Source organism: Lotus japonicus, chromosome 6 (assembly GCF_012489685.1).
Source record: "Lotus japonicus ecotype B-129 chromosome 6, LjGifu_v1.2".
Classification (NCBI taxonomy): Eukaryota; Viridiplantae; Streptophyta; class Magnoliopsida; order Fabales; family Fabaceae; genus Lotus; species Lotus japonicus.
In genome coordinates, this window is record NC_080046.1 from 43958264 (window position 1) to 44028877 (window position 70614).

General features: G+C 35.6%; 9 protein-coding genes across 12 annotated transcripts in view; 5 read left to right on the forward strand and 4 right to left on the reverse strand.

Moving 5' to 3' along the window:
* The first annotated feature begins 1532 nt into the window (after positions 1-1532).
* Positions 1533-4826, forward strand: LOC130725368 (transcription factor MYB120-like). Its single transcript, XM_057576605.1, has 3 exons — positions 1533-1880; positions 2427-3417; positions 4379-4826. Exons 1-3 carry the CDS (start codon positions 1533-1535, stop codon positions 4660-4662), a joined length of 1623 nt encoding a protein of 540 aa, XP_057432588.1. The 3' UTR covers positions 4663-4826.
* Positions 4827-11438: 6612 nt separating this feature from the next.
* LOC130722153 (protein S40-4-like) lies at positions 11439-13056 on the reverse strand. 2 transcript variants are annotated; one of them, XM_057572796.1, is made up of 3 exons: positions 12917-13056; positions 12743-12803; positions 11439-12552 (listed from the first exon to the last, which is right to left on the reverse strand). In XM_057572796.1, the coding sequence occupies exon 3, from the start codon at positions 12540-12542 to the stop codon at positions 11913-11915; it is 630 nt and encodes a 209-aa protein (XP_057428779.1). In that variant the 5' UTR covers positions 12543-12552; positions 12743-12803; positions 12917-13056; the 3' UTR covers positions 11439-11912. The 2 variants fall into 2 exon arrangements, with proteins under 2 accessions (XP_057428779.1, XP_057428780.1); XM_057572797.1 differs by having other exon boundaries at positions 12743-12823; positions 12917-13048.
* Positions 12920-17999, reverse strand: LOC130722151 (ATP synthase gamma chain 2, chloroplastic-like). Its single transcript, XM_057572795.1, is given in 4 exon segments — positions 12920-15163; positions 15578-15821; positions 16720-17719; positions 17722-17999. Coding segments are annotated over 2 exon segments (1086 nt in total). The 5' UTR covers positions 17815-17999; the 3' UTR covers positions 12920-15163; positions 15578-15821; positions 16720-16726.
* Positions 18000-22294: 4295 nt separating this feature from the next.
* On the forward strand, positions 22295-27160 carry LOC130725966 (uncharacterized). Its single transcript, XM_057577163.1, has 9 exons — positions 22295-22523; positions 23141-23197; positions 23382-23434; positions 24868-24919; positions 25083-25148; positions 25229-25288; positions 25782-25824; positions 26462-26506; positions 26764-27160. The coding sequence occupies exons 1-9, from the start codon at positions 22412-22414 to the stop codon at positions 26825-26827; spliced, it is 552 nt and encodes a 183-aa protein (XP_057433146.1). The 5' UTR covers positions 22295-22411; the 3' UTR covers positions 26828-27160.
* Positions 27161-44871: 17711 nt separating this feature from the next.
* On the forward strand, positions 44872-48542 carry LOC130724531 (syntaxin-61-like). Its single transcript, XM_057575777.1, has 7 exons — positions 44872-45031; positions 45406-45516; positions 46424-46537; positions 46712-46902; positions 47593-47683; positions 47883-47948; positions 48191-48542. Exons 1-7 carry the CDS (start codon positions 44978-44980, stop codon positions 48299-48301), a joined length of 738 nt encoding a protein of 245 aa, XP_057431760.1. The 5' UTR covers positions 44872-44977; the 3' UTR covers positions 48302-48542.
* A 3792-nt stretch (positions 48543-52334) lies between these two features.
* Positions 52335-59135, forward strand: LOC130724141 (AUGMIN subunit 4). 3 transcript variants are annotated; one of them, XM_057575317.1, is made up of 14 exons: positions 52335-52585; positions 52801-52848; positions 53024-53149; positions 54106-54447; positions 54568-54667; positions 54784-54829; positions 55511-55604; positions 55810-55881; positions 55957-56015; positions 57226-57294; positions 57375-57426; positions 58244-58321; positions 58640-58755; positions 58882-59135. In XM_057575317.1, exons 1-13 carry the CDS (start codon positions 52457-52459, stop codon positions 58715-58717), a joined length of 1293 nt encoding a protein of 430 aa, XP_057431300.1. In that variant the 5' UTR covers positions 52335-52456; the 3' UTR covers positions 58718-58755; positions 58882-59135. The 3 variants fall into 3 exon arrangements, with proteins under 3 accessions (XP_057431300.1, XP_057431301.1, XP_057431299.1); XM_057575318.1 differs by having other exon boundaries at positions 58887-59135; XM_057575316.1 differs by having other exon boundaries at positions 58640-59135.
* A 2465-nt stretch (positions 59136-61600) lies between these two features.
* LOC130725369 (uncharacterized) lies at positions 61601-62692 on the reverse strand. Its single transcript, XM_057576606.1, has one exon. The coding sequence runs from the start codon at positions 62690-62692 to the stop codon at positions 61601-61603; it is 1092 nt and encodes a 363-aa protein (XP_057432589.1).
* A 397-nt stretch (positions 62693-63089) lies between these two features.
* LOC130723604 (protein translation factor SUI1 homolog) lies at positions 63090-64494 on the forward strand. Its single transcript, XM_057574709.1, has 2 exons — positions 63090-63231; positions 63949-64494. The coding sequence occupies exon 2, from the start codon at positions 63992-63994 to the stop codon at positions 64328-64330; it is 339 nt and encodes a 112-aa protein (XP_057430692.1). The 5' UTR covers positions 63090-63231; positions 63949-63991; the 3' UTR covers positions 64331-64494.
* Positions 64495-65905: 1411 nt separating this feature from the next.
* The window catches only part of LOC130723603 (calcium-dependent protein kinase 2-like), a 7134-nt gene continuing 2425 nt past the window's right edge, over positions 65906-70614 (reverse strand). Inside the window, exons 2-8 of the mRNA XM_057574708.1 lie at positions 68382-68525; positions 68101-68253; positions 67381-67493; positions 66921-67088; positions 66713-66840; positions 66395-66515; positions 65906-66316 (exon numbers count right to left, since the gene is read on the reverse strand). Coding sequence (XP_057430691.1) covers positions 66242-66316; positions 66395-66515; positions 66713-66840; positions 66921-67088; positions 67381-67493; positions 68101-68253; positions 68382-68525 — 902 coding nt within the window. The 3' untranslated portion in view covers positions 65906-66241. The remainder of the gene's footprint in view (positions 66317-66394; positions 66516-66712; positions 66841-66920; positions 67089-67380; positions 67494-68100; positions 68254-68381; positions 68526-70614) is intronic.

Genomic DNA, 70614 nt, shown 5'->3' on the forward strand with positions numbered 1-70614 from the left:
AGAAAAAAAACATGTTCAGACCTTCCTCTTCTTCTTCCTCTCTCCCCTTCTCGTTCTACTTCCATAACCACCGCACCCCATTCCAACTACCACCACAACTCATCTCGACCACAACACCAACCTCCTCCATGACCTCATCTTCATCTTCCTCCTTCTCTCACCATTCTCTTCCTCAATCTCCTCCATTAACCCTGCATTGGTGTGAGATTAGTCTCATGGCTGCCGACTGAGATATCTTCTCATTGTACTCTCATCCTCTTCCTCCTTCTCGTTCTACTTCCATAACTATTACACCTCATTCCGACCACCGCCACAACTCATTCCGACCACCACACTAACCCCCTCCATGACCTCATCTTCCTCTTCCCACCATCCTCTTCCTCAATCTACTCCCTTAAACCTGCACTTGTGTGTGATTAGTCTCATGACTGCCGACTGCGACATACTTTAGAAACAATAAAAATTACAATTGTTATTTGCACAATTTTTATATAATACTTTCATGATTGTGAAAATTTAAATGTTTTATTTCATAATTTAAATCCTTCACATATTCATATAATTATAAAAGAATCATAATGAATTAAAAAAATTAATAAAAAGCAGACAAAAAGTGTACTCTAATTATAAAAATAACTATTTTAAAATATGCAAGTTTATTTATTTTTTGAAAAATTATGCAATATTAATTAGAATAATAGGCATAATATAATTATTACACAAATATCTATAATTCGATATTCCAACTGAGTTTCAAAAAAAAAAGATATTCCAACTGAGCAGGTTTGGCTACCTTAAAAGGAACATCAAGTATATGTTCCATATATAGTAATGCACTTTGAAGTTCATCTCCATCTCCCAGTCTTGCATGTGTGTGATGATGGAATTTTGCTATTTTCAGCACCCACAATAATCCTATCCACTCTGTTCTCCTTCCTTTCTAGAACCAAAAAGTTGGTGCACAAAACTGAGCTGTGTATGACTCTGCATAACAGCAAAAAAACCGTGTAAAATTTACCACCATTGGCTCTGACAACTACCCGGAAGTGCAATCTTAGCAACCCCTCTAAATTGATTCTCCTTCACTGTTTTTTTCAAAATTCAGTTCTGTGCCTCTAGATTCTGTTGTAACTTGCAACCTTCCAAACCAAAATCTCCACCACCCTTCACCGCCATAGCAGAAGCCGCGGCCGCCACCACCACCACCGTCATAGCCATTTTATAGTTCCAATTTTTTTCTCCCCCTTCAGAAGCTCTAAGCCTGAACTTTCCCTTCAATTCATACTCATTTCAAAAATTGTCAGAAAAAGGGAGAGAATGCTACATGATTGATAAAAACATTTCATTTTTTACAACATGAATGCATGTGTATATTTCTATCTATCACATAGATATAAAGGGCCTATGAAGAGAGAATAAAAGAAAACACAGAGCAGAATAGAATCTGCATGTGTATAAAACAGGGGAGAAAAAAGTTGGAAATTATTTTTATGGAGCACTTAACATCCTTTAACGATGATGAAAGCGGGTTCATGGCAATGTTAGGTGGCTGCGGCGAAACGGGAAGTGGTGGCGGCAGCGGTGGCGGTGAAGGTAGTGGTGGTGATGGTAAAGGGGAAGAGATGACTCTGAAGAAGGGTCCTTGGACCACAGCAGAGGATGCTGTTCTGATAGATTATGTGACAAAACATGGTGAAGGGAACTGGAACGCGGTCCAGAGGAACACAGGGCTGAATAGATGTGGGAAGAGTTGCAGGCTCAGATGGGCTAACCATTTGAGACCCAATTTGAAGAAAGGTGCTTTCTCCCCTGAAGAAGAGAAACTCATTGTTGACCTCCATGCACAGTTTGGTAACAAATGGGCAAGAATGGCTGCTTTGGTATGTATTTTCAACCCAAACCATTTTCAATCTCTGCATGGATTCAAATTACTAAACCAGCATTGCCAAAATGAATTCGGATCCTCGACCTGCAGCAAAATGACAAGTGTTTAAAACTTTAAATTAACGTAACTTTTTAATCAATTTTAACCATTTAATTTAATATTAAGGGTCAAGAATTTGCAGCAGAAAACGACAAAGATAATGACGGCAGAGGATTCATGTTATTACGAATCTAAGCTTTAATACATGCATGTTTAGAAACTTTGTTCAAAAATTAAAATTAAGACAAAATCATGTGGGCAGAAGCAAAAGCTAAGATAAAGTACTTAGGCCCACAATAATTTCGGGTTTAAAGTGATTTTCGATCAAGTTTCTGATCAAACACGAAATCTTTATATTTTGAAACCAAAATTGAAATCAATTATCGGTAGAAGTAACTATTAAGGGCATTTTGTTTTCAAAATTGATTATGAAAAAATAGAATTTGATCAAAACATTATATATACACTTCATACATGTTTGGAAATTCATTTACAATTGTAGTTACCCGGGAGAACAGACAATGAAATCAAGAACTATTGGAACACAAGGATCAAGAGGCGGCAGAGACAAGGTCTTCCTCTGTATTCAGATGACCATGATCGACCCACAACACCAACCACACCCACCACCCCTTCCTCATGTGTCACCCCAACAGGATCATCACACCCCAACACCGCCACAAAGTTTGAATTCTTCCATCAGAACCACCACCAACACCACCACCACCACCACCACCAACAACAACAACAACAACAGCAACATCAGCAACAATATCACTTCAACCACCACCACCCTCTATCTCCAACCGCATCCCACCACCACCACCACCATTCTCCTCTATCTTCACCCCTCCAACACAGAGCACCCTCCTATTCCCCACACACTTTCTTAGACCCTGCACCTTCAGCATTACCCTTATCCTCCTCTGCACCTTCCCTTCACTCCTTCACCTTCCAGAGACCTGCACCAATGCTCTGCACGCCGCTTCGCTTCAAGCGTTACCGCGCCTCTCCCGGCAGCTACAACAGCTTCCAGGTCCCTAATTCGACCACACCTTGCTCCTCCTCCGCGCTCCATGATGTGACAACCAACCATCTTGATCATGGCTTCAGGTTCCCTGTTCATCAGCAAAACTCCTCTAATTTTTCTCAGTTTTTTCATACACCGTTGTTAGAGTCCGCGGCGGATCGAGGGGTTTCTTCTTCTTCCCCTTCAGCTTTTCAACACAAGCTGGAGCTCCCTTCAAACCAATTTTCAAGACCATCTGAGCAGGATCTTAAGCTTGATATTCATGAGTTCAACAATGATCCTTCTTTGCAGAGTAGTAGTGGGTTGCTTGGGGATATTCTATTGGATGCTCAGGCTCTGGCTTCTGGCCAGAATTCCAAGAAAAGAAGTAACTTGAGTTTGAATGAAGGAAATGATTTATTTGATGGATGCCAAAACCTTGAGGATTTCCCACTTAGCTCTGCTTACTGGTCTTCCACTTCAGGTTAATTATTCTATTGGTTGCTGTTAGATAATTACTTTGTAGCTTGTATATCTTGGTAGCATATAATTGCATATAGGCAGGTTTAGAGGTTATGAAAACCAGAAAATAGCTGAGCCAGTGGTTTAGTGACTCAAGATGTGTTCTTTTTCGGTTTTCATATTTTCTAATGGTTAATCAAACGGACTCTTATTTGTTTAGAATTTAAAGTGTTTTGCATAAACATCAAATCAGCAAAGCTAAGTTTTATGCCAATATAATACAAACAATCTAGTTCTTCTTATTTGCCATAAAGTTTTATGTTGCATTGATCCACCATTCCACCCTTGTCTTTTGACATGCTTCAAATTTAGTGCAGCAATGAGACAACATGCCTTTATCAGTAATTTGGCTCTAGTATCAAATATAGTATATATGATTGCACTAACTTTTGCTTTTGCTTTTCTACTTAATTTTATGTGATGAGTGATTTCATAAAAGGGATTTTCTATTTGATCTATTATGGTAGGTTATTTTTAGAGCCATAGTCAAATTATATCCTGAAATTGGAAATGAAGATGTTGTATTTACAGGTTCCTTTTGGCTGTATCCTGAAATTGGATTGAATGATTGTCAGTCTTTGGCATGATGAAATAAGAATACAATATCATATTAGGAAAAAAAAAAAGGTATATCCTATTTTTTAGGCTTTGTAATTGTTACATGCTATTGCTAGCTATAATGGCAGATAAAATTAATCCATGTCAGTCCATTATTTTCATTCTCTCCTAAAATTATTCTTAATATTTTCATCAAAACTTGAGAATTACAATTACTATGCTATTTTCACTTCTTCATGTGTATGTCCTGTTTATCTATTCAATTTCTAGCAACTTGTTCATCTATTTATAGTGTAGAACTCATTTGGTGAAATATACTGTATTAAATTAATTTATCACTGATTTAATGTTTCTGATCTATGCAGGACAAAAACCAAAGGAAGAAGCACCAGACCTGAGCAAATTCACGAATGAGGATTTGTCATCACTTCTTACTGTGACACCTTCTTCCACTATGCAGCAGGGTCAAGATTGGCATAATAACAGTGCACCAGAAGCCTCCAATGTCCAATCTTCTGGCGGTGTCATGACAGATGACAATTTTGGACTTGAAATCAAGCCCATAGCTTCATTGTTTCCTCTCTCCAACACAACAAGCCATAATGAAAACCAAGGTTACACTTGGGACAATTTACCTGGTCTCTGCTAAGGTTGATCCAGATTGAAATGGTTTGAAAATTGTATACCAAGATAATTTTGGGAGATATTGATATTGTTATGTTTGATGCATAATTGCAAATGATATGTACTGTTGTTTGAAACCGCTCGACAAGCTATCGTTCTTACTATATTGAATGTATACCCTATAACTTAGGACCTCAATGATTTATGATTGATATTGCACAATTTATTTAATCAAGGGAAGTGGTTGATCACATTGGAAATTGATCGGAGGAACCGACCAAGATTAGCCAGGAAGGGTAGGGAGAGAGGGGAACGGTGAAGTGTCTGGTTGAGGAGGGCGTGGGGGTTGAGCCTGGAGCTAGGACGGGAGTGGGGTAGAGCCCGAACGTCGTGGTTGAGCCTGAGTGGGTGTCCTACAAAGGCACTCTGATGCCTAAGTTAGTTCAAGAGCTTAGATCCTTAAAATCCTTAAGTGTTGGAGTTAGAAAAACCTACCTTGGCTACTGTAAAAGGAGTCTTTTATACCTGGCCAAGGAGCTAGTGTAGCTCTAGGTGGAGGAATGAGTGCCTAGCTTCTATCGCATTTAGAGATCCAAGGGTCAGGCAGTGGCTGAACTGGGAAAGATAATATGAGGGGGGCAAAATAAAAATTTTAAACATAAACTAAATTTTTAATTAACAATAAATACATATATACCCACAAAATAATGATTAAACCAATTTATATACTCATTACAAATTTATTATAAGATATATCAATGATGTTTGAATTTTCTTTTCATTTTTTATGGTCAGGTTATTTATTACATTAATTACATTTAATTAGTTTTTTAATACTTATCATTGTCAAAAGTGTTTTTGTTGAAAAAAGAAAATGTTGTTTTGACGGAGAGACTCAACCACTAGGCTGACATATTTAGTTTGATGAAATTTGAACTGTTATATACATATATATATATATATATTTATATTTATATTTACATAAATATATATACAATATTTCATAGAACTTTTGGCCTTGACCCTCCCCTGCCCCAACGTAGTTCCGCCCCTAGGGCCAGGGGTTTCTAGTTACCAGAAAATAGACCTCGAGCCTCGCTCCTAGCTTGTTGTGGCTGGGGTTTAGGGTCAGCGATGAGATGCTTGAGGTGATTCACATCCTACCTCCAGCTGGCGTTAGTCGCACATGCCGTAGTCGGGCCCGAGCACGATCGGTCTAGAGCAGTCATCTTGAGTCGTTAGTCCGAAGTATGGACTTAACAGGACATAGGGTGTGGTCGGTCTTATCGACTCCCAGAACAGTAGTCCCTAGTTCTGGTGCATAAGGGTTGTGAAGCTTGAACTAAGAGGATAGTCGGTCTTACCGACTCCCAGAACAAAAATTAAATGGACACAAATTTGTGAGAAATAGCAATCTATTATTAAATATAGTTAATTGTTAAAGTAAAATAGTTTATAATTTAAAATTGGATTAAAGGTCAAAATAACAGAAATTAAATGAAGACAAATTTGTGAGAAATAACAATCTACTATTAAATTTAGTTAATTGTTAATGTAAAAAAGTTTATAATTTAAAATTGAATTAATGCTGAAATTAGTCTATGATTTTGTAAGCGAGTATGATTTTAGTCGCTCTACGGGAAAATGATGTTTAGTGGCAGTCATTTTTATAATTACTAGTTTTTTTTACCGTCACTAAATGTCATTTTTTTACCAAATGACTAAAATTAAACTAGCTTACAATATCGTAGACTAATTTGACAATTAACCATTTAAAATTTTGCTAACTCTCTCACTTGTTTTTTAAAGGAGTAAGTTAGCATTCAACAATTTTCATTTAGACAAAAATACCCCCACCTTTTGTGTCACTAAGTTGTATGAACCTAAATTTTTGGGAAATTAATATCTAATTTTCCAATTTTTATGACATCAATTTATTAAATTGACTTTTGTGTTAAATTTTTTTGTCATTTGGCCACCAGTCTCCACCGGGGAAAGGGTCCTCACGTGACTAATCTGGCTCGGGATACGATAGTGATGTCCCTAGCCATAAATGTATTATTTTTTACCTCAGAGGGATCGAACCCAGGCTAGGAGCCTAGGCGAAAACTCTTAAAGAAATGCACATTCACTACTTGTGTTACCCCTTGTGGTTAAATAAAGTGTTTGAAAATAAATAAAAGGAAAATAAATATGCTTGACCTTATTATAAAATAATGGAGTTATTTTTCGAGTGGTTAGCTTAGCCCTTGACGCTGTCAAGAAGTTGGGACGCCTGGGCAAACTCAAGAAAATAGTATGTCGTCGTAGGGAGGATTTTTCCAACGGGTATTTTACCCAGTGTTATCAGACTCAAACCGGTGATCGACTCGATCGAAGCACTGGGTCAATGAGTCAGTGGTACAACCACTGGGTCATTGGTTCGATTGCTTGACTCAGTTTATATTAAAAAATTATAATAATTTAAAATATAACCTTAGTATATCATATATATAAAATAATATGCATTCTTCCTAACAAGAAGCAAAGTGGTGTAGTGAAAATTTGGATTAGCTTTCCTCCCTCTAACAGTTTTGACAAAAAAAAGGCAAAAAAAAAAAAGACTGACCGGTCCATCAAAAAATCGGCCGAGTCGCCAATTTATCCCCTGAACCGGCCGGTCCAAACCGGTTTATATCGGTTTGATTGCTTGACCGATCTGATTAATGGCTCGGATCGGTAAAGGGTCTGGTTCCTGGTTCAACCGGTCGAACCGGCCGGTCCGGTCCGAGTTTTATAACTATGATTTTGCTATATCATCATGGTGATGATATTTGTGTGATTTGATGAATTTTGACTGTTATATTACTATAGAAAAAAATATCTATCGTGGGAGGCGTTTCAAGCTGATATGGTGTTGTTTCATGAAACCAAGTCAAATGCGGGCATAGATTAACTTAAGTTAATGAGAATAAAAAATTCAAATAGCACCCTAGCCGCCCAAAAATCCCCTCCAATGCCTTTGGTTGTCCTTCAATGCCTTTAATTGTCCATAAATAACCATTTATTGATGATTTTTACCATCAAGATGAGTTAAGGTGTGAGAGAAGGAACTTGTGGAAAGTCTTGGTGCAGCAAAAACCCTCTCCTAGCTAGCCGCCCACCCTTCTCTCACTTTCCTCTCTACCGTTGATCATTTCACTCTCTTTTCCATCCCAAAAGGTACGAAAAATGATAAAGTTCTTAACTTTGTTTAGTGGGCTGCATCTACCGTGTGTCAGTTTCAAACTGACACACGGTGCTTCAGTTTCATTTTTTCAGTGATTAGACAAAAATATCCTTATTTTCTCAATTTTTTCCTCCTTGCTCCTTCCACCATCATCATCCTAGATTTTCCAGATCTTGTTTGAATATGAGATGTGGGCATGTGGCTTCCCGAACCAGCCCAGACTACAGCAGATGGCGGCGAAGACATGGAGGCTCATGGCGAGGTCAACGACGCAGCTCAAAAAAGGGAACAAAATGGGTAGAAAGGAACTAACCCCACACAACCACCACCAATTCTGACCGACCACCACTGCCGCCGTACAATGACCTGGATCTCATCCTTAACCACCAGAACTTCTAGATTTGAGCTTTCTAGATCTTCTCCTTCAACAAGTTCGAGCTTTTCTTCACCGTTGTGGAATTGAGCTTTCCAGATCTTCTCCTTCCAGCTTCCAGACATCAAAAGCCATCACTTTTCACAAATCAGAGAGCAATCCACCATGGCTGCCGCTTTTCCAATCTTAGTCTTAGAGTCACCTCCACTGGCCATCACCACCGGTAACCTTTGCATGTCTTTCTCCTCCATCGGAAATATTTTCAATTGAAAGTCAGTGAAAGAGATCTGGGCATGATTGTAGATTTGAGGGGTGATGATGTCGCTATATTCATCAGCTTTTATTTCTTTTGCATTTGTTTTGGTTTAAGTGATTATTTTTTGTTTTTACACTATTCTGAAACCTACATAGCCCTGTGTACAATGAGTTTATTTGGCTGAAAATAGATAGTGATTTGCTTCCTCAATTAGTTTATTTGATTGAAATGCAGATCTGGAAGATTTTGATGGTTTGATGGTGAGGGTCACTGGACGTGGGCTGCGGAGGTGGGCGGTGGGGGAAGGAAAAGGGGGGTGGGGGTGGGTTGGGGAAGAAGAAGGGTGTTTTTGTAAATTAAGATATAATTAATAAATGAATTATTTTAATGCTAATTTATCTGAACCGTTAAAATTTAAAAATATCAGATCCAACGGTGCATATGAAACTGAAGCACCGTGTGTCAGTTTGAAACTGACACACGGTAGATGAAACCTGTTTAGGCGTTTAGTGTGGTTTGAAAAAGGTGATGGTTTTTGAACTTTCTTTTACCCTTTACTTCGGATCATTTTGGTGCAATGGACCCTTGTGGTCTTCACCAATGATGAAACTTTGGTGATGAGCTTTGAGGTGATGGAATACAAGTTTTCTAAAAAGGTTCCAAGTTTGGGTTTTTATAGAGTTTTAGAAGGAGTTTCAAGCAAGAGTATTAAGGAACCTTATAATAAGTTCAAACTATCACCGTATAACGTTTCAATCATTTTCTAGCCGTTACATATTTTTTGGTGTCAACAGATGTATTCTTTAATAAGTATAATTGTCTTAAGACAATCTTATAAGGCACAGAAGAAGTATTTGTTAAGCTGTGCCAAACACGTATATAAGTATTTATGTTTTAAGATAAGTTGTAAATAAGCTTTCCCAAACCACCCGGAGATCATCATTATTAGTACTTTTCTTCCCTTTCCTTGTATCCATACTTGCAATGTCGCCTCCCTGATGAACTTCCACATCATTTAAGACCTCCAGAACTGGTATGTAATGTCTGATTAGTTCATCGAGAAAGTTCTTTTCTTTCTTGGCTCCTGCTTCAGCATCTTCTTCTTCTACCCTTTTGCCTTTATATGAGACTGAGTAGAGAAAGTTGTGCATTGATAAATAGCAGCATTTCTCGGTTACCCATCTCAGGCTAGGAATAGTCCAATTTTACACAATAGTCCAAAAAAGTTTGCTATTTTCAAAAGGGTTTTTTATCACTGCTTTTTCATACATATGAGTTTGAATGTGTCTGGCATTGGGGTTGTTTTCGCTGCTCTTTCAATTGTTTATTCGTGTTGGGTTTGAAATCAGAGCAAATGACGATGGATTGAATAATCACCCTATTTGCTTCTATGTCATCCTCATTTTATCTATTTGTGGATAGGAATAGGACTTTTTCCCTCTCAAAAGATTGAAGTAGGATTTGAGTCTTGGGAATTCTAACTAAAAAATAAGAAATAAAATAAAGAATTCTCACATTATCATTAGATTAAAAATAAAAGGGCGTTCAATAATTTATTAAGCGAAAAAAACTTACATACAAATAGCCTTAAGGTTTTTAACAAATGTCAAGTTCTTCACGAATGTGGTTTACTCTTCATCCAATGTGGTTATAAATATATATCACTGACTATACCCTTCTCATGTTATGACGATGAAGTATATTCCGCACACCATAACAACATTGAGTGTGCAACATTGAGATAAAGAATGAGAAATATACTTCATATATCAATCATTTATATTCATTATTTCTTTGTATTTTCTATCACATTATTATTATATTACTCATTTTTCTCATTTATCTTTAATTTCCATCTCACTTTTAGTATGAGTACCACAAGAGAAGAGTGAACTGTTAATTGTTCTAATCATTATTATTACGACATTGAGCAATGAGCACTAAAATTGACCTTTGAAAATGAAAGGTTAAGACTTAAAGAATGTTAAGACAATCATATAGGTAAGAGTAAGAGATTAAAATACCAGCTAAATTGAAGAAAGTTTAAAGAAATATTCCCACTCTATACCTAGCTTCTATGAAATTGATTTTTCTCTTTATGGAGAGAACGAGTGGATACTCGATAGAGACCACTCGCTTTTTTCTCCCTCTCCTTCATCACATATCATAAGATAATATACCTTGTTCTTTTCAATAAATAATTTAAGACTTTAAGTTGGTGCCATGTCTCTGTCAATTTACCACACCAATATTCAATAATTGTAGCTAGAGGCGTAATAAAGTTATGTTGTTTGCGTGTTTATTAAATAGTATTGCATGGTTTATCTGAATTGGCTTTACACCGTGTAGTGAAAATCACAGAATTTTATTCAAAGTTACAACAAATTATTTTAAATTCACTTTAACCTAACTAGCAGTATCAATTCTCTAAATCTATAATTCTATATAGAGCTCGTACTTTTCACATCAATGATTTGTGAGTCATAAAGAGAAGGCACTATACAAATTATTTCAGTACTATTAAATTCCAGTTCAGTTGGGTCACAAGTTATTCAACCTATATTCAGACTTTCTTTTCTCATTATTCATGCTAACATGACATTATGTGCCTTTTATTCAATTAAGAGCCAGAAAAAGATATGGTAAGTGGTGTCAAAGATTTAGATAAAGCTATACTAAAGTGAACGGCTCACAAGTGATTTATTTTCAATTTGATGTAAAATACATCTTAATCCACTAAAATTTTGTAAGAGTTTTCTCACTGAGAATTAGGGGGGAACAGTTAAAGACATGTATTAAGGCATTGGTCTCTACCTTTCACATATATAGGAAAGAAACAGAGGACATAAAGGTGTAGGAAAGCCTGCCAAGGAGGGAGATTTTGACTAGTTTATAAAAAGCCAAAGCTCAAACAGAAAATAACATGATAAGGAAAAAAGTTTAGGGAAAATAGAACTATGCTACTTTTGTACTTCTGAATGAATAATGGTTTTATGATTCAATTTCAATACTTAACCTGGCACATCCATCACTGTTATTTGCCTTTAATTAGCACAAATTTCTCATAGTAGGAGATTGAACAAACAAATCGATTCATAGCCTTTTCATGGTAAATGCCAAATAGAATCAATTTTTCTTACCCCTAATAAACACAACCATGCACACAATCTCAATAGCTAACCTATCACTAACAGCATAAACCCCTATAAAAGGGTGAACTTAGTTTAATAAAACTCCTCTATGTGCGAGGTCCAGGGAGGAACCGGACCCACTTTGTGGATCTAATGTATGGAGCCTTACCTTGCATTTCTACAAGAAATTGATTCCACGACTTGAACTTGTAACCACAGCATCAACTTTATCGTTGCTCCAAGACTAGACTCGCCCTTTTAACATAACCCCCTATACAACACAAATTTGATTCATGGAAACCCCTTCTCAGAGTGATTCAAGGAATCCAGTTTTTGTGAGGACAGCATTCCTCATTTTGCTAAGATCCCTACCTTTGAGTGTCCTCCCAACACCTTCAAAGACTGAGAATGAGGATATCTGGCTCCTGGCAAGCCTTCTTGCAATAAATTCATGGGGTGGGAGCTTTGCATCATACTCATCATCTTCTCCTTCTTCATCATCATCATCATTATCACTTTCTCCTCCATAATTGACAACACCATCACCATCATCTTCATCAGCAACAGAATGGCAGTAATCATAATCATCAAACCTTGAAACATTCTTGGGGTTCTTCTTTTGCTGATTCCTGTAAATCTTAGACCAATCAGGAATGTTGAGAGGTACTGATTGCTGAAGAACCTTTGCTTCATGGGAGGAACTAGCACTGCTATTTCCACTGCTAGTTCTTGGGATCATTCTTGCTGCAGCTGGCAGGGACCTAGGGATAGCAAGAGGAGAGGATTGAACCTTGTCCCTGGTCTTGTGAACTTCAGAAACATAAATATCAGCTCTGTCTTTGTAAACATCCCATACTTCTTCTTCTTCAAAGTCTCCATCTCTCAAGGATCTCCATATCTCACTTCTTTGCCTAAATAGACTATATTTATCCTCCATTGATCACTTCCTACATAGCCCAAACCATAAGAAAATTTTCAATTTCGATTGAATCAGAATTTTGATGAATTACAAAGAAGAGAAGAAGGAGGAACAAAAAATTTGAGACTAGAAAGATTCATAGATGCCTACAGAGAGGTCCCAATAGCAGATTCTGAAAAGGGGTATTTGATATTTCAATAAGGAAAACAATAATATACCTTTCCTGGAATCAGAAGCTCAAAAGAGAGAACTTTATGTTGATCCTGAACAGTTTTTTTCCTGCAATATGTAAAATAAAGCTGAAATAAGAGATGAGTCACATTGGATTCTGATAACAGAATATGAGGTTGACAATAATATTACTATATCCTGAGTTCAGAAGCTTTCTTTACCTCTGTGTGTTTGAAGGAGTCTTAACTTGTGATAGATTTTATTATGGAGCAGGAAACCCACAGGAGCTGAAACAATAGCAGCAAGAATAAGACAGACCTGACTTCTGCCCTTAGAGATCCTCTAAATGATGGACCTCCATGTATTTAACTCTTCTTACCAAAGACTAAATTTGACTAGGAAAGGTAGAGGGAGCAGTAAATCTCAATTACTGACCTCATCTTTTTTTTTTCAGTGCACGGAAAAACATCATCCACATAAGGCAATAATGTTCAGAGTTGAAGACATCGATGTCCTGGTGAGGTTAACTTTTCAAGAGAGATTTTCTCACAAGACTCAAACCTGAGACTTTGTTTCTAAGAAGAATAAGCATGTGTCACATGAACCAACCGCGTGTTGGTTATTACTGAATTCATCTGACAAAGTTATCTATTTAAATCTTTAATGCAAAATAGAAGGAAAAGGACAAGAGATGTTGAATTTCATGTGACTTGGTCATGAATAGTGGATGCTTAGTTGTTTTTTTATCATTCCAATTAAAAAGTTTTGTAACTTCACTTTAATTGTGGCATTCCAGGGGCTCAGGTTTCCTTTTCTTCTCAATTTATAGCTTTCACCCTTTCATGGGACCACTTGTCATGACTACATCAATGTTACACTTTTTGTCCTCCAATTTTACCATATGGTAATAATTTGATAGATCACATATTATTGGCTTTTGATGAATCATCAAGGGTAAAAAAGTGAGTTAACTATGGCTTGTAATAAAACTTCTAGAGGCTAATGCAGAAAACAGAGATAAATGATGGTGCAGGTACAGTCATTCCCCTTGTGAATGAACGGCTAATAGATAAAGATTGGTTATTGTCAAGAAAGAAGACAAAGTGTCAAAGTTTTCAACCAAAGAAAACAAATATGATGAATTTGTATAAACAAATAAGTACACCAATCATCTTTTGTTTGTTTCCTCACTTCAATTTGTTTTATGACGTCAAGTAAGGGAAGATACCAGTACCACTTCCTATAATGATGATAATGATAATTAATAAAAAAAAAAAAAAAAACATGCTATGAACATGCAGAGAAAGAGAAAGAAAATTGATACACGAATACTATGATCTGTCAAAATATAATAAGAAAATTAACTTCATTCTTATTCTTAGTTAAGAACCAAAGAAAACCCTTCTTTGAAGTTCCTGATGGACAAACTTGACCCACATGACATGCACCAATTTTCAAGCCGTCATTCAACGTATTTGGGTACCTATTGTATTGATTACCAAAGTGAGAAAAGAAACAGTTGGTGTCTTAGCCAAAACAAGTGTCTTAGATTACTTTTAAGATTGAAGTGAAACCATGTTAACTAAAGAATCTGAAGATTTTTCCACAGAGGGAAAATAATCATGTTGCTGAGCTGAAATCTTCAGCTCCCCACCGTGCATTAGAGTGGCGGCAGTAAAAGTGAACAGCAGTGGGACCAGGATTAGCTGATGTTAAAGCAGTTCAAGCATAATCAAATCTATCATATTAAGGTTGATTTCAGCCGTTAATGTTGGTGGATATAAAGATGGCATCTTTTTTGTGATCTTCAACTAAAAAACAAATAACAATACATCTCAGTTGGTAAGGACAAATCACTTTTTCTTAGAAAGTTGTGTGTTTGATTCTTCTGCCAATGTGAGGATTGTGCTAATAAGCAATCTGTAAACACCTTTGTAAACGACTTATGATTCATAAGACTCGTGGTGGTGACCGAAGTCAAAGCCACCCTTTCAATAAATAAAAAAAATACATAAAACAAAGACAGGAGAAGTAATTATGACCCATGTGGGTTAGTATAAATCAAGTTGTTATCTTCAAATAAATCATAGAGCATTGTGAATAATTTATAATTGAACATAATATGGCTAGCTATAATTGAAGATGTCCATTATAGAATGATATACAGTGCATCTTAGCCTGATTACTGGAGCCACCTCCTCTCAATAATTATGGCTTATTGTAACTGAAGTGTGCCAATTTCTTTCTACAACAACAATACAACCAGAAATTATAGTTCTTGAAGAAATTCATATAATACCCTCTGTAAGAAATGCTATTCTCCTAGAATGGTCATAAAAATTGGGTTCACATGCATATATGACAAGGTAGCTTCCGTATACAATGTGTTACTACTTACAAAGTTACAAGTGAAGACATCCTCACATTCAGCCAAAAAGTTCACATCTTCGATGATAAGTATGGAGAACCTGGTCACATGAATCGAGGAGGATAGAATTAATTCAAGGTGGACCATTATCATCTGAGTCAATTTTGGCAGGGCTGGTAATGTAATAATCTATATGCAGTGGATAAACCTATAACATTTTTTTAACCCTCTTAACCAACTGTCAGAAAACAAGAAAAGTCAGCATTGTTCTAATACAGCAGAATGTTTATCAGCCTGAATTGTGCATCTCAACAATGTTACATCTCAGAAATCATGAAATAGTATTTATATTCAAATCACAGTAAAACTAAAATCATGGTGGACAGATCAGCCATGATTCTAGTTTCACCGTGGTTTTCAAACGAGTTTCTAAACATGCACTTAAAAATATATCGAACATTCTAATGCATGGAATAAAACATCTATTAAAGCAATGATTTGCTACCTTACTTACTTTCATAAAATACCATAGCTACCACATATTTTGGCCCACCAATTTCATTTTCACACAATAGGAAATATCTTTTTTCAGCATTGCTGCTGCCATTACTTCCAGAGCACGTGTGATCTTGAAGGCTTTAACACCCTTAAATCTAAGTTGTACCTCCAATGTCAAATTATAATAGAGCAGCTACTCAAAATGCAAACCAAAACCAGAGATTGTGGGTCAAGTATTGAGTGACATAAACAGCCAGACCCTACCAAAGCACGCGTGAAGATCAGGTCATCTCAAGGTAAATTATATTTCGATCCATCAATTATATATGTCCAAAAGACACTATTCTACAGTTAAAAAATATCAAATTTCCAATCAGAAGTACTTTGTTGCATGAAACAATTTCATTGACATCAATAATTCATACAGGAAAGCAACACTATCATGAGTTCCTTTTCTATGCAAATCATTATAATACTTTATGTTGGAGTTAATGCATGTCACCAAACCAAGACAAATGAGGGACCAGTATTTTGTTCTGACCCAGCAAGCTTTCAAGATAACGGATGAGGCCAATGTTTCAGCTTTGATCCTGTAAGTTTCCTTTAAAGCAGAAGTTAAAATTCAAACAGCCAGCTTACATTTCAATAGCAAAACCATTGATAAAAGATATTGAACAGAACTGCAGAAGTAATGCACTTTCATCGAAGAACAAAGAAATGAATTAACATATTTGGAAATCTTTCTGCAACAGCCAGCTTACATTTCAATAGCAAAACCAAGCATACAATTAAAATTACATAAGCATTGATAAGAAATATTGAACAGAAGTAATGCACTTTCCTGGAAGAACAAAGAAATGAATTAATTTGTTTGGAATCTTTCTACAATTGATTCTAAAGTCAAAATCAATTAGGGAGAGAAGCTTATGTGAGTAGCTTCCGAGCGTTGCCAAAATTGATTCTGAGAAAAAATAAACTGATTCAAACATTTGCTATAAGGGGTTGAACTGTAAACACCCAACCCCACCTACATTCTGTATTTCTAAATCAACTTATGGTGACCTTTTGGTGAAGCTAGGAAACTCTATAACCCCCATGTTCTATGACAATCAACAGATTTCAATATCTCAACAAGACAATGTAAAGGGAGGGAATCACATTTATGTCAATCAATTGGTGTTAGTGCCTCAGCTCCTGCCACAATCTCCAATAACTCCCCAGTTATTTTCGCCTGCCGCTCCCTATTGTATGCAACTGAAAGATTCTTCGTCAACTCAATTGCATTATCAGTGGCATTAGACATGGCACCCATTCTAGCAGCAAGCTCACTAGCCAGTGATTCTTGCAAGCTCCTCAAAATCTGACTGTTCAAATAAAGAGGCATCATGGCATCAAGAATCTGAACCGGGTCTTGCTCAAATTCCATAATCGGAACACACCCATCACTTTTCTTCTCCATCCCCACAACACCTCTCTCCAAAGCCAATTTCCCATCCTTAGAAGTCAACCTGAAATACTCATCATCTATTGCATCAACACTATTCCCATTCACATCACAAACCTCCCCTTTCCTTGACAAAGGCAACAACGTTTGAATCACAGGATCAAACTTAACCAAAGACACAAATTTAGTAAACACAAGCTCAACCTTATCAACTTCCTCACTAACAAAAAGTGAAAAAACATCATCAGCTATAGTTTGTACGTCTTTAGTAGTAGGAAACCCCCCATTATCAACAAACCTATCAACCTCTACAAAATCCCTACGACTGAAAAACGAGTTACCCTTTTTGCCAACACTGATCACAACGCAATCCAACCCAAGTTTCCTCAACTCCTCGATTCTGGTCTGAGCTTTCTTCACCACCGCATTGTTGAACCCGCCGCAGAGTCCACGGTCTCCGGTGACGACGACAAGCGCAACCTTCTTGACTGGCCTGACGTTGCAAAGAGGAACCTCGACGTCGTCGTCTCGGACACGGTCGTTGATGTCGTGCAACATTTCAGCGAGGGTCTCGGAGAAGGGTCTTCCATTGACGACAGCTTCTTGAGCTCGCCGGACCCTGGCGGCGGCGACGAGCTTCATGGCTTCGGTGATCTTCTGAGTGTTCTTCACCGTTTGGATTCGCTCCCGGAGCTCGCGGATGCCGCAGCGGATCGGGGAGCGGTGGGGGAACCGGGGGTGGTGGAATTGCAGAGGGAAGGGAAAGGGAAGTGGGTGGTGTGAAAGGTGAGGTTTTGATGAAACCCCATTTGTGGGAGTGAAGGAAAACATGGATTCTGAGATGGGGTTTTTGATTGTTATGGGTTTTGGTTTGGTTTCATAGTTGCTGGAAGGAAATGTCAACGCTATGTTTGGTTTCCGAGAAAATTTTCTATTTTCCCGAGAAAATTTGTTTCTGGTCGGTTCTGGACAGGAAATTGAGACGAGGAAGGTATTGGGCTTTAAAGATTGGGCTTTCTAGTCCATGATGTTAAGGAGAACTATTCTAGTTCTAGTAGTAAAAAAAAGTGGCTGATGTATTTATTTATATAGTTTTATATATTCACATCTACATTCTCTTCTATCTCATATTTACTCAATTTTTCTTTATATTTCTCTCTTCTTTTTTATCACTTCACACATTATACCTCTCATCTTTGTCTTTTATTACTATGAGTATATTGGTCGCGATATATATGACTATGTGGGGGCATTTTCTATTTTCTATTTGGTGAGAGCAGTATTATACTTAATATGTAAGGGCTATAGTGTACTATATTACTATTACCTTTGTTCCTTATTATATGAATAAAATTGCAATTGCACATTGGTCCCATATTTTAGCAGATTCGCGAGCTGATCCAGTGAAAAATAAGTGAATGAGCAAAAACAAAAGTAAAAATTGCAAACCTCGCAATTAAGATGTTGTGTATGTTAGAGTATAATATAAAACCATTAAAGTGGCCCTTACCCAACAGCTTAAGCTTTTGGGATTAAGTGGTTGTCTGACATGGTATCAGAGCCTCTATGACCGAAAGGTCTAGAGTTCGATCCTTGCTCCCCTCACTTTCTAATTAAAAAGTGGAATTTAATTAAGCACATGGTAGGTGAGCCTGTGCATTTATCCACGCTTCAAGCCCAAAGGGCTCTTGCGTGAGGGGGCGTGAGGGGGCCCTTACCCAACAGCTTAAGGCTCTTGATCCAAAATAACCATGTCATCCGCTGCCAATTCAAACCACAAAAATGACCTTCCATCCACTGTTTCTGTCAAGTTGGACAGAGACAACTATCCACTATGGAAATCACTTGTGTTACCTATAATCAAAGGTGTCAGGCTCGATGGTTACATGTTAGGGAAAAAGGAGTGCCCTGAAGAATTCATCACTGCTGCAGATTCAAGCAAAAAGTCAAATCCTGACTTTGAAGATTGGCAAGCATATGATCAACAACTCCTTGGTTGGTTGATGAACTCAATGACTGCTGACATAGCAACACAGTTATTGCACTGTGAAACCTCAAAACAGCTTTGGGATGAAGCTCAAAGTCTAGTTGGTGCTCACACAAGATCACCTAATTTCATATCAATATACTTTCTGGCATTGTATCAGAGCCTCTATGACCGAAAGGTCTAGAGTTCGATCCTTGCTCCCCTTACTTTCTAATTAAAAAGTGGAATTTAATTAAGTACATGGTAGGTGGGCCTGTGCATTTATCCACGCTTCAAGCCCAAAGGGCTCTTGCGTGAGGGGGCGTGTTAGAGTATAATATAAAACTATTAAAGTGGCCCTTACCCAACAGCTTAAGCTTTTGGGATTAAGTGGTTGTCTGACAGTGTGGGAAAGAAAATTCTTTCGTTTCGGACTTTACCATGTCTTGCACAAAAGTTACGGTTGCAGCCTTTACTAAGCTTGTGAAAGGACTTCTATTCGCTGCAATAAACCTTAGACATGTCTTAGACATGTCTTTCATGATTCACACAAAAGTAGCTCAAATGGTAAGAGATTAAAAATGCACAACTTGCTCATAAAAAAATATAGGTGCACAACTCAGTCGCAAACTCTTAAAAAGATAGAAGAAAAAAAACATATGAAATATACTAATACAAGTGCATGTGAATGATTTTTTTCTCATCATTAAACCATTATATAATCCCTCTCCACTTTAGCCAAATCCAATAATCTCAAAACCCCGTTTCTAATTTTCCTCTTCAATAGATTTCATTACCCCACTCACAACTTCCAACGTCCATGGTTTTTGGTATTTCCTTTCCTAGCCGTGCAAGCTTTCATGCCCATGGGTGGGTGCTGCGTGAAATCCATACTTTGATGACAAGGAACTGGCGAGTGGAGCTTTCTTGGTGCTGTCGAGACGTGAACATGGTAGCAGATTGTCTGGTGAAGAGAGGGTCTCTTCTCCCCGTTGTTGGCTACAGTGCTTTGGCTACCCCCTCCCCGGAGCTTGAAGTCCTTCTGTTGAAGGACATTATTGGGTTTAGTTAGTTCGTTTTATTTACTTGTTAATCTTTCGATGTATCAAAAAAAAATGGCTCAAAATTTTTCCTTTTCTATTACTATGTTATAAAAGCAATATGTTTGACCTTTGAAGAATATCTAAAAGTTGTGGGACATATGAATTAAAGAAAAGAAGGTCTAAAAATCAATTTTAAAAAACGAAAATTTCCCAATAAAAAATTGTTATAAAAGCAATGCAACACATCAAAAATTGTTATAAAAGCAATGCGTTATCCGGTGTCAACTTCAGCTTCTTGGATAAACCACCTTGGGAAGTAGAGACCCTTGTCTTGAGGGACCGGGTGTTTGCTCGTTAGTTTTATTCTTTGTCAGTTTTCCGATGTAACAAAAAAAGTAATGCGACACATCAAAAATAAATATTAATATTATTGCGCTAGCGAAATCATATCCACTAATTAAAAAGGAAGATTCATGTATCAATTTATAAACTCCTTCATTGCGATTGATTCTATCTTACAAGAGGAAAATAAATTAACAGACTAATAAAACAAAGAACCAGCTTCTCATTTCAACACAAGTTCTAACAATAAAAAAACTCCAGAAGCGTTGATTAAATTAAAGATCCAACCCAAACATAAAATTAAGTCAAAGTTATAATAATCAAGAAATTAAATTGAGGGCGTGTGCCATATGACAGTTGAGAAATGCTTCAGCGGCAACATCCCTAACAATTTGCGTTTTGGGCTCATCAATAGGCACACTCACATAACACTTCTCCATAAGAAGCTCCACCAGCACCCTGTAGTTCATCGTGGGGTATTCCAGTTTTTGATTTTGAAGAGCGTACTCGAACAGGTCGACATGGTTCAACAGGTCGACATAGTTCAACATGTCTAGGTGGCAGGAGCGGAGTCTCGAGACACTCATCTGCATGTCACAACCGAAAAATTGGTGTCGAGTGTTGAGAAGGAAGTCGGAGAGTGAGACCGGAATGAAATCCGCATCACTACGGATTTCAAAGATGAGGCAGCGGTGACCTACACATAGAGCGATGGTGTTGACTTGCCTCTTCCGACGGATTGCTTCTTCTCGAACATCTTCATGTCCTACCGGGCATATTTTCACTCCGACTACGAGATTCTTATAGTCAGGGTGGAGATTGTAGGTTTCTCTAATCCAGTGTGTGACGCAAAGAAAGGAACTAGTGACAACTGTTTCAATCTTGTGTTCATTGAAACTAACTTCGTAGAGACGGTAGGCTCCGTGAGTGAAGTCGCCAGGAAAGTTGCCAAGGGCCACTATCGCTATTTGGGTAGATGGTGTTGAGACAAAGTGGTCTGCCATGAGGATACAAAACAATGGTATAGAAAACCCTAGTAATTTCAGAGTTGAGCAATGAGCATGGTTTTATATTGATGAGTTTTTTTGGAAAGGAAAGGATATTGATGATGAAGATTATATACGTATATGACTAGAAGATGTAGAAGAGATTAAGTTCTATTAGGAATAATTAGATTTCACGATACAAATAATCATTTCAAAATCAGATACGTAGTACAAATAACTCTATCCTTCTTGATTACTGTAAAAAAAAAACTCTATCTTTCTTAATTTTATTATTTAAAATTAGATTGTGATATTTTTATATTCGCTTAATCATAAATATAATATTTTCCTTCTTTATATCATAATTGTTTTTGAAATATCTTTATATCATAATTTTTTTGAAGAGCTATATCATAAATTGAATTATATAATTTTTTGATTAAAAAATAAATAAATAAATCATATAAATTTTATCATATTATATCTAATGATTTAAAGATAGAGAATATTCATTAATGAACTCTATTTTTTTTATTCATCGGAAAATCTATATTTTTATTTTGAATTTAAAGATCTACAAGATAAGTTTCTTTATTTTATCTGAATTTAAAATTTTAAGAATAGATAATATTATTTTAAATATACCATAAGAATTCAATATAAATCTTTTTATTCTGGTTCAAATATTAAATTATGGAACTCATACATCAAAACAAAATAAATATATCTTTTATAACCGTTTAATCTAACTATAAATGGTTAAAATTAAACATTAAAAAGTCGTAAAACATTTTTGAATGATCAAGTGACTATCACATGACAATTAAATTATGTTAATCTCGATAGATAATAATTAAATCTAACCGTGTCCCTTCAAAGTTTGGTACAGAAACCGGATCATGGGTGGTCCGAAATAGATCCGACCCGGATACAAAACCAAGATTTCTCACAAACACGTTCCACAGAATCAACATTTCCAAAGGTTTTGCAGTTACAGTCTCCAACGTTGGATGCTTCCGACAACGATGCTGTCCCTGAAACGTGTTTGAATTTCTCTCTGTAAACAAAAATGCGGAGGGTGTTTGGTAGAATTGCTGGGTTGTTCAGCAATCGAAATTTTGAGGGAGTGGACAAAGCAGGGAACAAATACTTCACCAGAAAGGAACAGATTGATGGTAGCAGTAAGTGGGTTTCCGTGTTCTCTCGCCATTTTCTGTGTGCGGTGTTGTATGTTTGTCTATGTTTGATGAATTGATCGGTTTTAGTTTTATAATGCTTTGAGATTTTGGGTTTATATAGGTGAAGTTTGACTTGTATGAATTTTTGATGTTATCTAGCTCGTGTGTGCAAAAGGGGTGTTTTTGAATTGCTATGATCAGGTTACTGTAAAATGTGGATAGTTCACTCATACCCTGTGTTCTTAATTTGCTTTTTTTTGTCCCCTTTGGTTAACATGATTATGGACTGAAAGGTTAAATGATGGATTGTTGAGCTTGATAATTCTTGTTTGGCATTACAATCTACTGTCACTCTTAGCATTTGGTGAAACTTTGAAAAGGGTTAGGATAACCTGAATTTAGAAAAGAGAAATGAATTTATTTATGGGCAGCTAAAAATTGGCACTAGTTACTGCTGCTAGATTGAATCACTTAAAGATATATTTTTTGCTGTGTGAGTATGAATTTGGATTTTTGAAAACTCTAGTCCTTCTTTCCTTTTTTTTTTTTTTGTATTTTTGTGTTGTAGTTCATTTTTCAATGAATCTGTCTGATTGTGTTATTTTGTTGTGGTTTACTAGTGAAAGAGAAGAGATGGGTGATATTTAAGGGAGAGGAGGATCCTACATCTATTCCAGGTATGTGTTTTACAGTTTCCACCACTCATCTGCTAAATTACTGGTTTTCTTTCACCCGTCTACTATTATAGGTGATCTGGGATGGGTCAAGTTGTGATATATATTGAATTTATTCAGAAAACAGTCTATGATTCTTCATTCTATTTCTCGTTCTTGATGGATAGTTATTGTTTAATTATTTTAGTTGAATGGATATCTTGGCTGAATGGGCAGCGTAAAAAGGCTCCAACTCCTGAGGTAAATTGGATTACATTTATATATATATATATATATATATATATATATATATATATATATATATGTGTGTGTGTGTGTGTCCTTTTTCTAGTTCCATAAAGTTTTTCTTTACATATCTGGTCATGTCTAGGGTAGGTGATTTGACTTTGCTAATAGTGATTTTCTTTCAAAGTTTTGTGTGTATGGATATTACTCTCTCTCTCTCTCTCTCTCTCTCTCTCTCTCTCTCTATCTATCTATCTATCTATCTATCTATCTATCTAAATATTACATATATATATATACACATTTACTTCTTTATATATATAAACTAAGGAAACAAGGAATCATTAGGTTTGTTCAATCGTTTCTCAAATCAGATAAGGAAACACTCTTGAGGCATTCTGTTCTTCAGTTCTTGTTATGACACTCATTGTATTCGATTTAAAAAAATATATAGTCAAGTGGGTTAAAACTGTGTCCACTTTTTTATCAAATTGCTCCTCAGATAATATGTCGATGGACCAATGAATGACGTCAAACAAACTTCTCCAGCTTAATTATCATTAACAGAGATGTGTTTGGATGAACAACTTAGTTAAGCGCTTATGATATTCATAAGCCAATTTGAGAAGCTTATTGAAATATGCTCAAAATGGGCTATAGGTAGGTAAGCTAATCTGAACAACTTATGAAAGTAAGCTCAAAACGACTTTAGGTAGGTCATAAGCTATATACATAAGCTCTTCCAGACACTTGCATAAGCACTAATGGTATAAGATAAGCTCAAATAATTTCTTCCAAATGAGGCCAAAATAATGTTCTTTCATGAAGACTTCTAAAGATGATGCCTTGTTGACTTGCTAATTATTTGAATTTCTTAATATAATTAGATGAGTGCATAAATGGTAGAGTATTTAACTTAGCCATCTGTTTGATATTTATATTGTTTTTCTCTCTTTTTAATCATTTAAGCAATTCATTATATTTTGATTCTTTGAAATGTATCTTGTTCTGATAATTAAGTGTGGTAGTTGGATTATTAGCATCCCTCCCCCTTTCATAGAGCTGTTCTTGTTCTGTCATATTTTCCCACTTTTCTTGTTTTGGGGTTTTCTATATATTTTGGGGGTTAATGGAATTATGTGATAAACTGTATCATGTCAGCTGCGTGTTTGACTTGCTAGGTTTAAATTTAGCTTCGGATAAGTTTGGCATCCCTTTAAAGGGGTGAATATCTAAGGGATTACTGTCCTTTTATGAAAAACGCATTCATGAATTGGTCACCCTTATTTTGTAACGGGATAGCAAGCTATTAAACTAACTAATCCCTTATTTCCTTAGAATAATTTTGAATGTATTTTTGCAAAGTAAACTTTTTATAAAGAGGCACGTCAGCAAAGTAGTTTATGCTATCGCAGTATTACTTGAAATGTTTTTTTATTCCTCTTTAGGAAATGATGGAGTTGGAAGCAAGACGTGAACAAGTCAGACAGAATGTTGCTCGTATGTGTCACTTACACTTCCACCTTAACTAATCATTTTGTTTGAATACTTTGCCCTGATTTTGTTAGATTTGTCTCATAGTTTTGTCCTCGGCTTTACTATGAGACAACATTCTTGGCCTAGTTCTGTACTGAAACCTTAACACAATTTTTTTGTCACTAAGTTCTCAAGAAAGAAGAAGAGGAAAGGAAAGCCAAAGAAGGAAGTACAGGCAAACGTGTCAGCACTGGTCAGATGCTTTTATTGGTGCTTCAATATTCTCCAATACTTATTCTGAGAAGCTATTAACTAATTTATATTTCCTTGCAGGAAAAGTTAGTGGTCCAGACTTGAAAAGTTTTGTTCAGCAACTACGAGACCCTTCAGAAGGTCATCTTACTGTTGTTTTTTCTTCGACAGAAATATTGAGTACCTTTTTTCTTTCAAAAGAAATTATTTGGATAAATTTAATTAAGCATATACTGAAGCTTGATTTTGATTTCAAGGCAGTAGAACGTTCCCCCACCCCTCAAAACAACACAAAACAAAGAATTTTATTACTCTATTCAAGTGAGATTATGTATAATTTCACTTGTTCTTCATAAATCGCCTTCTAAGATTTCTGATTTGTTTTTTGATAGGCAAATGTTAGTAAATTAGTCTCTCCTCAGGGTTCGAACCTTGGAGCCTTCACCCTTCATCCCACCCAACCCTTATGTCCCCTAGCTCTTACCACTTGAGCTAACCTTCGGGGACTCTAAGATTTCTGATAACAGGCTTCCTAAAAGAAGAGATAAAGCCTTCCAGAGAGAGGATTCTTACCATACATCTATATACTACTTATTCTTTAAATAAAGCTTTTGACATGTTTTCTCATCTATAGGTGTCAAGGTTGAAGAATCATCTGGTGCAATGGATGGCTTACGGTGAGTCGTATGAAGTTGATAGTTCAATACCTAAATATCTTGTTTAAAATGCAGGTTTTATGTACAGCCACTGTCCCTCCCAAAAAAGTACATGCTCTTTGGAGAAATTTCTGTATTGTAGTATGTGGCTTTTATTATTTTCTTATGCAGTGTACATTTATCCGAGTTTGATGGTAATTAAGTTTCCACCCCCCGGCTGCAAACCCTGGCTGCCTTTTGGGAGCACCTGCCTCCCATCAATCCAGCCCCCCCATCCTTTTATTGAATTGTCAGGAAGTTGTCAGGGAGTCATTTCTTAGTTCCTGTTGCAATATTTTGGTTTAACTTCCCTAAGGAGTATACTCTGATCAGAGGAATAAATCCAGTGTCTAAATATGAACTGTTAGAACAATAACATTTCTGATAGTGTACTCTGGAAATGACATTCTTTGGTCAAAGAACTTTGGTCCTCAATGTTGTGGTCATAAAATCCAGATTTTCTGCTTCATTCTGTTTTGGATGTTCTTTAAACTATAGTTGTTAGTGCCTTCTATGTTCTATTTGCTGTGACGCATGCTTTTTCTTCTCTTTTGCAATTAAAATAGTTTAGGACAGAACAAACTATTCACCTTAAAGTAATCATATGATCTTTCTGCAGGGATTCTCAAGACAACGCAGGTGAGAAAGAAAAAGTGGAACTTGAGTAAGTCAAAATGTGTATATACTTTGTGTCAATGAGCACTGTGATTAAGCAAAGCTTCTATGAATCCTAACTTTTTGTAAATGAAACAAAATCTATGCTCTTATCCCTAAACCTGGAGCCATAATATAAGCAAAGCAATTTTGAGAAGTTAAATGGCCTTATGAGATATATCATTTCCCAAGTTGTTAAACCACTTATATCATATCGGTATTCATTACTTTACTAATTGTTATCTGTTCCTAAAATTTTGCTTTCAGGTCTTCAGAGCCAACAGGATCTGGTCCATCTTTTAGACCAGGAACCTGGCAACCTCCAACTTGAGCTTTCATTACAATGAGGGAGCCTTGCTGACACCAAACTTGCGTCTTAGCCTCATGCTCTGTTTTGAAAAGCCATGCGTGATGTCTTCAAGTTTTTTGGTAGAATTCTAGTTCATCGATTAACAAAGAATATGACCACTAAGACAACCTGGTGCATCATGCATTTACAGTGATTCTTTCAAACACAATTGGCAGTTATGGCCAAGGAGAAAAAATCTTCCCTTCAAACTTCATTGGGGTTTGTATCAAATGTTGTTTGTGGTGGTTGAAAGCTAAAACAAACAGACTGACCTAGTTCTTTCCAAATAAAAATCTCTTACATGGTTTTGATGCATTATGATGCTGCATTCTCTCAATCTTAGATGCATTGTGGATTTGGGTCCTCTGCATTTGAATTGTTGGTGCAATGAGACAAGAAGGTGACTTTCATAGTTTTTGAAATTGTGAGAACTGTAAAGTAGGATTACCTTGAGTCCTGGTTCCATCCATCATATATTCATCTTACATAATGGATCCATAAATCATTTAAAAGGCTGAGTTGAAAATATTAAGTTAAGATATTTTATTGTTTGATTAAATTTTATAAGTGAGATGCAATTTTGTAAATAGAAATACTCAACTTATCATCATTCGAAGATGAGTTAAGATGTTTTATTATTTAACTAAACTTGATAAGTGAGTGTCAAGTTTTGTGAAACTCTATTGCCTAATGAGAGGGTCCAGATCCTTCCCATACGAAGAGGGACTCAGAAAAATAAGAGCTAATTCCACATTTTTTATTTACAATAATTAGGAAAATAATGAAAGGGGCAAGAAACGTGCTTACCCTACCCTCTTCACCCGTTACTCCATTATACAATATGTCTGGTAATTGGTGATTTTAATGACTTGCTTTCACCAGCTGATAAATTGGGGGGTGACCGGCCGGATCTTGGACATATGCAGTGGGTGACTCAAATGTGCAATAGCTGTGATCTTCATGAGGTTGACTTCTAGGGTTATCGATACACTTGGTCTATTAAGAGGGAGGCACCTCACACCATTCGAGAGAGGATTGATTTTGCTTTGGCTAATAGCACGTGGGACTCTTTGTGGCCTTCTTCTTTCCTCTCCCACTGGCAGAAACACCGATTTGATCATAATAGCCCTTTGCTGCTTTCTTGTGGTTCTTCTAGAGGAAGGAAGGAATTAGCTAGAACTAGAATGTTTGAGGAGATGTGGCTTAAGGAGGGAGCAGAATGTGAAGAATTGGTAACGGAGAAGTGGTGTCAAGGGGGGGACAATGTGATGGAAAAACTGTCAATGGTTGCGTAATTAGATTGCTGGATTTATTCAACCTCCATGATTGCATAACATCAAAAATAAGAGCAAGACAGCTAAATTATATAGGCTGCATATTTAGGACTTGTTATAAAATTTCTTTGATATCTTATCATTTTAATTAGTGGATGGAAATTAGAATTGTAAAAAATATAGAAAGATTTAATCCACTCATACAATAGTCCTTACAACGCCACCCAAATCTTCCAACATCATTTGTAAAGTAGTTAGATTTTAACCCATAGTTAACCATATAGCAGCAAAAAAAATACAAACACAGCACATAGCTATCTCTGATATCTGTTATGCTTATTTCTATTATCTCCACTCCTAGTGATTTGTTGGATTGGAATGTTAGCAAGCACCAACAAGTCCTAGGTTCGAATCTAGCATGAAGTAACATCCCCACTTCTTTTGTATTAAGATAAAATGGGGAAACAATTAAAAACAAAGGAATAACAATGATGTTCAAAATTTTGAGTTTTTCCTTCCCAAACTATTCCCTCTGTTCTTGTTCAGATACCAATATAAATACTACTATCTATAACAGCAACATTTGACAGAAGTATATAGTACATAATTGTTCATGCACTAAAGAGTTGATAATTGGATAAACATTATGTTGTGTGCATCTCATAAAACAACCAAAGGAACATAAAAAATACAAGGCAGATGAGGCGAAAAGCCAACACCAACAAACTACATTAAAATCAAACAGCAGCAACTACCTAACACTGAATGTGATCCCACCTCTATGCGCATACAGCAAGCAATTGCAGCAGCTACAAAATAGGAATTGCACTCCAGCAAGCAAAACGCAGCAAATTCCAATTCAGCAGACCTTGTCAAAACAGCACCACTCCATAGCAACAGCCTTCAAGACCAATGGAGCTCCAATCACCAATTCGAACCAGCTCATAGCCTTGCAACTTGCCTCAGCAACCCAGATATTGCAGTAGCAGAGAAAGAAAACAGACCCGAGAGCAGCACCAGATCTCTAAGAATAGAGCAATTCTTGCTCCATTGTTAAAACCAGTAAGTACTATGGATTGGCTATGGCTACAATAGTTTCAACCTTAGACCCGAATTTGGCTGCTTTAAGCTTAGCAATCAACCTTTCCAGCATACAAATCCGGTTTTTAAGATTAAATGCTTCACCTACTGTACAAGAACTGACACCTTCTCCTTCCATATCATTAACACTATTTCTAACATAAAATCTGTCAGTGATCTTTGATTCATCAGCATTATCCCCAGAATTCCCTACTTGACATGTTCCAAACTTGCAAGTAAAATCAGGAAGTGGGCCAAAAGATAATTCACATTTTACCTCCCTAGTTAAAGCTGGTGACATATGTTGTGAGCTGTTTTTGCTTATCAGACAACGATCATAGCCTTTCATTGCATCTCCTTCCTTGCCTGAATTCAATTGCTTCCACCAGTTATACCTAGAAGTAACCTTTGGCTGGGAGGAACATAATGCAGTGCACAAATTAATATTCATTATTGGTTGGCTATAACTCATCCAAGGATCCTTGTTACAAGGAGAAACCACACCAGGGATATCCTGATCCATCTTGAATTGCATACCAACCCTATGTGGGTGGTATTGCTCCACACACCCCATACCAACTAGCTCAGAGACCCTCAAACTTCGACCAAAGGATTGCAACTCATAATCAAAACAGGGGTTTTGACACATCCACATATCCTTTTCATTGTAAAGGTACAAGGGTGGAGAATTTTGGTATGGGCGCCACAGAACACCATTTGTATTCCCAGCAGCATCCAAAATCAAATTCAAGTTGTTATTTTTCAGCATTTCCACATTGTGCCATTTAGCCATTATGGGTTGGCCTTGCCCAGATGAACTTGCACATGGAATTGGCAGCAGTGCTGGAAATCTCTCCAAAGCCCATACTTGAACCAGCTGAAAAGGAGCCCATAGTGTGACACTCAAATTCATTGTTGCAGAACTTCTCACACTGTTGCTCAGCAAACTCAAATCCCTATAAATGCTCGCTAAAACAGCAGGTGCAAGAGCTACTCGGGTCCCTTGAGCTAAATGTATGGCAATAGAAAAGACGCTCTTCAAAATGGTTTCAAATGGATTTGCAGGAAATACAAACCTCGACAACCAACAGACCAGAAAGGCCTCGTGTTCCACACTGCTTTCATTCTTCATAAAATGCAGCATCCATGGCTTATGAAGCATCATTTTGGCTGTAGAGTTATTAAACATTCTTCTTACCTCAATTAATTTTGCTTCTATTTCCTTATGCTCATTCGTCTCGAGAGGGCTAGAAACAGGAGCTCCTATAACAGAATAACCCCAACAAACCTTCAAATCTTCCAATGTGATGGTTGCTTCTCCCCAAGGGAAGATGAACGTTTTGGTCTTGGAACACCATCGCTGAGTAAGAGCATGAATCAACTCATCATTCCTGTTGAACTCATATGTAGAAGCTTGGATTGCATTGTCTATTCCAGCTTTTACCCACAAATGTTCATACTTGAGTTGCATCTTTTGGACCCATGTTTTCCACTCCTCTGGTGGCTTTTGCCAACCATTGTATCTTACTTCCTGAATTGCCTCTGCATGGTTAGATGTAAAAGGAAGTGAAAAATCACAAAGTGACTCTTGGATGGCACAAGGTTTCAGAAAATAAGCAATTCTAGTAGTTGGGTTTTGAGCTGAATATGGCTGTGAAATCATCAACTCTTGTCGAACATCAATAATTTCCTCCTCTGATTCCTCTTCTGATTCTGGAGTGCAAGAAAAATGAATGAGTTGATGCAAGTGAAGAGCTTCTTCAATTTCAGCTTGGATGAACAGTGGCTACATGAAAATGCAAACAAAAAGGAACTGTGTGAGTTGATAATGATGGTGTAATTAATTTGAAGCAATTAAGTTACTACAACTGAAACAATTAGTTAACAAAAAGGATGAAGCAATTAAATTAATAAGTAACTAAAATGGGGCATCAATACATATAAAGAAAAGAAATGCAGATAGCCTCACTCCATAGAACTAACCTCTAACTAAAAAATCTTCAAACTATTTAACTAGCAGAAGCATTTTAGTTTCAATTCCAAAGAACAAGGCTACCAGAGGTTTTTTTAAAAGGAAAAAAGCTACAAGAGGTAAAGTCCTCACTGCTATGTTTAATTGATATTGGTGCTTTTAGAAAAATAGTTTAGTTAAGTGCTTATTGTGTAGTGCTTACTCATAAACTAATTTAAGAAATTTACTGGAATAAGTTGAAAATATGTGATAAATAAGTATAAGCTCTTTTTCATATGTTATTCTAAACAACTTATAAAAATAAGCTCAAAACAGCTTATAGGTAAATCATAAACTATTTACATAACATCTCATATACACTTGTATAAGCGTTTATGTTATATGAAGTAAGCTCTACCAAACGGGTCATTTCACTTAATATTTTTACTATTGATCTAGATATTCCACAACATAGTCGTGAGACTAATTTATTATCATGCCGGCAGCGGACTAAGTAATAGAGGATGGCCAATAAAGCTTTTTCATTCACATGAGTTGAGGTTTGAACGCCTAACTACGCGTATACTAACCCGACCACTTGCTTCCAATTCATTTATTCTACATCCCACATTAATCCGGTGCATGCTCTGGTACCCACAATTACAAATGAGTGTAGGTATAGGAGTGACATGTACTAATAATATTAAGACACCTGAGATGAATTTACTCTTGTTCTAATATATCCTTATTATTTTATTAATTGTGTAAAGACCCCAAATTTATTCTAAATTACATGCTTCAATCACTAGAGTGTTGTTCATCTTCATATTCTTCAAAACTCATTACCAGAACCGAACACAGTAATCTCACTCCAGTTTTCAATTTCTTAATCTTGTTCTTTCTTCCCACCCAAAATCAAACAAAACTGATAAACCCTTCAAACCAAAATCCCATACCATAAACCAGAATCTATTTTTTTTTTCAAAAATAGATGAAAGAATGTAATCTGAGAACAAATAACTAACTCAAAAAGAGCCATAGTCAAGTAAAAACAGAAAAAAACAACTGATAAAAACAGAAACAGTAATTATCAGAAGCAACAATGACTAGTCATGTAAGCATTAAAATATAGAACTTCTTTTCAAAAAAAAAAAATATAGAACTTTGACATACCATGTCATTGAGATTATTTTGATCCTAAGAGAGCTTCAGGTTCTTGTTGATCTTGTTCACCATTCTGCAAACAGCAACGTGCTTAATCTTCATCTTTCTCGCCATTTTGCAAACAGGCACAGCGACCACGTCGTACTCATAGTCCTTCTTGCGCTTGTTATTGTGATGACGCCGTTGCAGGTGGTGAATCTCGCACATCTTCTTGTTCGCCATCACTCTCCGCCGGCAGCGCCATTTCCGGCCGTTGCTGCGGTTGCACCGGAGATGCTTAGGCACAGCCTCCTCCTCCTCATTTTGCACCATGAATTTAATTTGGATGATGAGCGTCACAGAACGCAGGGAAGGAAATGGAAACGTTTTTGTAGTGAGGCGTGAGGAGTGAGGAGTGCAGTACTATTTTGTTTTGTTTGTATTATTATGACAGAATCAATGGAGCTAGCTAGCTAGCTGGCAATAGGTTTGTTTCACAAAAATGGGTCTTTCTTTCTTTCTTTCTTTCTCAAGGATTGGTTCACTATCCAGTATCCTCATCAGGTGAATGTAACCATCAAGTCTCCATCACCTCCTTCATGGCTCTTTCATGGGTACCACTACCACACTATTTTTTATTCTTGTTTTTCAAGCTTTAACTTTATGGTGATCTATCTATAACTATCATAAAAGTGGGGTCATGACACATCTAGTTATTCATGTATAACCGCTGCTGATGATGGTTGAGAGTTGAGACACAATGCATACAACATACATAATGCAAAACAAGTTGGATAAAGAAAACAAGGTACCCTTTTCCTTAGGCTTCAGAAGTGGTGTATTTTTTAACCTTTACATATTCCCAAAAAAAGAAATCCGCTAGCATGGATTTGGTTATGGTAGCTTGTACACCCCACTTAATTTGCTTCTTAGCTATGATTGTCATGATTTCCAGTTTTATGAAAGTAGTGAAGTACTACAGTCAAAAGTCATTGTCTGATAGAGTGAGTTTTGGATATGCCAGCAATATGGCATTTCATTGCGTTTCGGTCTGTTTATAACTTCAATCTAATGAAATGACAGCAAACATCAACCTATCTTAGGCAATTCATTAAAGGCTTAAATAAGTTTTTAGTCACTAACCTTTACCATATGTTTGATATTGGTCCCTCATCAGAGTGAATGTGGGTTTTAGTCCCTAACCTTATTTTTCTCCATTTTCACACCGCTGGCTTTGTGTTTGTGAGTTTATCTCAACAAATCTCAAAATTAAAGGGAAATAGGTTGTGTTTTGTTTCTCAAAATTAAAATTACTTCAATATGGTGGAGAATTTAGCAGAGATTTCAAGCATTTGCTCTATCTTCCTTGATTTTTCGTTTTCCTAGACATTGAATTTTATTTTATGAGAATTAGAGTTTATTTTCTGGGTTTTTTTGAAGATGAGGGATGAAGATGGTGAAGAAGGATTAGAGTTAAAAAAATTTAGGACTAAAATTAAAGATTTGATAAGGGATTAAAGTTAAATAAATTAAGTTTTTTTTAAACAATTTCTTTTTTTTAATTAATTAGGTTTTTTTAAATATAAAATAAAAAAAATTCCACGTCAACTCATTAATCCCACGTGGCCATGTCACATGGGCCATCAGAGCTCCGGCGTTGACCTAGAGCTCCGGATGGACCAAAACCAAACATTTTGACAAAGGTTAGGGACTAAAGCCCACATTTACTCTGACGAGGGACCAATGCCAAACATATGGTAAAGGTTAGGGACCAAAAATTTATTTAAGTCTTAGCCTTCATTGAATGACTAGAGTGGTAATTCTGAACGTTCTGCTGCTTTTTTACACATTTAAGGGCATTTTTTGTTTTCAACTTTTTTTCTGTATGCTAAAATGGTGATAAATTACATGACATCCTAGTTGTCTTAACTTGCAACTGCTGACATGAGGTTTAATCCATTTAAATATTTTAAATTTCGTTTGTTAAACTCTGTAAAACTCGACTCACTTCTATAATGTTCACGTGTTAGAAGCAGAACTTTAGTTTTTACTCATCAACTAACCATAAACTTCTTCAAGGCAAGCATTTTTTCAGATGATATTTATGATACTTGAAAGTTCATCATTGATTGGGGTGAAAATGGGTTGGGCTGGGATAGGCTTTACGAGGCATAGGCCACGTCGCCACTAGAAGAATCAGAGAAGAACAATAGAATTATGATATAAATAAATCTTTGTTCATAAATTCACTAATTGATTGTGTAGCTCAACTGGTAATGTGTGTGTTTTACCACTATAAGGTCGATGACCGGGATTTTGTCCTAGTTTTTAGGGTATTTTATTTGTTTCCTTTTTAGTCATTTTCTTTGTCTCATGTAGTGTTTTATACATTTTCATGCATTTTTTCTTTTATTTGTGCAATTGCATTAGTTTAGTAGTTTTGTTGTTTTATGGGGACCTTTTTCATATTTTAGCATAGTTTTGTGTTTTTTTGCATTTGTCTTTGTTCTGAGGTCTCTTGTGTCAATAAACCTTTGCTATTTTTGATATTTTCCTTGAGCTTTGATGAGAATAATCAGGTGAAACTGTAGAAGAAGGAAAGTCAAGATCTTGGTTTGGAGGTTTAAAGTTTGCATTGAAGTGAAGTTAAGTTGGAATTCTGAAGGATTTTGGGCGAGCAATGGTGCCTGGGCGCTCAGTACTAGCGCTCGAGCACCCAGCACACAGAAGCAAGAAAGCTGAAAAAAGTCAAGTCAGGCGCTCGAGAGCCCAACACTAGCGCTTGAACGCCCAGCACTCTGAAGCCAACATAAACTTTTCATGTAATTGGCGCTCAAGCATGCTTTCCCAGTGCTTGAGCGTCGAGACACGTATGAAAACTCTTTAAATAGGTGTTTACTTATTTTTTTCATATCTTTTGCATCATTACATACTTTGTAAACCTCAGAAGGAGAGGAACATCTAGGAGAGTGTGAGAGGGCTTCCAAGCTTGTAATCCAGGTTCTTAGCCATTGTCATGCTTGACTAATCTCTCTTCTATGACTTTGATTTTCTTGTAAGACTTTTCATATTTAAGTTATAATTTTAAGTTCTTTCCCACATGTTCTTCTTCTATCCTTGAATCCCATTTTCTGAATTTCAATCTAAGCTTGTGTGCATGCTTGCTTTATGTTTTTCTATAATCAGAACGAAAGTTTGTTATAGATTAGGGAACTGATTTGGGATTACCCTTTCTATATTTGCTACTAGGAATAGAGGAATGATTGAAGTTTGTTGGCCTGAACATTGTAATCTTTATGCTTCAAACAAATGTTTAAGTACACAAGGAATTGAGCTTATCTTTTGGTTTGAAAGAATTATCTATGCGAGGCATCGATAGGTAGTTGTTTAGGCTATAACATCAAGGAGAGATTCATGAGTTCATATGCATAGGATGATGTGCTTAAATTGACTTGTTGAGCAAGAACCCAAAGTATCTTTCCTTTCTGAATTTACTTACTTTTTTCCTTATTACTACTTCGACATATGTTTATCTCAATAAAACAAACCTTCAAACTTAAGACTTAAACCGAATTTATTCACTCACAATCCATGTGGTTCGATATAATATATATATATATATATATATATATATATACTCTGATCTCTGCATTTCATCTCATTAATAATATGAACTTTATTTATATCTTCCGCAAACTCTGGTATCAGAGCCTTTTCCCGTGAGGGAAGGGTTCTGGGATCAGACTGGTTGTTATTGGATTTGATCTATTGTTTTTCTAAAAATTTATTTCTGCTTACCGTTTTCATTAATCACCCCTGTTATTATCCTCAAGGCCTTAAGAACTTAGTGTGAGGTATCCCTGGAGTCTAGTGGTCCCCGGCAGTAAAGCCTGAGATAGGTAGTGAGACCGTTGGTTTAGCTAGATTGGGAAGAAGCATTATCACTCTTAGGATCTTTTAGATAATAATATGGCTAGATTAATTAAAACCTTAAGTGAAATGAGTTTAGGGAAAAATAACAAGATTATGATTCCATCAACAACCACAGCTGGTTCTAGTAACCAAGATCAAGACTTCTCTAGGATAGCCCAACAAGAATTAGAAATAGCTTCAATAGAAAGAGCACTTCAAAATTGGTCAATCCCTATAGTCAAGAAAAAAGAAATTTATAAGCAACATACTTTATTCAATAGATCGGATGATTATATTTTTACCATAGAATGTTGTCAACATAGTTCTGATCATACAAGTACTATAAAATTATTAAATGAAGACATTCTAGATCAACATATTAAGAATGGTTTTAATTTTATTCATATAGGCTTAATACAAGTAGCTGCAAAACCTAATTTTCGTTTAGGAATTAATTCCCAATAATTGTAATGTTACGAGATATGAGACTATTAAAACCTCAAGATTCACTAATCGCAGTCTTAGAGTCAAATCTTCATGATGGTCCTGTTTTCTTTAACTGCTATCCAAATTACGCCATGAATCTTCAAAATAGTTGGACTATGAATGCTTTACAATTAGATTTATTAGCAAATAATGACATATTTGCAGAAGAAAGTGATCATTTCTCAATAATATATAGAATATATTATAAACTTTCAAAAATTAATTATAATTTTAAAGCCTTAAGATCATCACCAAAACAAGAAACCATAATGTTAGAAGCAAATTTAAAAAGATCTTCAGTACAGGTTCCTAAGAAGCTTACTCATAAAGAAGTTATGAGTAAAATTCCTGAGGAATGGGTGTTCAAGAACTCATTACCTCAACCAAAGGTTCATAATACCCAAGTAAGAGAATTATTTCAAGAGGGAGCAAATCTGACTTTAAGAATGAATAGATCAAATTCATTTAGTATTAGAACCCCACAACAATTATACAAAGTAGACCTTCCAAGATCTTCTGTATCATCAAAACTTAAAGGAATAGATACAACTTCTAGCCCTAGTATAGCCACGCCTATATATCAAGATGAAGAATCTAGTTCAAATAACTATTCTCCAACCCCATCTCAGATTAACATGTTAAGTAGGGAAAAATCTAGTTTTGAAATAGACAAGGATTTCATTAGACAAGATTTTATGGCTAATTACAACAAAGATAAAAGGTTATGGTACTTCAAAAAATTTAGTAAACAAGAAGTTGAAACTTTTAGAACCTTATATTATAAGGAAATGGAAGTTTCTGAAATAAACATCTATTTTTTTGACTGGTTCGATAATTATTGTACCAAAAATACTATTAACTATCCTTTCAAAAAGAAAATAAACCCGATCACAAAAATAGATACAGTTTGGAAAACTCCTGATAATAATACCATTACTTCCGAATACCCTCCACACACTGGAGTAAAACTAGCAATAAAAGATGGTCAAGAAATTGAAGCGTCTCCTTACAAGGCAGAGGCTAATAAAATTCATCAACAATTAAATTTCACCAATACCATGTTAACAGTAATGTCAAAACAACTAGGAAGAATAGAGGTTCAAAAACCCGAACCCTCTGTTATACACAAGGAATCTCCTTCATCATTTACCTTAGGAAACCCTTTGCAAACTCCCATTTTTAAAATTCCTCAATATACCAAGGAAGAGTTTAATTCCTTCAATCTTTCAGGAAGCGTAGAAAAGTGAAAAGAAAAATTAACTAAACTCTCCTTAAATCATCTAGAAAATGATCTAAATATAAACAAAATTAGAAAATTTGGGCCAGAAAGTAATACAAAAGCTTACTATTCTAGACCCACATACCCTGACATGAGATTTGAAGAACGAAGAGAATTTATTCAAAATACTTTTAGTGGAACTAGCCTCGACGAATGGAATATCGATGGCTTCAGTGAACAAAATATATTAGATATTACTCATCAGATGATTATGGCCGCTACAGCCTATAGGGTTCATAACAATACAGATAGAAATGCAGCCTAAATGATTACTCATGGTTTCACTGGTCAATTACGTGGCTGGTGGGATAATATCATGACTCCTGAAGATAAACTAACTATATTAAACAAGAAAAAAGAAAATGGAGAAGAGGATGTTGTAGCAACGTTAGTATATACCATTATACTTCATTTCATAGGAGACCCTAGTATATTTAGAGAAAGAGCTTCAAGCCAGCTCTCTAATCTCTATTGTCCTACCATGTCAGATTACAGATGGTATAAGGATACCTTCTTTTCAAAAGTAACCTTAAGAGAAGATGGCAACAACGCCTTCTGGAAAGAGCGCTTTATTGCCGGATTACCTAGATTAATGCAATCAAAAGTATTAAGTAATCTATCTCTTTTTAATCAAGGAAATCCAGTAAATTTTAATTCTCTATCACTTGGACAACTTCATAATACTGTAGTTTATACAGGAATACAAGTATGTACTGACTTTAAACTTCAAAATAAAATGCAAAAAGATATGCAAATTTCAAGAAAAGAAGTAGGTAGTTTCTGTGAGCAATACGGAGTAGAACCTTTACAGGCTCCAAGTTCAAAAGCTAGACGAATCATTAAATCTCAAACAAGGCCATCTCAAGGCTATAAAAAAAGAAAACTATTTCAAAAGAAATCATACGAACAAAGTCCTTCGACTCAAAAATCTCTAATTAAGAAAATTGTCAACCCAAAGAAAAAGAAGAGTGTATGTTGGAAATGTGGGAAGCCAGGTCATTATGCAAACAAATGTAAAACTCAACAGAAAATAAATGAGTTAGAACTAGATCAAAAAATCAAGGATAGCCTAATCAGTGTTCTTATTAATACTGAAGATCCTCAGTACTCTTCAGGATATGAATATGAAGGAGATGAAGATCAAGATGTAAATCTGGTCGAATATTCATCAGACTCTCATTCAGAGGAAGAAGAAGAAAAAGAATGTGTCAAAGATAGTTCAGGATTCTGTGACTGTGCAGGATGCTTAGGACGAAGTGTTAATATGTTAACACAAGATCAAACTATGAGTCTAATTTCCATAATAGACAAAATGGAAGACTCTCCTTTAAGAGATGAGTTTTTACAACAATTAAATCTTCTAGTAAAAAAGGAAGAATCATTAAAGAAAGATATTAGTCCTCCCATAAATAGTATGAATGAAATCTTTAACAGATTCAGACCGAAACCCACCATAACCTTGACATATCTTCAAGAAGAAGTAAAAATATTAAAAGAAGAGATCAATCAACTTAAGCAAAATGATCTTAACTTAGAATTCAGATTAATGGAATTAGCTGGAATAGAAATTATCAAAACCCAAGAAACTCTAGCCAGTACTTCAGGAACGAAACAAACTCATAATAACAAAGAAGAAGAACCAGACGAGAGTTATCTTAATCTCCTTAGTTTAGTCATAACTCATAAATGGCATTCTGAGATAACCTTAGTCATTAATGATTTTCGAATCAATATAGTAGCCTTGATAGACAGTGGCGCTGATATTAACTGTATTCAAGAAGGATTAAATCCTACCCAGTTTTATGAAAAAACCAAAGAAGGAGTTAATAGTGCAAATGGATCAAAAATGAATATTCAATATAAGCTATCAAATGCCAAGATTTGTAAAGATCAAGTCTGTTTTAAAACTTCCTTTGTATTAGTCAAAAATATGACAGAGCAGGTCATTTTAGGAACACCCTTCATTTGTCTTTTATATCCTATCGATAAAATAGACGAAAAGGGAATAGTTACGCAAGTCTTAGGAAAGACTGTTACCTTTCCTTTTATAAAACCTCCACAAGTAAAAGAACTGCATTTATTAAAGGAAATCTCCACCTCTAGAATAAATATGATTTCTAGAAAAAAGAAACATATTAATTCTTTACAAAAAGAAATTAAATATTACAAAATATAAGAACAGCTCAAAAGATCTAATATCCAAAAAATTATTAAGAATTTTCAAGACCAAATAGAAAAAGATTTATGTGATTTAAATCCCATGGCCTTTCATCATAGAAAGATACATACCATAGAATTACCTTATGTAGACGGGTTTAATGAGAAAGATATACCTACAAAAGCCCGGCCCATTCAAATGAACGAGCAATATTTAATGTATTGTAGAGAAGAAATAGGAGAGTATCTCAATAAAGGGCTAATTCGCCCCTCCAAATCCCCTTGGAGTTGTACGGGATTTTATGTCATGAATGCCTCCGAGTTAGAAAGAGGAGCTCCTAGATTTATAAACCCCTAAACAAAGTATTAAAATGGATAAGATATCCATTACCCAATAAAACTGATCTTATTAAAAGACCACATAAAGCAACAATATTCTCAAAATTTGATATGAAATCAGGATATTATCAAATTTCGATGAGGGAGGAAGACAGGTATAAAACTGCTTTTGTCGTCCCTTTTGGTCATTATGAGTGGAATGCCATGCCACAGGGTCTAAAGAATGCCCCTAGTGAATATCAAAACATCATGAATGATATATTTTATCCATATATGGATTTCACCATTGTATATTTAGATGATGTACTAGTATTCTCAAAAAGTATAGACCAACATATTCAACATGTAGAAAAATTCATAGAAATTATTAAAGAAAATGGATTGGTAGTTTCAGCAAAAAAGATGAAAATCTTTGAAACTAAAACAAGATTTTTAGGTTACGAAATTCATCAGGGCCAAGTTACTCCGATACAAAGATCATTGGAATTTGCAAAAAACTTTCCAGATGAATTAAAAGAAAAAACTCAATTACAGAGATTTTTAGGATGTGTTAATTATGTAGCAGATTTTATCCCAAATATAAGAATAATCTGTGCCCCCTTGTTCAAAAGACTTAGAAAAAACTCCCCACCTTGGACCAAAGAAATGAGCCATAGTGTTAGGGAAGTTAAGAAATTAGTACAAAGCTTACCATGTTTAGGAATACCAGATCCAGAGGCCTCATTAGTCATAGAAACCGATGCCTCAGAGTTAGGATATGGTGGGAAGGTAAAACCCCAGTCTTCAAGAGAACAAGTTGTTAGATATCATTCAGGTATTTGACACCCAGCTCAACAAAAATATTCCACAGTCAAAAAGGAAATTCTTTCAATAGTTTTATGTGTTCAAAAATTTCAAGATGATGTTTTTAATAAAAAGTTTTTGATAAAAACTGATTGTAAAGCAGCACCTTCAGTATTGCAAAAGGATGTTCAAAACTTAGTTTCAAAACATATCTTTGCTAGATGGCAATCATTACTTTCTTGTTTTGATTTTGAAATAACTCATATTAAAGGAGACAATAACTCCCTTCCAGATTTCCTGACAAGAGAATTTTTACAGGGAAAACATGAGTGAGAAACCAAAATCAAAAGATCAATATGGACCCCCACTGGGTTCGTCATCATCATCAAGTTCAAAGGCAATTGCAGTAACGCCTCTTAAGATTGCTGGGTCCTCAACACCAGCTACCCCTTCAAAATCTTCTCAAAAACTCACTACCTCCCAAATTGTCAAAACGCCTCCTCAAAAAATCTCGTTAGTCCCACTGACTAACAAATACACAGTATTAACTCAAAACTCTTCAAAATCCCCTGTCAAACCAGAACAAACCGAATATCTGGAAAAACCAGAAGGTTTGCCTTCCCTCATTATAGAAAAAGAATATTTCCATCTAAATCCAAGAGAGATAGCCACCCAGATATTTCCTCCTAACTTTCATTATGTCCAAGGACACCCTAAAAAGACCAGATTATTTTATGAATTCATTCTAGTCGATTCTGATTCTATCGAAGTCACCCATACTCCAGATAAACAAGGAGAAATAGCTTTCTCCAAAATCAAAATTCTCAAAGTACTTTCAGCTCAAGACTGGAATGCTCCCCTTCATTACTTTAAACAATTTTCCAGACAGTTTGATCCTCCTAGTTATAATTATTTTGATTATACGGATGCTTGGTATTACGCCCTGTATCTAAGACCATTTCAACATTCCTGGTTCATCTGGTTCCAAAAGGGAATTTCTTTAAAATTTCCGCAGTGGTTTAAAGTCTGGTTCTGTCAATTAGGACTGGATGAATCTATCTTTCCTGAAGAAGTTAAACCATTATTCAAATACTTTGTTCAAAGAACCAATTTCATTATGGAAGATCAACACCTTATTTTCACAGCTTCTCAAGCCATATCATGGATTACAGCTTGGGACTAGAAAACTGTTCAAATTTTTTAAGACACTGAGCTCTATCAACTTTATCGTATCATTAGGATAAAGTGGTGGGCAAAATTCAATATTTCCTTAATTCAACAGACCAAGATTGAAGCATGGATAAGAACTTATCATCTTACTCAACAAAGCAAGAAACAGTTAACAACTACATCCATTCCTCATCTCACTCAAGAAGCCTCATTTTTGCAAGAAAAATAAAAAATCATGGCAGAGTTAGCATCAGCCAGCTCACCAGAAGAGTTCCAGAAAAGATTAGATATGGTATCTCAAAAGTCGAATTCAGATACTTCATCAGTTAACAGTCAAAATTACCTTCAAGAAAATGAAGATGACTGTTTAGGAATCAATTATCATCCGTTTACCTGATAGGGAGATATGATTGCAAAAAGACAAAGAGGTCATCATCAAAGTTCTTCATCATGGCAGACAAAGAATCTGCTTTTATCATTATTAAAGTTCCTACTGTTGTAACTATAGTTACTTTATGAAAACCGTAGTTACTTTTTGTATAACCCTAGTTACCTTTGCAAAAACTGGAGTTACTTTTCACAAGTAACCATGGTTATGGCTTGTATAAATAGGTATCTAGGAATTGAAGAAGGCATCGGGTTCTTTCCCTAGCTCTCTTCTCTCTCTCTCTCTCTCTATCTTATATATTTTGGTATGCTTGTAACTTTGATCTTTGAATAAGAAAAGCTTGTTTCAGTAAGTACTCTGATCTCTGCATTTCATCTCATTAATAATATGAACTTTATTTATATCTTCCGCAAACTCTGGTATCAGAGCCTTTTCCCGTGAGGGAAGGGTTCTGGGATCAGACTGGTTGTTATTGGATTTGATCTATTGTTTTTATATATATATATATATATATATATATATATATAGATCCAAGAAAAATTCTATGGGTTCCTTGAGAAAACCCAGCAAAACATCTTCTGATGGCGATGATACTTACGGGTGAGGAAGGTTTGCTTTTTATGATGCTTCGCTCTTTTTCCTCCAAGCTTTCTTTCAAATCTTCCCAACCCTCTTCTTCTTCCATTGATCATCATCATCATCCCAATCAATTATCCAAATCTGTCTTCAAAGAAGAAATTCATTTTGAAGATATCAATCAAGATCTTGACAACTGGGAAATTCCAAAAATTTCTCATGCTGAGATCTACAAACCAAACGGATCCTTTTTCAAACGATCAGATTTCATTATCAAAACCGTTGAGCAAACCTACAAGCTCAGATCCGATGATGGTTCGCAAGAAATAAGATTTGATGGAGTTCATTACCTTGTATTGAACCCTGTAGATTAAGGAGATGGGAATGGAATCCTCCTTCATATCAAGGCCGTGAAGCTTGATATTTAGGAAGAGGACATCAAGGATGTTTTTATCTTCCAGACTAACAGTTAGATCTGGGAAGCAATTGAAAAAGATTGGTCCATTACTCAGGCTGGTTTCAACCGTTCCTAAGAGGGAGTCATGGAATTGATTATGTCTAACATCCCTAAGACAAAGGAGTACAACGAATATATATATATATATATATATATATATATATAAGAATCATACTTTTAGTTACTGTTCATGGCAATCTTTTTTCTGGTTCGATAACACTAGCATGTGGGCTGGGCATTTGAACTTGAAAAAACTTATGATAGTGTCTCTTGGAAGTTTCTTCAAGAGTCAATGGAGTTGTTTGGGTTCCCTGCAAATTTGTTGAGCCTTATTATGTGCTGTGTGGGTGGATCTGAGTTATCTACTATGTGGAATGGTTCCTGTCTCCCAGGCTTTCATCCAGGTTGTGGGCTAAGACAAGGGGATTTGTTACCTCCTTACCTGTTTGTGTTGTGCATGGAGCGATTATCTTTGATGATTCACCAACTGGTGGACTCGGGTGATTGGAATCCAATCAGAATTTCACCCCAGGGTTCTCCTATTTCTCATCTCTTTTTGTAGATGACATTCTTCACTTTTGTCAGGCTTCCACAGCTCAGGTGCAACAGGTGGCAGACACTCTCCAGAAGTTATGTGCTTGTTTAGGCCTTAAGATTATCATGACTAAATCAAAGGCCATGGCTTTGAAAGGGGTTCGAGCCTAGATTAGAGATTATGTCAGAAGTATTACGTCTATCCCTTTCGTTAGGGACCTTGGAAGATATTTGAGTTTTACTCTCTCTAGTGGAAGAAAGGTGAAGGGGCATTTCAATTTCCTACTTGATGACATTGAAAAGAAGATGACTTCTTGGAAGACAAACCTCCTCAATATAATAGGGAGAGTGTGTCTTGCTAAATCCGTAATCCCTTCAACACATATCATGCTTAAGGAATCAAATTGAATAATATTTTTTTTACTATAAGTGAATAAATTTAATCTTGATTAGAATTTTTATTATAAAATATAAGTGCATAATAATAATTTATAAATTGAATGAATATTGAGAGGAAGCAAAACAGTGTCTCTGTATTCAACGTGGGAGTGTGACTCTCTCTGAAGCATTCGCTCCTCTTCCTTCATCCATAACCACAACAACATGCCCTCAGCTCAGGATCCATTCTACGTTGTCAAGGCCGAGATTCAAGAATCTGTAAGTTTTTACTTTTCATTTTTTTGAATTTTTTTTCTCAATCAAATGACCTAGCTAGGGTTCACTTTCTGTCTAATTCGATTACCAAAGTTTACTTATTAATCTGATTATGCTTTTTACTGTCTAAATTTGGGATATTTAGCAGACCCCAATTGCAATCTGTGAGTTTTCTTTCAGATGTATATGTAATTGGAGCATAAATCACTGAAATTTAGGGTTTTTGAGTAAAACTTGAAATGGGATCTGTAATACTGCTAAAAAGACATGTTAGCTGATAAATTGGTATGGTGATGAAATTTGTTTTTGGCAGGATGAGTTTTTTTAGTCGAACGCTAGGTTTTTAATTGTCTGATTATTCGTCGATTTCTGCTCAGATTGACAAGTTGCAATCTGTATTTCGCCAATGGGAACGCGCTCCTGATGCTGTGGAGCGAGGACATCTTACAAAGGAGGTTCTTGCGGGATGTGGGAGCATAGAATGGCAGGTAAACTATTATATGATTATGAAGAATCAGTGACAAATTGGCTTGTCTTTAAATGAGGCTTCCTATTCTTCCAGCATGTTTTGTCAGTTGTTCGCTTGAATTCAGAATTATCGGACACGCTTTGGTGGGGTTTGGTGCACTGACTTTTGGATGATTTCTGGATGGGAAAGAATTTGAAAGATTTGAGCTTAACCCTCCTAAATCCTCAATGCTTACATTACTAGGCTCCTTTAATTTGAAGTATGTTGAAGGATTAATGAGCTAAGTAATTAAAATGCACTTCAAAATTTTCCTAAATTTATTTATTCTAAATAACATTGTTGGAATATGATTATAAATTTATAATTAATATAATAATTATTAGTAAAAATAAATTTGTAAATATGTGTCTTAATTACTTCATTTTAAAAAAAATCTCCTTTTTCCTGCCCCACCTAGCTTAAGGAAAAGGAAATCATTGTCATCTATCCTCTCAATCGCTTACCCCTTGCTTTGCCATCCAAATCCCAAACAATGCGGGCTTACTAGAGAATGTTGAAATGTGGAGTCGATTTTAAATAGTGTATGAAATGATTGACTTCCACTCATCTTTGCTTGGTGAAGGGTGGAAATGAATAAATGTTACTTTTAGCTTATTTGTATTTTTATGCTATACAAGAAAGAGTCCCAAAATTGTGTGTGGAGTGAAAATGAATTGCACTTCACTTTTGATTGTCCACTAATTTCATAGTGCTAAGCTAGTTTAAATTAGTTTTCAATTCAAAATTTCAACCTTCTTCATTTCTGCCAGCAGACATACACAGTCTATTAGGTTAATGTTTACCGTGAATCCTTTTTGTTGCATATGTCTTTTCGTCTGCAACCCGATCTATGTACAATTGCTGACGTGTGATTTTTTGATAGAAAGGTGGATGAATTGGACAAAGCAATTGCTGTTGCATCTAAAGAACCTTCTTGGTATGGCATTGATGAAGTGGAGATTGAAAACCGGAGGAGATGGACAAGCAGTGCTCGTACTCAGGTATCCAAAATGTATGCCATATGTTTTGGTACAAAAGGTCAATGGGGAATGTATGCCATATTTTAGTTAGTAGGGAAGATGCAATAAAATTATTTTCACTTCATTTTACAGGCTGTATATTTGTTATAATCTTATTAGGATCATGTGTAATAGATTCCTTCCTTGCATATTAAGGTTGGCGCAGTGAAGAAAACAGTGGAAGGTGGAAAGGGATCAAGTACAACAAGCCATCAAAGTGTTAGAGGGATGCACCAAGAATTAATGAGGCTACCGAATTCCCATCAAACTAATACATCCAACCATTATGCTGCCGAAGATGATGATTTCATACAATCAGAATCAGATAGGCAGATGCTTCTTATAAAGTACTTCTTTCCTCCCCCTTGCTCTCTCATGCATGTGGAACTGGATTTTGCATTTGTTTTACTTTTCTATGGCATAATATTTCTCATTTTAATCGATTTTTGTATATGAAGCTCTAATCATGGCTACTTTTCTGCATATTCAGTTGAAAAGAATGTTTGATTGTTACCTCTTAAGTGGATTCAATTACATTGTCCACTCTTCTCTTATGCTTTCTGAGATAGAAGTGCGATCCTTTCTATATGCATGAACTTGTGCAAAAATACACATTTCTTTGTGTTGATTGAACTGTGATTTTAAATTTAAGTGATCGCGTTCTGCCTGTAAGTGTGTGTGACTGCATGCAACTTCCCTCTTTGATCATTTCATTAACTACTTCTATAATTTTGTGTGAAGAAAATTTTATCATCATTTAATATTTGTTCGATATTTGGATCTACTACTTTTATTAATTAAGACTCATAACTGAAATGATTCATTTCCTTTTTCTTTCTTGTGGAAAAGAAAAAAATAAGAAACATAAAAAAGGAATAAGCCCACTGGTAGTTAACCATAACAAAATTAAAAACATGAAAAACACTGCACAATAGATAGAAAACCTTCTAGCATTCTTATCCTTGCTGGAAATACAATCTACCTCTATATGCTAGTTTAGTTTTGATTATGTATTATATACCTATTTGGGCTGATAGGAGACAGGATGAGGAGTTGGATGAGCTTAGTTCAAGTGTGCAAAGAATTGGAGGTGTTGGACTTACAATACATGATGAACTCATCGCACAGGTAAGGGTCTGAAAAATTTACTATAATCTTATATATGATTCCTGATATGACTAGGTTAGGTAACAGGTGTGTCTTCATGTGTTTCCTTTAATATTTTTCAATAGAACTTCAATAGAAGTAATTTCTCATGCATCTGCGACTTAAACTTTTTTCTGTTAGAATGTCTCATTCTAAAACTATCAAAATATTTACACTTCAGGAAAGGATTGTAGATGAACTTGGTAATGAGATGGACAGCACAACAAATCGTCTAGATTTCGTCCAAGTGAGTTTCTGTATCTACCACTAGTTTTGATTTTCTCATTCAAATTGAAACGGTATGATTATCTGACTTATAGAAAATTGTTATGTGGCGGCTCCGGCTTCACCAAAAAGACGTTTGTTAGACAAATTTTCACTATAAGATAGCTGTTTATTAATTGATAATAATTAAATGAAAAAATTGTAAAGTTAATAGTGATACTTAAATTGAAGAGGTAAAACGTTGCTCCTTTATTATGCTTGCAGAAAAAAGTGGCAATGGTCATGAAGAAGGCTAGTGCAAAGGGCCAGCTCATGATGATATTGGGTTTGTTGGCCCTGTTTATTTTCCTCTTTATCTTGGTGTTCTTCACCTAGTCATGGAGACGAGGCCAGTCTCTGCGCTGTTTGTACATGGAAAAGGGATATCATTTTTTGTGGAGATGCACATGTCTTAGTTAAATGGAAGCCTTCTTGTTGTTGGTTTCTCTAGCCATAGGCAGTAGAAAATTCTGATTATGATGGAAAAAGGGGGAATGTACTTCCAGATTTATAGGATTTTGACTATGGACAAGGTGGATTTGCATAAATGGTGTTAGTGGTATCGTTTTTTAAACCATTTTCTTCTGCATGTAATGTTTATTTTTCAGTTTATTATTCCTTTGTAAATATTTTGGCACATTTACTGAAACAACGAGACAGGACACAGGATAGTATACCAGTAGATTTATTGAACACTTTTTGAAATAATAATCTGATGACAAAACTAATGCTATGTATATCAGTTACTTATTTCCTTTTATATATGTTATGACGTTTCTTCCAGGCACATGTGATATGTGTATTTTATTCTTATTGTATATAATTGCAGACCAAATAACACTTATTGGAGTTTATCAGCTTAACTAGCATATTTTGTAGTAGTAAAGCTTGTGCTCTTTGATTCGTAACCAAACGACTTTGAGTAACTATATATGCGCATTAAACACTTCATTCGTTTTGATTTTTTCAAATGCTTTTCGTGGTACATAAAATCAATGTTTAAATATGTTTAGACCCGAACTTATATGGGTGGGTGAATCTAAGGTGGTTCCTGAAAGTTTTAGAAACTTTTGATCTTGCAATTTTTTGTTTGAAATAAGACCAATGACGTTATAATGCATATGTGACTTATTCACCGGGCATGTAAGTTGTCCATGTGAACTTTTCACATTTGTTATGGTCTCTCAAATTTCTTTCATCAAATTGCCATTCTCCCTTTTCCCATGTCCATGTCTCCCCCTCTCTCTTCCATACCAGCCACCCTTGACCTCCTCTTTCCCACCTCATTCCACCATTAATTTTGGCATCACAAAACCCTCACCCCTAATGGCCCCAACTAAATGAAAAAATGTGATCTTTACTAAACCCTAGTATTACTCAGGGGAGGATCCATCGTCTCTCGTTCTTCTCCTTTAAATACCAATTGTCAAGTTAATGTATGAACTTGTTTCAAGAATCTAAAAAAAAGGAAGTTTGTATCGTATCGTTGAGTGCCCAAAGTACATCCAAAGGACATGGGTGAGCCTATGGCTTCCCCTTCCAACTTCAACAAACTCATTGAATCAGGGTGCAAATCTTTGCATAGATCATGAAAGTTATCACCACTGAGACCATGTTGATTCCACTTATGATCCACATGAGCAATGTTCCTAGCAAAGACAAGCAAAAATGGTGGCAGAGAACCTGATTCATAGATTCTCACTCTTTTCTGAAGCTCCATCCACTCATCAATCATGGTTGTGTAATCCCCTGCTAACTAACGCTCTAAATCGTTGTGTTGAAATAGCAGTGCTCCCCGTTGGCAAATGTGAGTGAAAGAGAGAGGATTGTCTTATTATATTTATCATATTATTTAACAATCATATTATATTTTTTAAACAAAAATGGTAGGGCTTCAAGAGGAACATCTAGACATGTTCTAATTGCATACTCAGAATTTTCGGTAGGGAGGATTGTCTCCTCTTTTACCTTGTAGTAGAGTCTCGTAGAGGCTCACTCCAGTGGTATGTTGGAGCGTGATGAGATCTCCTTAAGTACGATGTGCTCCAACATGCGATTGCTATCGCAAGGAGATTCGGACCCACTCCGTTAGGGTGATGCTCAAACTCAAGTCTTGTTGGTCAGTTGTGTCAACTCATATCGGCATAAAACTTATTATATTCATTTCTTGTAAAAAGTTACTAGCATAATAAGTTGAGTATTTTCTCTCATACAAGTGGGTCAACTCTTCCGACATAAACTTTTCCCCACACAAGACCTTAACCACATATCTTGTTTAAGGACAATTAAGCATGTCTCGTTGAAGATTTTTTAAATTTACTTCTATTTTTAGAAAGCAAAACAATTGGATTACTTACACGCATAAAAGAAAAATGTATTTTATAAATGTTAAAATTAGTGGAAAAAATATAACCACCTTGAAAATTAGTGTTTTTTAAAATAATAGATACCATGGATTTTTTATTTGATCCCAAATTATTTTTAAACTCTTACTATTACTCATGGTTAGTAAATATATATATCTTTTACCACTATTAAACAAATAGTATAAAATAACATTTGTTTTACGGGATTAGTATAAAATAACATTAGACTTTGTACTTTTTATAAATAATTGAAATCTCACTTGTTCATTATAATCAATCTAGAAACTCATATTAATAATGAATTAAAGGATCTATTCTACTATAGAGGTGGTTATTGGGTAGACCAAAGTAAAAGTATTTTGATCCACCACTGCACTCAAAGGTATTTTGCACTGTAAATGATTTTTATTAGAGTAAATTACATTTCACCTATTATTGAAGTTTCTCTATATTACCCTAAACTCCAAACTTACTTAAATATTACACTCTACTTCATTTTTTATTATATCAACCAAATTGATTTAGAAGAGGTTTCATTAGCCGTAGTTTCTTTGATTGATGCAGATGTAATGAACTCTTTGCCTTCTGACCATTAATATATTGAGTAAAATACACTCACCCCCCTCAAGGTTTGCCAGAATGACACTCCACCCCATTCTTTTTTTAAATCTACACTCCACCCCATTTTTTATAAAGGCAAAATTTAGTGACGAAAACAAATTCGTCACTAATAAAAAATAATTACTAATTAGTTAAAATTTAAATAAGTTTAATGCATATACACTATCATACATTAATTTATGAAAATAATTTTACTGAATTAAATTTAAAAAAACAATCCACTCTGTCTGTTAAGTCCACGTCCCATCTGTCTCCAAATCATATTTCTCACCACAAACGGTCACCACCAAGCCTTTGCTCCCTTTAACACGACGGCCACTGTCCCAGAATGTGAAACCCCATGGCACCACCATGCATCAAAGTTTTGTTGCGACCTGAACCACAGAACATGAATCGCACATTCCCAAAGCTATATGTTCAACTACTTCTTGTGAACTTCACCCCCTTTAAGTTGCAAGCGAACGCTCTGTTGGTTTAAGATGTCGTTGGATTTTGTTAAAAAAGGTGCTCCACCGCATCGTTGGGTTCTAATAACCTCCGATCCACTTCATATTTCTTAATTTTGTTTCTCTATTTTCTTCACCCATTTGTCTTGCTTTTTGGGTCTACAATCCAATTTTCAAAATTTGAGGTATAAAGAGATTATTTTGATTAAAATTGAATTATTACCAAATATGAAAACACAAGCATGTTTCCCTATGTTCGAGATATGGTTTGTAAACCGGTCGGGTGTGCTATTGCAGAATTTGCATTTTGAATTTATGGAGGAAGACCGCGATTGAGAGAATGAGGAGGACTGTGATGTTTTCATTTTTAAATTTATTGGATTATATTGAAAATATTTTTTGAAATAATTGATTAACAATTTAAATAATAACTAATTATTAATGAAGAATATTTTTCGTCACTAAATTTGCATCTATATAAAATGGGGTGGGGTGTAGATTTTAGACAAGAATGGGGTGGAATGTAATTCTAACAAACCTTGAGAGGGATGAGTGTACTTTACTCTAATATATTTGATGTGGAATTTCAAAAAAAAAAAACAAATTGAATTAGAAATGTGAGATCAATGATTTTTTGTCTATTTTTTTTATATCAGAAAAATAAATTGCACATTCCAATTTTCAAGGATGGATCCCGGGACATTCTCACCCAACCCATATGTATCATAACTCTTACCACTTGAGATATTATTCAAGGACATTTAATTGTTCTATTTAACACAATATTGAAATCTAATTGGTTGAAAATGTAAATTTTTTTTGGTGACTATAATGTATATATTTATATTATACTAAAAATGATTTTTTAAAAGGAATTGTTAAAAGTTAGAATATTTTCGTGAAAAAATGCAAGAAAAAGGAGGGAATTTTCTCCTACCCAACAAAACAAATAGATGCTTGATTTTGAAATTCATTCATGGATGATTGATTTGGTGGTTTGAGTTTTGAGTGAGAATTGAGAGATCTTCCTTCAACTTGCTACGACGCCGTTTCCGTCAATGGTGAAGGGGCTGCACAGCCAGAACCTCCCCGCCGATGTGGCGCAGGTCGTCGATCAGCTCGAGCGCCACTGCTTGGCTCCCGATGGATCTCTCATGTCCAAACCTCTCTACAACGATCTCCAACTCGTATCTCTCTCTCTCTCTCTCTCTCTCTCTCTCTCTCTCTCTCTCTCAATTTTGATTCATTGAGTGTTTTGTGAAATTTCATTTCCCTTCAGAATTGGAAAATGGGTGCTCCATTTTCTCCCAAAAAATTCAAACTTTTTTCGACCCATTTTGTCAAATGTCCAGAAAGTTGAGTAAAATCTATCTGGGTATTGATTTTCTGTGTTACTTTGCAGGCCAGAGAGGAAATGTGCAGGGAAAGATTGCGTTACCTGGAAGCCATGGTAAGGACTTATCAAAGATAAGTTCAAGTGTTCATAAAAATAGGGATTTTGTTTAATTTTTACAATGCTTTGTGATGATTGGATCGAAAATTGTGATTCGTGACTAAATATTTGGTTTTTGGTATTGGTGGAATGAGTTGGTTAGGTTCTAATTTGGTGTGTTGGTTGCTTGCAGGCTATATATTCTGAGGCTATTGCAATGGTGGAAGAGTATCAGCAAGCCATTTCCATGTCTAGCCTTGGTGGAATTAGAGATACCGGCGGTCTTTATCCACAGCTTGGGTTGAGGAACTCTCCTCAGGTTTTGAATTATTATTACTGGAAAGCTAGTTTGATATAGAAACAAATATGAGACCTATGTGAAAATGCTGTTGATTTTGGTATTAGGAAATTTTAATTATGAACATGGAGAGAACGACAGGATTCATTACCAAATACTCTTTGTTGGGATTGTGTGTTATATGGTTCATCTCCTTTTCCTTCATACGTTAAATGATAGGTTTCAGGGCGGGAAGTGATTTTCAAACAGCATAATAGTTAGGGTAGTGTGGATTTTAATGTAGGTGTTGCAAAATTGAGAAACTGAAAGATTAATCTATTGAGAACCTCATGAAATTATGTTGGCTCTAGTCAAGCCAGAGATTCTTGGAGATAGGTGCAAGAAGGTAGTATAAACTCAAATTCTCTAAACTGAACTTGGGGGATTCGGATTCCAGAACAAATGATGCCTATTGATCCTGCAGGCTATGCTGCATATGTATGGTCCCTGTTCAACAATCTTCAGAAGATAGTTATTTAGTGCTCCATGGGATCTTAGAAGTTAGGAGTTGGGGCATACACATTACCTCTTCCTCAGTTCCTCTTGACAATTTTGACTTGACTAAGTTTGTTTCAAATACTTTAAGAGTCTAATATGTTGACTAGGTTATATTCCGTAAATGTGAAGGCTAGGTCTGTCCTTCTGCTTGCAGAAACTATTCATGATTTATAGGAGAGGATTTTACAAATAACAAGGAAAGTTTCTTGCATGTTTACATTGCTTGATAATGTTAAAGGTCATTGACTGCCTTAGAGGTAGAGAAGACTGGACTTATTTCTTATAGAAATACATATATTATTGCCTGCTATGTTTTTTTTCAATTCTTGATATTTCAAGCTTTCATTATTTATGGATTGTGCATTATGTGCTTTTATACTTTTTTGGGCCCACTGATCTACATTGATTTAAACCAAATCTACATGTCTATATATTGTCAGGTTTACCAAACTTTAGAGCATCAAATGGTTGTGGCTGAGGCAGCTCAACGATTGAGACTACCCCTTATTTCTAAAGATGGAGAAGTTCATGATGAAGATATTGAAAAACTGAGTGTAGTGTCTCGAAGCTCCCTTGACAGCACTAGCACCAGTGCTATGATCAACTCAAGCATGAATTCTTCTAATTATACCACTCCAAATAGCTCTGTTAGTGGGGCTAATTCATCTCTTGCTGCTATGGATCCAGTGGAACCTGGAGTGGGTGGAGTTCCCAGTCGTTTTCTTGGAATTACACCTTCTTATTTGTGGCAAACTCAGCATCAACAAACACCATTATCTGTGGTAAGATATGTAACAATATATTCCAGTCAGCTTCCAAGTATTCTCTTTCTATGATATGTTTTATTTTGAAGTGATTAGCTTGGTTATGTTTTTCATTATTGACACAAGCGACATCTTTAGGATATGACAGAGTATCGGATGTCTCTCTCGCGTGAGGTAGAGGCCCGCTTGAAAATGAAATGTGATATGTTATTAGAAGCCTTTATATTGGATGACAGCGGTAAGTGTGAATTGCGTATTACTGATCTAATGTGGGGATGTGATGGTGAATTGATGATTTCTACAGTCTATCATTTTGTTTTTATCTGCTTGATGATTTCTTCTTTCCTGATTCAGACTCTTCATCTGGAAGTCAAAGTTCAAGTTCTCGGCTTCCGGAAAGGTTTGTGCTCATTCATGTAGTCAAATCCTTTTAATATTTAGAAAACTCTTATTCACTTCTGAGTTTTAGTATGAAGAATCCTCAATTATTATTATTATTTTACTGGATATAGGGATATAAGTATACAACCTAGGGATTCTACATTAGAATTGCATATATTTAAGGGCATAAATGGCTACTGCCCAGTTTCCTTTTTTTTCCTTCAGAGTTGAGACATGTTAGTCTCTCTGTATAGATAGTCAACTCTGGTTTATTGACCCACAAAATCATGTCTATAATTTTGTGAAAATTGTTGGATGAGGTCATATCTATCTGTACGATTTAGATTATAGTATTGATGGAGATGACCAAGGCAACTGATATGACTACTAGGCTCAAGGTTTGCTTTTAATTTTGGTGAGCTATGTGGGATTTCTGGTTTCTTTAGCTCCACAAGATGTAGAGTTTTTCTTTAAAAAATAATCTGTTTCAGTTTGGATTTTAGGTGAGGATCTAGCTTATATTCTCTTGCTTTTGTCTTATGCCAACAACAGATATTTGAGCTGGGAAAGGTCTTTTTCTGTATGAAGTAGACAGCATAGCACTAATGTATACAGTGCATACTTCAGTATTTAAGTTCCATATTGGACATATATCTGTTGACTAAAGTTTCTTACTCTTCATATCTGTTATTTTTATTAGGGTGAAGTTGTTGATTGAGGAGATTGAAAGAGAAGAAGCAGCACTGCGGGATGACCTTTATTCTGCTGATAGGAAATTTGCTGAATATTATAATGTATGTGCATAAGCATTCAGTACAAGAACCATCTTTCTTGATGTCACGAGCAATTTCAAAGCTCCCACTCTGAATTTGACTGTGATAGACAGAAAAAGAGTGTGTGCCTGTGTTTTGTCATGCATTACAAGTTATGTTTCTATTTTGGCCACATACTCTTGGTGGCATGTAGATGTAGTTACTGAATGCCATTATTCTTCTTTAGGTCTTGGAGCAGATACTAGGGGTGCTCATTAAACTTGTCAAAGATTTGAAGTTGGAGCATCAACATAAATATGTGAGTATTTATTATTCAATAAATTCTACTATTTTGATAGCAAATGGCATATCTTGAATTCCAATTTATTTGTAGGATGAGCTGCAGAAGACATGGCTCTGTAAACGATGTGCGACCATGAGTGCAAAATTGAGGTTTGTCTGCTATCTCTTACTTTCATTGTTCTTCATTCTTCAATATTAAAATACTGTCACGGGTTTTGAACTTTGAAATAATGAGATAGTAATAGAAAATTCCAGAAGAGATTCTTTTGACAAAAGGATAGCTTTTGCTTTCCTTTTTTTCAGTGTCTGTTTAACATTCCAATGGATGTTATCTTTTACAACAGTTGGATACAAAACATTTTCTCTACTCAAGGGTTAAGATAATAGAAAATAAGTTAATTTTATAGTATTGTAAATTTGTAACATCTAGACAATGTAAGGTTTGTCTAATTTACAAAAAGGCAAAGTGATTTTGGTTCTAAACTTTATACTTCTTTTGTGTTTAAGTGATTTGAGCATATTTTGTTGTGTCGCATATGCTTCTGTGGTTCTAGGTTTATGTAAATTTCTTATTCAACAGCTTTCTAAATTATACACGATTTAAAAAACTTACAAAGCTCTATATACTAACTTGAATAGTATACATGCACATTGGTAATTAATTAACTTTGAGAAGATTACATGTATAATGGGAAACCTGAATGAAACATCGAACAAACATAAAATATTTTGAGTTCTTAAACCAATATTAGAACATATTTTCTATTTTTTTCTTATTCTAATAGTATCTCAGTTAACTTGTTTTGTCACTTCAGTTAAAATGCAAAATCTAAGATTAATGGGTTCTCGTAATATGGTTTCAGTATTTTATCCGCTGATAATTCTTAAAACTTTGCTGAAATATATGTTGCTTAATTCTAAATCAAATTTGAATTGGTTGTTGAGCTGGATGATAGCAGTATATTATAATTAGCTGTTTTGAGTGGTTATAGTTTAATGAGGACAAAAGGAAAAAAGTGGCAAAAGAATTGGATGGATTGAGTTGTAGTTAGAAGGGGGTTCAATCTGAACTTCAAGGCATAATTCTTCTGTTTAACTCCTTATTTTTTTGTCTGTCAGTTTAACTGTTTTCCATTTCATATATGAATTACAACTTTTGTTGATGTACCTCTCCACCTTGAAACAAAGGGAAGCATGATTTGTCTATTTAGCCAAAATGGTAGTCAGAGTATTAGTCCAATGTTGGCTGGTTTACTTCATACGTAGTTAACATATTTATTTTCTATTATATTAGCAGCAATTTGTTAATTTTGCAAGTTTCTGTTGTCTTATTACTGTATTATCCACAATTGCATGTCAGGGTTCTACAACATGTTCTCCTGCTTGAAACTTACACAAAGGACTCTATACCTGCCCTTCATAAGATAAGGTATGAATGATGAAACCTCTGTAAGGCTGTTAACAATTCCTGATCTAGTGTTAATCAACCGTTTTTCCTTCTAACTTTAGGAAGTATCTCGTTGAGGCTACTGAAGAAGCTTCTATTGCATACAATAAAGCGGTATGTTTCTTTTATATTTCCACATTCATGTTTTAGCATTGGGTAATCTGGTGGTCATTTAGAATTTTGGATGACATATGCCAGGAATTGGTCTTTTCACATTTAGAAATGTGAATGTAGTGAGACACGAAGTTACTTTGTGAAATTAGCTCAGAACATGTCATCACTGTTGAGACTTGAGATCATCTTGCCATTTGTTATGCATGGAAGATAATGGATTGTTACTTGTTTGGCAAGGTCATTTTTGTTTCTAGATGTTCCACCTCAATAGATATAAATGGGCCAAGAACTTTTAATGAGCTCATAGTAGCTCATCTATTCAAATTCAAATCTATATGCACCTTATTGAGTGTTATTGGGAAGCATGACAATCAATTTCGAACTCGTGGGTAGCCAAACCAACCTCGACCTGAATTCAACAAGGGAAATACACTTTGACTGGGTTTAGGGAAAACTCAAAACACAACCCAATTTATAAAACCCTTTGGCTGGGTCAAATTGTGAAGTAGTACTATCATCTGCATCATAAAAATGCGAAATTGCTGGTGCAGAAGAGTAAGAAAATTCTAGCGGGTGTTAATGCTGCATATTGGATTATAACGTCCGTGCCAATTGCCAAGGGTTGACAGTCAATGTCTTATCCAATACTAAAAACAGTTATCAAATCTTTGTTCTGGCTTTGTAATGATTTCAGAATAGTGTCTTGGTTAGTGGTCACATAGAGCCATCTAGTATCAACGTCATGATTACTATCATTGTGGTTGTCGTTTTCTCCATTATTTGATCACTGTTTGTTATTTTTTCACCCTTGTACCAGGTTACTCGCCTGCGTGAGTACCAGGGTGTTGATCCTCACTTCGACAACATTGCAAGGCAGTACCATGACATTGTAAAGGTGATACTTATTTTGCTAAAATATATACTTAAATGCAAACTAACTACTATATGATAGATATTAGATATATCAATCAAATTCCATTCAATTCTGAAAACATTTTTGGTTTGCATTGAAACTTGAAACTTTCCTTATTCGGGATGATAATACTGGTGAAGTAAGAAATTTGAGGATGCAATGGATGAAAACAACACATATAGTTGATTGAATCAAATTGGAACTATTTGAACTTCAGGGTTAAAGCACAGTTCTACTTCTATCATTTCAATTGCCTCAGTTTATCTTTTTCAAATTCATTACGTTGATGATATTGTGCAGAAATTGGAGAACATGCAGTGGACAATCCACCAAGTTGAAATGGACCTGAAACGCTTGCCAGATAACCCCAGCACATAGAAACTTCATGTTTAGTCCCCTTAACACGGATGTAAATGGTATTAAAGATATCCCCCTCCCTTAACTCTGCATTCATCTAGTCACTCATGATTAATGTAATCTTTAATTTGTGTGCTTGTTTAATTATTTGGACTACCCTTTTGTTGGGTTCCTTCAATATGAAGTGCAGGGTGATAGATAGCATTTACCTGCTGGAGGGGGACAGAAAAAGAAATCATGCTGTTACTGCTTGTTTGTGATGATGTGAGATTTCAGTCTTAGGATTTTGGAGATTTTGGTGTTCATATGTTTTCAAGGCTATAGCATAGTTGCTCAATAGTATTTGTTTATTTATTTTTTAAGATGAGTAATTTACAGTTTACAGAACATTGTGACAGAATTCAGTTGTGTTTTATCAAGGTTTAAGAGTAGTTCTTTTCTTGTGGCTTTCATGTTATCCAGTGTTATCAAATAGCGGCTATAGCGGCCGCGACCCGCTATAGCGTAGCGGATTTTAGGGCCACCGCAATCGCTACACCGCGACATAGCGGCCACCGCGAGAAACGCAATTGCGGCCGTGACGGCCGTAGCGGTGCTGGAAGCTAAACGGAAATAGCGGATTTTGAGGAATACTGCACGTTTTTTTTTTTATTTTTTAGGGTTTTTAAATATGATAATTCTTGACTAGTGGGCCACCAACTGCCCAATTAACTCCCCATTAATTCGTTTTTGTTGCATTTCCTTTTTCTGTTTCACTGCTTTACTGCCCAATTAACTCCCCATTAATTATTTTTTTCTATATTTACGCTTCATCATGAAGAATCACGGCAGAATTGAAAAGGTTTCCAAAATCCTAATTCTCCTTCTCTCATCCTCCTTCTACAAGCCCAATTAACTCCCCATTAATTCGTTTTTGTTGCATTTCCTTTTTCTGTTTCACTGTTTTATGACTTGTGTTTGGTTTATGTTGTTTTAAGTCTTTTGACATTTGTTTTGAGCTGGTGGCAGCCTTTAATAATTAAATTTTGGTTGTTAAAAATGATGATTTTATGCAGTTTTTATTGTTATGTGATAAGCTGTTGTTTTTTATGCACTGACGTATGGTTCGGTCACTGCTGTTTTTTTATAATATTTTACTTATTTTAACCGCTATGTGGTTATCGCTATTTGCCCGCGATGCTATCCGCTAAACGCAATAGCGGATTTTAGCCTCGCCGCGATTTTTCGCGATCGCGATTTGACAACACTGATGTTATCTAACTATGAGTGTGGCGTGGTGGTCGCTCACATCATTACTTAACCATAGGGTCAGGTGTTTGATCATTGTCTATGAAAATAAAACATATTTCGTGTCTATTCGTTTACTATTTAGTGTGAGCACCGTAACGAGGGGATTAGTTCCTACTGTTAATGGATAGATACAGAAAAGTGGTTCTTTTGCTATGTGATAATGGGGAACAGTATTCATCTATATCCATCAAGAATCATATGTGGTGACATAATTATAATTATTTTGATTCCTAAAAAGTTTAATCAGTCACTTTAATTTTCTAAAGATAAAAAATGTAATTTTGACATAGAAAAGGATATTAAATTGAGTTTAATTTTGATGCACCGACGGTGTAAAGTTTTTTTACACCGTCAACCAATCAGATTTCAAGGATGTGAGAAAATCTCTCTTTTCATTTAATTTCATTAATTGACGTGGCACATCCTTGAAATCTGATTGGTTGACGGTGTAAAGAAACTTTACACCGTCGGTGCATCAAACTTTTTCTCTATAGTCGTTTCAAAAAGAGTTTAATTTTGATGCACCGACGGTGTAAAGTTTTTTTACACTTTACACCGTCAACCAATCAGATTTCAAGGATGTGACATGTCAATTAATGAAATTAAATAAAAAGAGAAATTTTCTCACATCCTTAAAATCTGATTGGTTGACGGTGTAAAAAAACTTTACACCGTCGGTGCATCAAACTTTTTCTTTTTCAAAAATTGTATTTTCTTTTTTTTCGCAAATTGAACACTTTTAATGATTAAGGATGAAAGAATTAGCATGACCGATTGAAGGATAAAATTAATAATTAACTGTTTTGACAAGATATTTTATTCTTCTCTGAAAATATGTTGGCAAATGAGCTTGCATAACGGCTCTGAGCTATCATGAGAGTCAAAGATCAACTTGTTGCTACCAACTGTCATGTTATACTTTTTTTTTGATTACATAGTGTTATTTTTTAATATGAATTGGTAAATATTATGTAGAATGAATGGAAATCCATATGAAAAGTTAAATTAATAAAATCAATGTAAGGCGCAATTAAAATTTAAGTACGTGTCTCAATTTTCATTACATTTATTAGCTCAAGTGCTAAGAGTTAGATGACATATGAGTTGAGGTGGGAAGGTCAAAGACGATATCCTTAGAGAGTGCAATTTATTTTTCCGATTTACCAAAAAATTTATTGTGAAATATGAATTTAAGTTAAATTGATTTTCTTTTTTTGTTTAGTATATCGAAAAGATAAATTGCACCCGTCAGGAATTGAACCCTGAACCTCCCCAACCCAACCCACATGTCCCCAAATTATAAAAACATAATCACTTATTTTTTGTTAAAATAATTTGGGAATTAAAATAATGGTTGATGACAAATTGTGTGGGTCATGTTATCTCTGTTCTGGATTATTCTGTATCTTTCTCATTCATTCCCCTTCTAGATTTTGCATCTCCCCTGCCCCATTGCAGGCCCCTCAAATACACTATCCTTTGTCCATTTCTCCTAATCCATCATATTAATTTCTGAGACCATCTTAAATCTAAACAAGTCACATTATATAGTACCATATTTCAATCATATCATAACGTGGTATGTTTTTTTTTTAACAGAACATCATTCATAAATTAAGAAGGCACAGAGGCCAATACATCAGAGTTCAAAATAGCAGTTAAACCTGGAGGACCTTCCTCCACCCAAACCACATTCGATAGAGAGGAAGCATTCCGTGCCATAAAGTCCGCCGCAGAATTTCCTTCTCTACGAACAAAACTAAGGTCTACATAATCAAATAAATGCATTAAATTAAAACAATATGCAATAACAGTAAATAAAATAGATGAGCCTCTTCTTTTCTTCCAAGCCCGATGAAGCAATAAACTATCAGTTTCAAATTGCACCCTCCTAAAGCCAAGTTGTGTTGCCAAAACCATTGCCCACCTTAAGCTGAGAGCTTCTCCTAGAGTAGCCGAGAGAACCACAGTAGGAAACAAAGATGCAGCAGCCAAAATATCACCATTATAGTCCCTTGCTACACACCCAAACCCTGCAATCTTGCTCTGATTTGTTGCAGCATCAATGTTCATCTTCACGCGACCCCGTGGTGGTCTTCTCCACCTGGTTGTGTGCGCTCGACGGTCGCCTGCATCCCTTGTTGTACCAGCTCCTGGATCAAAAGGGCACACTAGAGATTGGAAGCGCGAGACCACGTTCCTCCACCTGAATTCATAGCCCTCGAACACCACCTTATTCCTGGCTTCCCAAATGGCACATAAAACTGTTTGAACCGCAGCCACCACCTCCTTATCACGGGTTTGCAGAACCTGCCCCATGAAAGCATGGAATGAAACTCCGTCATCAATCCTCACTCCAAGTTCCGTCCCAAACCACGTCGCACGCACCACCTCACAACGCAGGAACAAGTGGTCCAGCGTCTCTTCCTCGACCCCACAAATGGCGCAACACGGGTCGATATCTAGTCCCCGCCTGCGAAGAGAGTGTCTAACTGGTACAGCTCCAACCCAGACTCTCCAAGCTAGTTGTTTACAGCGAGGAAACGCTGGAGATTTCCAAAACAAACACCACTGGGCTTCCGACAAAGTAGGTGCACTAGAAGATGAAGGAGAGCTCCTTGACACCTTTTCCTGTAAAAATTGATAACCTGATTTTGCGCAGTAAATTCCATCTTGTGCAGCAGCCCAAAACAAAGCATCTTCCATTTGATGAAGAGGAAGAGGGACGGAAATAGGAATTTTCAATCAATTTGTTGCAACCTTTTTTAGTATTTATTCAAATAAATATAAATATAAATATATTATTATCTTCAATCTTCTTCTCTTTTTATATTTTTTTCAATTAATCAACATTAAATTCAAAAAAATCAAAATATTGACAAGATTTGATGTTGATTGAGTAAATCATAAAAATTTAAATCAAAATCAAATTATCTTTGAAATCAAATAATTGATCATATACCTACCCAAAAAAAATTGATCATATCACATAAAAAATGTGCATATATGAGAATAGATAGTTGGCATATGTTTGGTTGGCATATGTTTCCGTATTGCGTTGAAGTTACGCGTGAATAATGGATAGGATTCTGAGCATTAAAGCTATTTAATATCCACCGTCCACGTGTACAACACTACCCCACTTGCACCGCCTCTCCCTACCCCCTATAAATACACGCAAACCCCTCCACCTTGTTCTTCACACAATACAATTTCCCTTTTCAGAACTCTCTAGAGTCTTTCAGGTTCCTCTCTCTCTCTCTCTCTTTGAATTTTTGTTGATTCTTGTTTTCTATGATCCTCTTTCAATTTTGTTTGTGATTTTTTCTGGGACTAAAATCTAATTTCGTTGAATATTGTGTACCAATTTGTATGAATTGTAGCTCAGGATCATCTTAGGAATAAAAATTATGTGTTAAGATTTGATCCATGATTCACAACAAGGAAGCTTTTAGTGTGAGTTTGGTTTTCAGTTCACACGTTTTTCAAGAATGAAAAACCCAAATTTCAAATATATAAATGTGAAAGTAACTTCTAGGTTCCGTTTGATCTCAACTGGAATCTAAACACACCCTTAATTGGTGGATGACATGTTGTAATTAATTGTTTTTCATGTTTCAAGTCTAAAATTGACATGCTATATGGGTGTTTGAATGTTGGTGATCATCATAAATCTTAAATTTGGTCATGAAGATGGTTTTTTTCATTCTATATATATATATATATATTCCTCGTATGTTGTTTCTTTTTTGTGGGGTGTGATTGAATGTTTGCAATTGTGCACTTAGCTTAAGATCATCATATAGGAACGAATATTATGTGTTAATCTTTGATTCATGATCCACAATGAGGAAGCTTGTAATTGTTGACAAGGGGATTGATCTGTTTTCATTAGGAAATTTTATTTTTGTCATGTTTGGGGTCTAAAGTTAACATGGTATATGGATGTTTGATCCTTGCAGTAATCAGCCTTCGGTCACTACAAGTTTTCAACAAGCAAAGTACATGGTTGAGTTGGAAATCCAGGTCCCAACCCCTTTTGATCCATTTGCTGAGGCTAAAGAAGCGGATGCCCCCGGAGCCAAGGAGTATGTGCATATACGCATTCAGCAAAGGAATGGAAAGAAAAGCTTGACCACAGTGCAAGGGCTGAAGAAGGAGTTCAGCTACGAGAAGATCCTCAAGGATCTTAAGAAGGAGTTTTGCTGCAACGGGAATGTTGTGCAGGATAAGGAGCTGGGGAAGATAATTCAGCTCCAAGGTGATCAGCGCAAGAAGGTGTCTCAGTTTCTGGTTCAGGCTGGCCTTGTCAGGAAAGAACAGATTAAGATTCATGGTTTTTGAAGTTGTTGGTTTTTGAGTCTGGATTTTCTTTTATATGATTCTAGTGGGTGAATTTTATTATTAAATAAGTCCTGGTTTTCTTTTATGATTGAATTCCATGGATATTGTTGGTGAGCTTGAATGTCTGAGAACTATATTATATATTAATGATTTGGTTTTTAGAATATGTTGTCTCTTTGTTATATTTGATTTTGAGCTGATTTCTTTACCATTCAACATGGGTGCCATGCTTAACCTGTTAGTCATTTTAACATACTAATAGCCATAATCACAGGACTGTTACTTAAGTTGCTTTGAGTCAAAAAGACCATGGGGATTGCCGGAGTGACAAAAGCTAGCATGCATATAAACCTGGTAGAATCAATAAAATGTAAATGAACACTAGTGATATCAATTTGAAAATGAACTTCGTTGTTCATGTGGTTCCAAACAAAATAGAATTTAACCCTTCCAAAGTGAAGGTTTTATGGAACCTCAGTAGGGACTTGGATGAAGTCCTTTCTTTACCTTCTCCGCTCTCTGCCTGTTTTTCCACCTGCAAGGTCACTTGATGAGACCACTTCAGTTATTTCCTTTAAGTGGCTTGTCAACAAGCTTTCCTCCCTCAAAATAATGCTCCCCAAGGACTTAAATGCTTTTGTTACACCTCTTATAATATGTGATGTTCACTGCAATTGAGAAGTCGGATTAAATAAATAATCTTCTTTTATAACATGATTAAATTGCTTTTACTAGAATTTTTAAGTGAATATTGTTCATGTCGAGAACTAACAATTCTTACTACTTAATTTAAAATTGAATGGTATGAAGAAGTTAGTGAGGATGTGAGGGATTTCTACTAGCTAGACTTGTTCATTTAGAATTAGTTATGCGAGCCAAATTATGAACTATACCAAACTGAGCTGTTTTATTTCTGAACTACTTGTCAATTAGTGAATTGCCTCTTTCTTTCAAATCTAATTTCGAACCGAACAAAACTAAAATCTAGATTAAGTTAACTGTTATTAACCAGTTTGAGTCTTGAACTACACAATTGACCATAAACTTGACCTGAGAACTGTGAAATCGGTTGAAAACCTAAAATTGGCCCAAAATCCTATAACATACATAACATCCTTTTACCAACAAAATAATTAATATTTGATGCATTGAAAATTAAATTAAAATAAAATAATAAGTCATGTAAGTGTTTAAGCTTATGTGGCGTGAAATTGGATAGCCACCATCTCGCTACTGTCTTTTCCAGGTTTTCTAACACTGGTGTGTTTGGATTTTCTTTGAACTATTAATCAATGTTGAACTTAACGTGACAAAATTATGCTTCTTTTATCCACGTTAAGTTGAATATGTTAAATTCTAATTTCTCTGTTGATATCTTGAGATACATGAAATCACGTTAGCATTTGCACCAACGCAAACAACCATGTCCTAGGGCAAAGCAATCTAACTCTAGTAATCTTGGTGTGGCATCAAGTGGTTGTCATTACATATCGAGCTGAGGTTACACCAGTTGCTACTTATCGCAATCGATACCCAACAAGTTTGCTGAACTACAAAATCAAGAACAAGACATGGTAACCAAAACAAGGTTTGGTTTAATTTCCAAACCGATCTTCTTGTAGCAACTAGCAAACAATCCTTAATAAAAAACACCAGATAAGGACCTCAAGGTGCAAAAACTTGCATCCATTGAGATATCACATTTGCTATGTGTTTTTATACTGTAGTGTCAAAACAAATTTAAAAAGAACTGCTTGGAGAGAAAGAAACCAAAACTGAAACCAGATAGTTGATTAAACAGTTATTGGAAATAGTAACTCAAAAAAATCTAAATCCGAAGCTTTACATGCCTATGAATGATATAAATCTTTTCCCTCAGTGGGGTTTTGGATATTGGTTAGGCGGTGTGATTTAGAACAGCTTCCCTTGTTGTTGGTTTCCACTTCTCATCATTGCACAGAACTCTTCATAGTTGATTCTACCATCCTGTGGAACCACAAAATTGAGTATTAGTTATGGAACTAGAAACGAAACTTGTAGCAACCCAAGAGAAAATGGGCTTACATGATCTGTATCCACTTCAGATATAATTGTATCAACTTCAGATATAATTTCCTTGATTGTGGCATCATCACCCATACCATATTCTTTCATGGCTATTTCCAGTTCATCTCTTGTAATAAAGCTGTAAATGGAGTCAGACAAAAACCAGAGTAGAAATATCGTTGCATGAATCTGATATCCAATTCAATTAAGAAATGACAGTAAGTTGACAAACATAAAACTCGGTAGCTGAAAGATTCATTGGATGGTGTAATGCAAAATTATAAGCATTTGGAGGAGAAGGCAGGGCCAGAGAAGAAATTAAGATGAAGGACTTACCCACTGCTGTCCTTATCAAAGTATTGGAAGGCTTTGTTAAGATGGTCATCTCTTTCTAACTTGTGTCTATGCATTGTAGCAGTGACAAATTCTATGTAGTCAATTGTGCCATTTCCATCTACATCAGCCTGCATTTCATGCCAAGGAATGTTAACTAGGAAAGCTTGAAAAGATAAAAAACAGAGGGCAAAACTTGAGGCTAGCTTACAGCTTCCATAAGTTGCTTCATTTCAACTTCAGTAAGCTTCGAGCCAAGTCTTTGCAACCCTGCCTTTAGCTCCTCATATGTGATTGTACCACTCCTGTCAGTGTCTATATTTGAAAACATTGCCTTCAAACCCTTAATCTCTTCTTCAGACATATTCTCAGCAATGACCTAAAGAATATCAATATCCATTGAGTTTATCATTAGGGAGATCTAGAAGAACTTCATTATATTGTAACATAGATTTGTAGAATCGAGAATCATAATCAAAACATTATATATCTCAATGTTGTAAGCATTCGTTGATTTTAACAGATATCTTTATGACGCTACGGATTAAAATTAACCGTCCTAAAGTTTCAGCAATGGATCTCATAGACACAAGATACCTAGAATGCAATCCAAGAAAACAAGCATTAAAGAGAGCTTATGGGCCTGTCCTGAAGAATATGGATGAACATACCTTCAGGGCAAGTTTCTTAAGTTTATTCATAGCTCTGAATTGCTTCATTCTGGAAAGGACTGCACTGTCCATTGGCTTGTCAGAAGCTTTTCCATCTTTAATCCATGGGTGCTCTAATAATTCATGCAATATGAATCAGTTACAAAAGAAAATAAAATCCATCAACGCAAATAATTCATATGGATGCTAAACCAGTGTGTTCAATCAGCAATAGTAGTAATGAAAAGAGGTATTAGTTACATCAGAACATTGTTATCTTGTTCCTCAATATACCCAACAACAATATTTCTGTTTCTATCAGATATGAGTACCCAGTAAATAAATAATTGACATGCTGCAAGATAGGGAATCATATAGTCGTGACAAATTGATAATAGAACTTCCATGCAGTGTAGCTTGTCTGAGAAGTCTTATGTCTTCATGAAAAATATGTTCACATGCAGTATATCCCTGTTGTCACCCCTGTATAGGTATAGAATAGCCTACACAGGTATGAATGGCAGTCAGAAGAAGTACTTTTCATGCATCACAATCAGCTATAATAATTTGTACTTATTTTTTATAAACCCCTGTAATAATTTCTCTACAATCTGGCATAACATTTGTACAGCATGATTTGGCCATGTGAGCTGGAAATCTGAGTTATAGATACCATCGGAATACGGATAAAATTCAAGTATTTGATGATGATTTAGGAGTAAACACAAAAAATTTACACACCTAAAACCTGAGCAGAAGTAATGCGTTTCTTTGGATCCTGTATAAGCATCTTACGAACAAGATCCTTGGCACTATCAGATATTTTAGGCCATGGTTGACTTTCAAAATCAATATGACCTTCCAATATGGCATCAAATATTCCCTTTTCAGTCTCTACAGCACATTTGAAATAAAAAACAAATTAAACTGGTCTCAAAAGTAAACGAGAATAGAAAAGGAAAACGTATAAATTTTTAGTATAAGTTGATAGTTCTATAATGAAAATCGAAGTCACAGTTTACCAGCCCAAAATGGAGGGACGCCACTAAGTAAGATATACAATATAACTCCTGCACTCCATATATCTATTTCCTTCCCATATCTGCGCTTTAGAACTTCTGGAGCAACATAATAAGCACTCCCAACTATATCTCGATACACCTTGCCTGGAAAGCAATGATCAGAGAAATTTATGTACACATTCTAACAGAAAGAAATGTTGCGTTTAGTCAGATAAATCATCTCATCAAAAGAGATAAGTAGTTTCTGAAGATACTAAAGTGTGTGATTAATGTATATATGTTTGTGTGTGTGTGTGATCAATTGGACCAAAAATATAGAAAAAAAGAAAGAATTCTATTGAAGAACCCTAATTCCCACACCTCGTCCAATATCGACAGAATATGAAGTAGGTAAGAATAAAGAAGAGTTTATAATCCCTAGTGATTCGACAACAAATTCCCAGCTTACTCTCCTCTCCATTCACCTATTTAACTACCTCAAGTCAGTTAGTGTAACTAACGGCTGTAGATTCTTTCAGTTAAAACTCTAACTAATAGTAATAGAGTTAGTTATGTATCTGACTCGGAGGGGTACAATCCTCTACTCCTCCCCTAATCCTTCTTCTATACACCATACTAATAGGTGGACGATACCTATCCATTCATGTATGTATGTGCCGGCGGGCACGTGCAGACAAATCACTTAAGATGATGTAAGGAAAGTTTTTCAGTAACAGTTTTGGTTCCCAAATTTTGACATAATCTCTCCCATTAAGGAATAAATAGAACTTCCAATTTTAACATTTTCACACCACTCAAAGTTCAAGAATTTCATGAAACTAAAATTCAATGAGCCTGATGTGTGGAATAAATGAAAATGCTAGACTCTTGACAGCATGTCAGCAAACTACTTCTGAGTGCTGAATAAATAATTATGATGAACAATGCAAATTATATTTTATCTATCAAACTTTATTGCTTCATACCATGACCAAAGGTAGGACGGATTTAAGGGGGCGGGCGTGGCCTTGGGTCCCCTCTTCAAATTTTCTCAACTAGGTAATGTAAATCTTTAATTTGTATTTGTAAAAGAAAATCAATAATTTTCCTTTTAATTTTGAAAAGAAATCCTTAAGTTTCATGCGCCTTTTATGTGATGTGATGGCATCCCCAGTCACGGTTTCTTAAAAAGATATGATTGCAACAAACTTAAATGAAGGTTACTGACCTTGATTAAATATTTTCCTGCAAGAGAATTCATGTGAAGAATTTGAATTGAATTTTGATATGCAATAATGCCGAATGGTTAGCCGAATCAGGTCTAATTGTGAATATCTCTAATTTGACTAAAATTATACTAGCAAGACCACTGTTTCTAAAGACCCTTATTAATACTATAAAAATATATCTCTTAACTCTTATTCTTATTTAAGATTCTGTTTAGATGAGGTGGTTCAAAGGCTTTCCAGGATAGCATTAGTATAAAATGTTTTAACACTTATTTTGTTAATACTTTTATGTGGCTGAAAAATGCAAATATGTATCTATCTACATTTATAAATAGTTATAAGTATATAGATACCATAGATGCTATGTTGTCAATCCCATTTTCCAGCCTATTGCGGCCAGCGTCAAAACTGGGATAGCAGGATCCCGGAAAGGGGATGGCCAGGATAGTGAATTTTTGTCTATATTTTATATAATATATACCATATATGTACATACGTAACCAATGATAAATACATGACAGAACAAAGGAGAAGAGGGCCGAAGTGGGTAGAACAGGGGTGACGATCGCTGGAGAAAGGTCAGAGGACCTACCGTGGTGTTCGACGGCCGGTTCTGGGTAGAAGAGAAGAAGGTATGAAGATAGAACAGAGGAGAAGAGGGACAAAGTGGATAGAACTCAGTAGAAGATAGGGAAAGATCGAACAAAATCAAAGTGCTCTGGTTTTTCTGTTGTGATAACCCGGAAATACCCCTAAATTCAAACCCCCAAATTTACATTTGGGGGCATTTTTGGAAAACTGTGGCCTTCACTATCCCATCAGAATTTTGGTCGGGATCCCAGCCGAGATGGCAAGGACGGTGAACTGGGATGGGAAAATTCATCCCAAGGCATGGCTGAGATGGGATGGGAACTCGGGATCCTGCCGGGATTTACAACTTAGCATAGGTGTTGACTTCAATTTTGCATATACTATTTGTAACTTGATAACCGCTTGTTCCTGGGATTTGGTAGCATTTTTCCTAA

Bases quoted from the DNA above. Each gene is read 5' to 3' on its own strand.
- LOC130725368 (XM_057576605.1), top strand. From the start codon at position 1,533: ATGGCAATGTTAGGTGGCTGCGGCGAAACGGGAAGTGGTGGCGGCAGC. The intron at 1,881-2,426 runs GTATGTATTTTC...TTACAATTGTAG, and splicing joins GGGCAAGAATGGCTGCTTTG to TTACCCGGGAGAACAGACAA. The intron at 3,418-4,378 runs GTTAATTATTCT...TGATCTATGCAG, and splicing joins TTACTGGTCTTCCACTTCAG to GACAAAAACCAAAGGAAGAA.
- LOC130722153 (XM_057572796.1), bottom strand. From the start codon at position 12,542: ATGGAGGATAAATATAGTCTATTTAGGCAAAGAAGTGAGATATGGAGA.
- LOC130725966 (XM_057577163.1), top strand. From the start codon at position 22,412: ATGCGGAGGGTGTTTGGTAGAATTGCTGGGTTGTTCAGCAATCGAAAT. The intron at 23,435-24,867 runs GTAAATTGGATT...ATTCCTCTTTAG, and splicing joins AAAAGGCTCCAACTCCTGAG to GAAATGATGGAGTTGGAAGC. The intron at 24,920-25,082 runs GTATGTGTCACT...TTTGTCACTAAG, and splicing joins AGTCAGACAGAATGTTGCTC to TTCTCAAGAAAGAAGAAGAG.
- LOC130724531 (XM_057575777.1), top strand. From the start codon at position 44,978: ATGCCCTCAGCTCAGGATCCATTCTACGTTGTCAAGGCCGAGATTCAA. The intron at 45,032-45,405 runs GTAAGTTTTTAC...ATTTCTGCTCAG, and splicing joins AGGCCGAGATTCAAGAATCT to ATTGACAAGTTGCAATCTGT. The intron at 47,684-47,882 runs GTAAGGGTCTGA...TTTACACTTCAG, and splicing joins ATGATGAACTCATCGCACAG to GAAAGGATTGTAGATGAACT.
- LOC130724141 (XM_057575316.1), top strand. From the start codon at position 52,457: ATGGTGAAGGGGCTGCACAGCCAGAACCTCCCCGCCGATGTGGCGCAG. The intron at 53,150-54,105 runs GTTTTGAATTAT...ATATATTGTCAG, and splicing joins GGTTGAGGAACTCTCCTCAG to GTTTACCAAACTTTAGAGCA. The intron at 54,830-55,510 runs GTTTGTGCTCAT...TATTTTTATTAG, and splicing joins AGTTCTCGGCTTCCGGAAAG to GGTGAAGTTGTTGATTGAGG.
- LOC130725369 (XM_057576606.1), bottom strand. From the start codon at position 62,692: ATGGAAGATGCTTTGTTTTGGGCTGCTGCACAAGATGGAATTTACTGC.
- LOC130723604 (XM_057574709.1), top strand. From the start codon at position 63,992: ATGGTTGAGTTGGAAATCCAGGTCCCAACCCCTTTTGATCCATTTGCT.